The sequence below is a fragment of the Staurois parvus genome, unplaced genomic scaffold (genome assembly GCF_062004578.1).
Source record: "Staurois parvus isolate SC_StPar_1 unplaced genomic scaffold, SC_StPar_1.0 ptg000589l, whole genome shotgun sequence".
NCBI lineage: Eukaryota > Metazoa > Chordata > Amphibia > Anura > Ranidae > Staurois > Staurois parvus.
In genome coordinates this window covers 398,893-470,981 of record NW_028318385.1, presented here as the reverse complement: position 1 = coordinate 470,981, position 72,089 = coordinate 398,893, and the positions used below count along the sequence as shown (strand labels likewise).

The window sequence follows — 72,089 nt, the reverse complement described above, 5'->3', positions numbered from 1 at the left end:
TAAAGACTTCTTCAAATATTTAAGGATCCATCACACATTACATAGCCTAGAATACCAATCGTTTACTAACTTTTACTAAAAGACAGACTCTCATAAACGTGGCATCTCATTTATATATACTACTCTCCTTCAGCACATCCAACCAGACAAATTACTGGCAATGCACAAATGGGAAAAAGACCTAGGAATACAATACCCAACACAAAAATAGCAAAGCCCAACACACTGGACCAAAAAAGCTTCCAGATGTATAAACCACTGGGAATCAGCCCAAAAGTTAACTCACAGATGGTACCTAACTCCACAACAATTTGGAACACGTTCTCCATCTCAACACTCATCACTTTGCTGGAGGAACTGTAACCAAATGGGATCCTTATACCACATATGGTGGGACCTTCCATATATTAGCACATTTTGGAAAGAAATATTTTAATTTATAGCACAAATTACAAGTTCATCTCCAACTCCCGATCCAGCCTTGGCACTCCTGGGTATAGGAGTAGATTCCTGGCCGCCTCAATCCAGAACTATACTAATTCATACTTTGATAGCTGCAAGACTGAGTATTGCAGGGCTCTGGAAAAATCAATCCACACCATCCACTCAATCAGTAACTGAAATACTAAATACAATATGGCCTTTGAAAAAACCTTTGCTCGGATACACAACTCGCTTGAGGGATTTAAAAAAAATTGGAACCTATGGCTCAAGGATCATCGCTGCATTATGGTATAAATCACTCTATGATATACCTTATAAGCACATCCCTATTCACAGCCTCATACATCTCCTCACAAGAAATTAAATATTCAATGATTCATATATGTAATGATAACTATAGCTAAAGAATTATGTTAACCTGAAGGAAATATGTAATGTTAAAGACCTAATTCTCACCTCACTACTTTGTTCTAATTTCTATACATCTTCCCTTCTCACAATTTCTACTTTCTCTCTTAAATTGCTATACTACTGAAATCTCAAACAACGCTATAGATTTTCTAAACAAATATGTTAACGATACTAACGACTATTGCAGAAACATAACCTATAATGTTTGTATGTAATTGTTAAATACACTTCTATTCAAATGCTTTCAATGTTACAAAACAGTAATATACATTACAAAACCACTGCTTATTATTGTAACCTTGTAAATGCTCAATAAAAATTGATAGTTTAAAAAAAAAATTTCATATGGATACAGTGTCACGTGATTGCGCAATTGTCATTCAAAGTGCGACAGCATTGAAAGCTGAAAATTGGCCTGGGTAATAGTACTTTGCGGATGTTAAGCGTTGCCGAGCGACCCGGCACGAACCCGAATTGGGCCAGATGTAGTATTTTGGGAAGCAGTAGGGCCAACCTGGATGCCACGATTTTGGAAAGTATTTCCGCATCTACATTGATTAAAGAGATGGGTTGGTATGATCCTCTGAGCAGTGGGTCTTTCTCTTTGTTAGCTATTAGCTTAATGTGCGCCTGGTAGCCAGTTGGAAGAGATGGGCCATTCTCCCACATTGCCTTATAGACATGATACAAAGTGTCTGGGGTGAATTCCAAAGTTAATTTGCAGAATTCCGCACTAACACCGTCGGGTCCAGGAGCTTTAGCCGAGGGTAGGTGGCACAAATGTCATCTAGTGTAATGGAAGCATTTTAGGCTGTTAGCTGGGATCCAGAAAGCTTAGGAAGTGTCAGGACCCTGTCCACGGCAGCAGTTCTGGAAGATCTGGCATTTCTGCCAGTACCCTGCATGGCCACAGAAGCACGCATCAGCCTCAGTTTGGTGCCAGACAGCCTTTATAAGGAGGCTCATCACTTCCTCAAGTTGCTGGATGATCTCTAGCTCCCCGTGCCTTGTTCCTGTTTCCTGTGATTGTGACCTGTGATTTCCTGATACTGATTCGGCTTGCTCCTGGACCTTTCTACTCTGATTTACCCCTGATCTGACCTCAGCTTGGCTTACAGATACTCTCTCACTCCTCTGTGTATGGCCTCGGCTATCCCATCTGACTACGTCTGCTCTGATTCCCACCTGGTACCTGACCTTGGCTTGAACCGACTACCCAGTAAACATCTAAATCCCGGAAGGGCTTGCATACCACGCACAGGTGCCTCCTGTCTGCAGACCTATCTTCGTGCACCAGCTGTGCTTCTGAGTGGACCACCAACCAGCACTCCTACAGGTGACCTGTGCAATTTTGGGCCTGACTCCCACTGTCCCACTCGCAGGGGAGTCCGGAACTTAGCTGCAAGGGAAGCCCTCTCTCCATTGGCCTCCATCACCAGGTATGTGATAGTATCATCCAGCCAGTATGTCCGAGGCCGAGAGAGGCGCTTCCGCACAAGAGGCCCTGTGCCAACAGATGACGGCACTTACCCAAGCAGTGAAGGATCTACAGCAAGGATACTTCCAGCTAGAAGGGCATCTTTACTCCCTCTCTACTTCTGCGGACCAGGATCCCTCCGCCAGTTCCAACCCAGTAGCCGCACCTGATAGTCAGTCTCCTGCCACCACTCCTGCTATAGTGTTACCACCTCCGGAACCCAGAGTTCCTACTCCTGAACGTTTTCTCGGGGATCAACGTAAGTTCAGAGCTTTCAAGAATGCCTGTGAATTATATTTTGCTCTGCAACCCAGGACCTTTTCTCTGGAAGCGGTCAAGGTCGGGTTTATCATCTCTCTCTTGTCTGAAGAACCTCAGTCTTGGGCACATAGTCTTCTGGAACAAAAGAGCCCAGCACTCAATTCAGTGAATTTATTCTTTGAAGCCATGGCTGCCCTCTACGACGATCCCCAGAGGACCTCCACTCCTGAGTCCGCCCTCCATGCTCTACTAAAAGGTCGGCGGCCTGTGGAGGACTACATAGTGGAGTTCCATAAATGGTCTGCAGACACCGGTTGGAACGATGCAGCATTGAAGTACCAGTTCTGCCTAGGCCTGTCCAAGTCCCTCAAGGACGAGTTTGCTAGGGTGGAAGCTCCCTCCTCCTTGGAGAACCTTATCCTGCTCACTACTCAGTTTAATCAGCATCTATAGGAAAGACGCGCTGAGCATACTCAGACCTTTCGGCCCACTTGGGTTCTGCTAAAAGTTCCAGAACCAATGGCTTCTGCCCTTGCTCCGCATTCCATCAAAACTTTGGAGGTAGAACCTATGCAAATCAGCCTTCTCCGACCTGCCCTAACTCCAGAAGAAAGGCTACGCAGACAGCAAGGCAACCTCTGCCTTTACTGTGGGGCCATGGGCCACTTCCTGCGTAACTGCCCAGTACGACCAAGTAAGTCCAGCCAGTCCCATCCTTCGTACCTTCGGCTATCTGGGATTTTAACCACCCATGTCATTCTCCCCATGTCATTGCAGGTGGCTGGAAGAGACGTCAAGCTGCGGGCAGTCGTTGACTTGGGAGCTTGTAGTTGTTTCTTAGACATCCAATTGGCCAAGGACTTACACATCCCTCTTCTGCCTAAGAATCAGAGACTTGACGTCTTACTTGCGGATGGCACTACTTTGAGTTCTGGACCTGTTACCCAGGAAACCATTCCTATTCTTGCAACCACCGACTCTGGCCATCAGGAGTTTATTCGTTTTGACGGGATCAGATCCTCCATGTTTCCAGCCATCCTAGGAATACCCTGGTTGCAAGCCAACAACCCACAGATAAATTGGCCCAATAAGGAAATCATCTTTTTTTCAGAATATTGTCTACAACACTGTGGTGTCCCTGTTCTCACCAATTCTTCTGTATGTCTCTCAGTCCAACCTCTACCAGAGGCCAGTCAATCAGTTCCCTCCACCTACCACAACTTCCTTGACGTATTTTATAAGAAGAAGGTTGACACATTGCCTTCTCATCGGTCTTACAATTGCCCAATTGAGTTGCTCCCAGGGGCAGAAATACCATTTGGGCGAATTTTCCCATTGTCTGAACTAGAACTGGAAGCCCTCCGGCACTATCTAGAGGAGAATCTCGCTAAAGGATTCATCCGCCCCTCTTCCTCTCCTGCTGGGGCTGGTATTTTCTTTATAGAAAAAAAGGATCTGTCTCTCAGACCTTGCATTAAGTACAGGGAACTTAATAAAATTACCATTAAAAACCGATATCCTCTTCCTCTGGTGCCCGAATTGTTTCAGAGATTTCGAAGAGCCCGAGTGTTCACTAAATTGGACTTACAGGGGGCCTACAATTTAGTCCGTATAAGAGAGGGCGATGAGTAGAAGACCGCCTTCAGAACACGCTTCGGACAGTTTGAGTACCTAGTGATGCCGTTTGGGCTATGTAATGCCCCTGCTAAGTTCCAACACTTTGTGAACGACATCTTTAGAGACTACCTTGACCTTTTTGTGATTGTCTACCTGGACGATATCCTAATTTTCTCTACCATAACTGGAACTCCATCGTGATCATGTTATGAAAGTGCTAAACACTCTAAGGATGCATGGCTTGTACACCAAGGCGGAGAAGTGTGAGTTTGAGAAGTAGTCCATCCAGTTCCTGGGGCTCATAATTTCCACCGAGGGAATCTCCATGGACCCTTAGAAAGTATCTGCTATCCTGGATTGGCCTGCACCTTCAGACAGGAAAGGGGTCCAAAGATTCGTAGGTTTCGCCAACTTCTATCGGAAGTTTATTAAGGGCTTTTCCACAGTCATTGCCCCTATTACTCAACTCACCCTCCAGCATACACGTTTTTGCTGGAGCCAGGAAGTGCAAAAAGCATTTGAGCAATTAAAAGATCAGATCACCTCTGCTCCTGTGTTACAGCATCCAGAGCCAACACTCCCCTTCATCCTGGAGGTGGACGCATCTGAAGTTGCTACAAGAGCCATACTCTCCCAGCGCCAAGGCCCAAAGGCTCTGCTTCACCCAATAGCCTTTTGTTCTAGAAAATTAAGCCAAGCTGAAAGGAAATATGATGTGGGTGATAGGGAAACTTTAGCGATTAAGATATTCTTCAAAGAATGGAGATATCTCTTGGAAGGTGCCAGCCACCCATTTATGATTTTCACAGATCATAAAAATCTGGAGTATCTAAGGTCCGACCAGCGACTAAGACCTCGACAGGCTAGATGGGCTTTATATTTCTCCAGGTTTAACTTCCACATAACCTACCGCCCAGGATCCAAGAACGGGAAGGCAGATGCCCTTTCCCGCATGTTCCCGAACCCAGAGGAGCCTTCTCCCCCCAACACTTTTTTGTCAGCCCAAAATTTTTTGCTGATCCAACCCAGCCTAAAGTCTTCGATCAAGCAAGCCTCTGTCCTGAACCCCGAAAAAGATTCGCTTAGAAGGCAGGATGGTCTTATTTGGCACAAGGATAAAATCTTTGTACCCCAAGAAGTGAGGTCTCAAGTTTTCAGGGCTTTCCATGACCAACAACTGGCTGGACACTTTGGAGCCCATAAGACAATGGAACTAATCCTTCTGGTGGCCCAACTTGAATCATGACTGTAGAGCCTATGTGAAGTCGTGCAGAGTGTGTCTGCGGAACAAGGGAGACAAAGCCAAGGCCTGGGGGTTGCTGAGGCCCCTGCCCATTCATGATCATCCCTGGGAGATGGTCGCAATGGACTTCATTGTGGATTTGCCGCTCTCAGAGGGGTTTACTACCATTCTGGTAGTAGTGGATCGGCTATCCAAGATGGCCCACTTTTTACTAATGGTGGGTACTCCATCTGCGCCAGAGACTGCACTAACTTTCATCAAAGAGATTGTCAGGTTACATGGTCTGCCCAGTAATATCGTCTCAGACCGAGGGGTGCAGTTTACGTCCAGGTTCTAGAGAGCCCTCTGCAAGGCCCTGAAGGTGGAACTCTGCTTATCGTCCACCTACCATCCCCAGAGTAACGGGCAAATGGAGCAAACAAATCAGACTTTGGAGCAATATTTACGGTGCTTCTCTGCTTTTTCTCAGGATGATGGGCATCCCTACTCCCATTGGCAGAATTTGCCTACAACAATTCAGTCCATTCTGCTACAAACCAGTCGCCGTTGTGGGCCAATTATGGATTCCACCCTTCCTTCATACCTGACACCATTCCTGAAGCTTCAGTACCCGCAGTACAGGACAGACTCCCCATGCTACAGAACAACTGTAAAGTCCTCCAAGAGTCTATACTGAAATCCCAGGCTGATTATAAGAAACACTACGACAGGAAACGGAGAGAGGAAACCCTCCTCTGAAGATTGGAGACAAAGTTTGGCTATAAACTGTCAATCTAAAACTCCTCTGCCCGTCACATAAATTGGGTCCAAGGTACATTGGCCCTTTCTGGATGAAGAGGGAAATCAATCCAGTGGCGTTTGAGCTGTTCCTTCCAGAATCATACAAGATCCACCCAGTTTTCCACATCTCCAAATACCTAACTCACCTAAAGTCTCAAAAGACAAGAAATATCACTGGCGGAGAGATGTGTCTCCTCCAAAAGAGCCACATCTGTCCCCAAACATTTCAAATGACATAGTACTTGCATAAGTTTGATCGGTGAGTGTAGCCCCTTAACATTCCACGAGATTACCTTCAAGTGATCCCTGTCATCAGCTGGATCAACTGAAGCATCTTATCATCTAGAGCAAAACAATAAATGCAGTACTTTTCTAATAAATGGGGAGAGGTTCCCCAGGTAGATCAGGAACTTCACTTTTTTCTGCATAGAGCAAGCCATTGAAACTCACGCACTCAATAATTCACTACTGTCTTGGACAAAAATGTATACGGGGAGGGGGGTGGAAGGTAGTGGGGGTGGAGGTAAGAGGGAGAATGGCGAAAGCGGAAAAAAAGTACCTGAAGACCCTCTTAGCCCATCCATGGGGCCAGATGTGCAGGGCGGTTCGCCGCAGGAGAGGCATGAACAAGACAGATAAATATCAAACATTAGCCATTATAAGACAAATTATATCAGTCCCTGAGAAAGCATAGAAAAACAAGGAAAACCATTACATATCTTCCGATGAAACAAGTCAGCGGGTAACGTAGCGATCTTCAGCTCGACCAAAGTGTACCTGTTTATGCAGTGACTCTTGAGGACTAAGTTGATTGTGGAAGGTCACGGAATTTCCCCTTGGGGGGAGGAGGAAGATGGTGCAGAAGAGGGACTTTGATCCATGGCTGCTTCAGGGATACTGTTAAGGTATTGCTCTACTTCCAATGGTGAAGTGAAGGATTGCCTTTCTCCATCCGATGGCTGGATATGAAGAACAGTGGGATAAGCCAGGGTGAACTTAACCTGCCTGCTATAGAGAGTGGAGCAGATCGCAGAGAAGGCCTTATGTTGTCGCATAACCTCCATTGAGTAGTCCGCGAACAGGAGTAGTTGGTGTCTGTCCACAGATAAAGCATGTGTGCACTGGACTTTGAAGGATGGTCTGTTTGTCAGTGTAGTTCAGATAGCGGACAATGAATGGCCTAGGTTTAGTGTGAGAGTCAAACGGTGGACCAATCCTGTGGGCTCTTTCAACTGCGCAGGGGTGTCGAGGCCTAGGTGCACCAGTTTGGACGTAGCTCATATAGTGTCAGCATGGAAGGAGAATACGACTCGGGCAGGCCTATAATGCATAAATTGTTCCACCATGAGCGGTTTCTAGATTGTCTACCTTATCCTGAAGATCTCTGTGGACCATGGTGAGTAGGGTTACTGTCGCAGAAACAACCATTGAGTCATCTCCAATGGAAGAGATCCTATCCTCCATCTGCGTAATGTGCTGTGACTGAGAGTGAAGATCTTTGTGTAGCTGTTCTAGCCCTTTAAGAACAACACTGTTGACCGCTGCCGTGAGGGTAGGTGCCAGCTGGTGAGGCAAGGACCGGAGGGTGAGGAGTAGAAGGCTGTGGCTGGTGAAGGCTCTGCTAATCTCCTGTGTCAGATGGGGATGATTTCAGTGGCGGCTATCTTGGCTGCAGCAGCTTCTGTGTCTCCCTGTGACAGGTGGGGGACTGAAAAGGAGCGAGATTCGGACCACTCCACGAAGCAGTCCATGGATTCCCTGGGCCGTGGGCAGAGAGGGGTGGTCCCCCCAAAGTATTGCAGGCTTTGGACAGCAGTGGTGGAGGAGGGCGACCAGTCTTTAAGTTGTTTTATGGACAAATCATCTAGCACTCACTGGAAGCAGAAATTAATAGCACTGATTGTAATTATAGGCAAGTAAGACCCTCACATCCATGAACAAAACATTCCTCACACTTTCAACATAAACTATGTTAGCGTGAGCATGCAATACTTACCAAACTTGTTGTTGGTTTAAGAAATGGGTCTATGCTATTACTTTAGCTACACAAAATCATACATAGTTTGAACTCCTCCATTCACCTAATTACTAAATTGATTGCCTAAGTAGGATTTGTCTATGTCTTACGGAAAAAAAGGCAAATGTAAATGAAATCTACTTCAAGAAAAACTTGTAGACACATTTAAAGATGTTAGAATTTTAGTGTGCCTCCAGCTTGACCAAAATATCATATTTTTTCCAAACTTTCAGTTGTTTGGGACAAAAAGTAAGATGCTAGCTGACCTGTTAGCACCACAAGGCTCTGAAAAAAATCTTTTATGTGGGTGAGATACGCCTATCGGCGAAACGCGTTGACGTCATACGTCAGATACGTCACTTCCAATCACACGCATTGGCGCCATACACGCTGACCAGCAGGGAAGCGGCCATATTTGTGGGCCATGAGTTGTGCAAGGCTGCACAGGCACCAAAGGGAGAACGGAGCCCGCCAGTTACAGTCCTGACTTTGGCGGCTGTCCCCGGGACTATGCCTGGTAATCCAGACGGAGGAAACTTCCAGAAAGTATCACCTATGGCACGGGTGGTGTGTGAACTGTCACACAGCTAGACGAAAAGGCGTTAACTCACCACTCTATACATACATCAGCAAGAATACATATTGATTAACTGTCCATTTGTCAACAATTTATTGCAGGATGGGGACAATATGATTGACTATCCAGGTGCAAGGCACCATTTATATATTACAAGAGACGGAGGACCCAGCAGGTTTCATACTATCATCTATATTAAGGTGGTCTATAGCCCGCACGTTGCCGTGAAGAAACTCCTTGAAGCAGGGCCCTGCCATCTTTATCATCTTTATATTATTAAGGATTCCAACAGTGATTCTTTCATGACTGACTCTGCATCTATATATATGGACATGTCCACTGTGAATCTGTATACAGTCATGGCCGAAATTGTTGGCACCCTTGATATTTTTCCTGAAAATCAAGTATTTCACACAAAAAAGGTATTGCATTAACACATGTTTTGCTATACACATGTTTATTCCCTTTGTATGTATTGGAACAAATATAAAACAGAGGCAGAAAAGCAAATATGACATAATGTCACACAAAACCCCAAAAATGGGCTGGACAAAAGTATTGGCACCCTTAACTTAATATTTGGTTGCACACCCTTTGGAAAACATAACTGAAATCAGTCGCTTCCTATAACCATCAATAAGCTTCTGACACCTCTCACCCGGAATTTTGGACCACTCTTCCTTTGCAAACAGCTCCAGGTCTCTCTTATTGGAAGGACACCTTTTCCCAACAGCAATTTTAAGATCTCTCCACAGGTGTTCAATGGGATTTAGATCTGGGCTCATTGCTGGCCACTTCAGAACTCTCCAGCGCTTCTTTGCCATCCATTTCTGAGTGCTTTTTGACGTATGTTTGGGGTCATTGTCCTGCTGGAAGACCCAGGATCTTGGACGCAAACCCAGCTTTCTGACACTGGGCCCTACAGTGCGACCCAAAATCCTTTGGTAATCCTCAGATTTCATGATGCCTTGCACACAGTCAAGGCACCCAGTGCCAGAGGCAGCAAAACAACCCCAAAACATCATTGAACCTCCACCATATTTTACCGTAGGTACTGTGTTTTGTTCTTTGTAGGCCTCATTCCGTTTTCGGTAAACAGTAGAATGATGTGCTTTACCGAAAAGCTCTATCTTGGTCTCATCTGTCCACAAGACGTTTTCCCAGAAGGCTTTTGGCTTACTCAAGTACATTTTGGCAAACTGTAGTCTTGCTTTTTTATGTCTCTGTGTCAGCAGTGGGGTCCTCCTGGGTCTCCTGCCATAGCGTTTCATTTCATTTAAATGTCGACGGATAGTTCGCGCTGACACTGATGCTCCCTGAGCCTGCAGGACAGCTTGAATGTCTTTGGAACATGTTTGGGGCTGCTTATCCACCATCCGGACTATTCTGCGTTGCAATCTTTCATCAATTTTCCTCATCCGTCCACGACCAGGGAGATTAGCTACAGTGCCATGGGTTGCAAACTTCTTGATAATGTTGCGCACTGTGGACAAAGGCAAATCTAGTTCTCTGGAGATGGACTTGTAACCTTGAGATTGTTGATATTTTGCCACAATTTTGGTTCTCAGGTCCTCAGACAGTTCTCGTCTCCTCTTTCTGTTGTCCATGCTTAGTGTGGCACAGACAGACACACAATGCAAAGGTTAAGTGAACGTCTCTCCTTTTTATCTGCTTTCAGGTGTGATTTCTATATTGCCCACACCTGTTACTTGCCCCAGGTGAGTTTACAGGAGCATCACATGCTTGTAACATTCTTATTTATCCGCAGTTGTGAAAGGGTGCCAATACTTTTGTCCAGCCCATTTTTGGAGGTTTGTGTGACATTATGTCGAATTTGCTTTCTTTCCTCCCTTTTTTTGTTTTGTCCCAATACACACAAAGGGAATAAACATGTGTATAGCAAAACATGTGTTAATGCAATACGTTTCGTGAGAAATACATGATTTCCTGGAGAAATATCAAGGGTGCCAACAATTTCGGCCATGACTGTATGTTCACCACTCACTCATGCCCTGAATAGGGGCTGTATTGCTATCATCTTGTTATTATAGGAGCATCCGAATCCCCACATATATTTTCAATTTTTCACCCACATTGCCTTGATTGGGTTATGGGTAATTTTGTTATTAATATATGGTGCCTGCTATCAGCCATTATTGCATAGCATTGTATAGTACATTATACCTGATGGTACAATTTTTTTGACACACCCCCTGTTGGTGGTGTAACCAATGTGTTGGTGCTGCAAATGTACTAGACAGGTTTCTGTCATTATATATGCAGCACATTAATGAATAAGACCGGTCTTGACGTTGCTTTTATGTGATTTTAGGTCTTTTTGTATTATCTCATACTGAGGTGATGGTGAACCAGGGTATTTACCCTATTGTCTATAATTATTGTGTAATAAAGCATCATTTTTGGAAACTACCCTGAGTATCGCATTCTGTCCATGATGTAACCACTTTTTTGTGAATCTCTTTTCACAACCCCCCTCTTTTGTATGCATGTTTTTTGGTTACTGGGCAGAAACCATATATTGGGTGATACAGCAGATCTATGAACCTCTACCCTCTCTTATTCTCCATGATAATCCATGTACTCTGTTACCTTGGTTTCCATGACTGTATTCTCCATTGGTTTGCATCTTACATATCTCACTGCACCTTCAGTGTCACTTACAACTCTACTTCCTCCACACCTATTAATGTTACCATCTGGGTCCCTCAAGGTTCTGTCCATTGTCCTCTCCTATTCTTGATCTACACCTCTTCCCTGAGTCAGCTTATAGCTTTCCATGGTTTCCAATATCATTTCTATGCTGATGACACACAAATCGATCTCTCTACCCCTCAGCTCACTCCATCAATTTCATCACTGATTTACTGACAGATATATCTGGATGTCACACCACTCCCTCAAACTTAATCTATCCAAAACTGATTTTATAACAATTCCTCCCCCACGTGCCCCTTCCCCTTATTTCTTGGTCAAGATCAATGGCACAACTATCAACCCATCCCCGCATGCCAGGGTGCAAGGTGTAACCTGCCCCTTTTTAGGCAATGACACTACAAAGCTTCTAATTCACTTCCTGGTTATCTCTTGCTTTGACTGCTGCTTACCTTTACATAACCTATCCACCCTTCAATCCATCATGAATCCTGCTGCTAGACTCATCCACCTTGCCAACCATTCAGTGTCTAGTACCTTTCTCTGCCAATCCCTCCACTGGCTTCCACTCACCCAATGAATAAAATTCAAAGTACTAACAACAGCTTAAAAAGCCATCCACAACTCTGCCACCAGCTACATCACCAACCTGGTCTCAAAATACCAACCAAATCACTCTCCTTGGTTCTCCCAAGGCCTCCTGCTCTCTAATCTCCACATCACCTCCCCCCATGTTTGTCTTTGACTTCTCCCATGCTTTTCCTATCCTAAGGAACTCCCTACCCCAATTTGTCCGACTATCTCCTAATCTATCCACCTTTAGATGATCCCTGAAAACCCCTCTTTTTAAAGAAACTTATCCTGCTTCTAACGAATGCACTGTGTTTTTACTTTCTACATCAGCTCATCCCCCACAGCTATTACCCTTTGTATCACTTGACCCTCTCTCTTAGATTCAGAGCGCTAACGAACAGGGCCCTCTGATTCCTCTTGTACCAAATTGTATTTTAACTGTAATGTCTGCCTTCATTTTGTAAAGCACTGCACAAACTGATGGTCCTATATAAATCCTGTATAATAATAATAATAATAATAATAACCATAGTCAGCTCTAACCTTTCTTAGACTGTTTCGGCTGGAGCTGAGTTTTTTGTTGTATGGTGCTCTAAGGGTCTTTATCCTGTTGAGTTCCAGTAGTATTCTGACCTAAATGCTGAATTTTGACAAATTTACATAAAAATATATTCAAAGGAAATAGCTTTTTTTTATATTTAAAAAGGTCTGTAAAATGGTTTTCAGAGCATCAATAATGATTATATTTCACTTACACTTTTTCATTAAGCATAATGCATTCCTTACTTCTTTGTTTCTCAAGCTATAAATTATTGGGTTGAGAAAGGGAGTTACCACTGCATAGAACACTGATATATATTTGTCATATTCAAATATCTGGCCTTTTGATGATCTCACATATATCAATATAACAGGTCCATAATAAATAACTACGATTGCAAGATGAGACACGCAAGTAGAAAAGGCTTTACTCTTTCCAGATGATGATGCTATGCATAAAACAGTCAATATAATCTGCACATATGATAGAATAGTAAACAGCAAGCAACCAAAAACAATTGTCTAAACCATAATGAAGAAATATGTCTTTAGCTTGGAAGTGTCTGTGCAGGACTTGTTCAGTAAGGGAATTATATGACAAAAGAAATGATCAATCTGGTTCAAGCCACAAAATGATAAACTGTATAACCAATAAAGAGGCAAAACTGACTGACAAAAAGACTGCATAACCAACACCTACAGCTAACTGACAACAAAGTACAGGTTTCATGATTGTCGAATATCTTAATGGGTTACAAATGGCTACATATCTATCATATGCCATAACAGCCAGAATGTAATTTTCAATAGCTCCAAGTACGAAAAAGAAGTAACACTGGACGAGGGGTGGACTGACAGCTCATGGGGCCCCCGGGCAATAGGGGATCATGGGGCCCCTGTGTTCTCGCCCACACTCAAAGCACACCCAAAAAGCCTATAAAAAAGGTGCCAGGGGCATTTCATGGGGCCCCCTACTGACCCAGGGCCCTCAGGCAGTGCCCGAGTGCTCGAATGGTCAGTCCACCCCTGCACTGGACAATACAGCCAATAGCTGATATACTTTTAGTTGAATAAAGAAAGTCCTCTAATATCTTTGGAAGTGTGACTGATATTTACCAAATTTCCAGGAAGGATAAGCTGCACAAAAAATAGTACATTGGCGTTTTGAGCTGTGGGTGTGTCCAGACCAGTGTGATAATCACAACATTTCCTAATACTGTCACTAGATACACAAGTAGAAAGAAAATAAACATGAAAAGCTGAATACTGTGGACAGCTGAACTAGTAAAAATTCTGTTAGTTTTGATTCATTAAACCATGACCATTCATTAAACCATGACATGTCTTGTGTTATCTTTGTTGGATAAATGAAAGCACCATAGAAAGATTACTAAACTGTTTAAGTAAGATGGTGTTTATTTTTCTAGCAAAGTGAATATTATGAATACTATTATTAAAATTTGTGAGGCTTGCCAAATGTGGGAAAATAATTCTCATTTATAGTCTTACCAACACAGATTCTTGACAATTGCTGTCATTAGGGATGCACATAGTCAGGTGGTGGTTGGAATTTACTATTGCTATTAATAAAAATATGCAGCACATTCAAGACTAAGAATTTAAAAAAATCCATGCTTAGTGCAAAAAGTAGATTCAGATAATAAATATAAAAACCACAGAACTCAAGTTTAGCTGAATACTAGATAATTTGTGAACAGAAAAAAAATCCTATCTTCTGGTACACAATTATATAGTTAGTTAGTTAATATGCTTCACTACATCATGGCCTTGTACTCATGTACCAAGGCCCAAGTTTGGTTAAATTGGCATTTGTCGAGACCCTTCCCTCTCAAAAATGGCACACGTTAAGGCTGCCCCCTTTCACCGCTTCTTTTCATCCTAACGTTGGAGCCCTTGCTTCGTAAACTCCGGGTGAATCCCAATATCAAGGGAGTCTCTGTTGATGGACACATGCATAAAACTGCCGCTTATGCAGACGATATTTTACTCTTCCTTTCAGAACCCAGAACTACCCTGCCCAACCTTTTTCAAGAATTCCTTTCAATTCCTCTCCAACCTCAAAATTAATTTCTCCAAATCCTCTTCTCTCAACATTACCCTCCCTCCTGATGTAGTCATTACGTGTAAGTCACACTTCACGTTCAAATGGGAATCAGAGGCCCTTACTTACTTTGGAATACAGCTCCCTAGTACTCTCCTGGATTTATATGCTAAAAACTTTATCCCTGCCCTTCGAACTATTCAGGAAGAGCTCTAGAAATGGCATCACCCTTGTTTTTCCTGGTTCGGAAGGGCTGCAATCCTTAAAATGAATATCCTTCCCCGCTTACTCTACCTCTTCCAGACCATTCCTATCCACTTGCCACCTTCTTTGCTCATTGCAAGAAAATCTAATCACAGTTCCTTTGGAGCCATAAACTTCCACGAATCTCCTTCTCGCAATTGACTCTCCCCAAATCCAAAGGGGGTATCGGGCTCCCCGATCTTCAAAAATATCATTGGGCCTGTCATCTCACCAGAATTATAGATTGGAACATGCATCCGTCAACTATAGCATAGGTTCGCCTCGAGGACTCTTTCTCTCCCTCTCCTTTGGCACTGATTCCTTGGCTCCCAGCAAAACCTTCCCCCCCCGATGTTCCATACATTGATAGGAGCAACCTTGAAGATCTTTCGGTTGGTGTCCAAGTCGCTTGCATTTCAGATGCCCCTAATCCTCCTACCTCCCTACACATGAATCCGGATTTCCCACCGGGCTTGCACTCATCTTTTCTAGCTGAGCATTGGCCTCATCAACATGTGCGTGCAGAACACTTCTTTTGTTAAGGCCAACTGAAGACCCTAGCCTCACACATCCCCTCCATGAAGGACCACACCTTTCCCTTTTGGGCATATCTCCAAATAAGACATTTTCTCCACTCAAAAGCCCACCACAACAATTGGACTCGCCCTCTCACCCCCTTTGAAGCCCTTTGCTCCAAAACGGAACCCCAACGGCATTTGGTTTCAACCACGTATCTTCTTCTATTTGGTGACCGAATCCCTTCTGCACTCCCGGACTGCCGAGCATGGAAGAGAGATTTGGAGCTCGATTTATCCTTTTCAGACTGGGACTAGATATTCACTTTTGCGCATAAAGGTTCTTTGAACGTTTCAACCCAAGAAAATGCTTATGAATTGGCTTCTCGCTGGTATAGGACCCCCTCCAGACTTCATTGTTTTAACCCAAGCCTACCCAATTCTTGTTGGAGATGTGACTCTGAGGTGGGTTCCCTCCTTCATATTTGGTGGTCCTGCCAAGCCATCCAAACCTTCTGGAAAGAGGTTCATCGCATAACCTCGTCGGTCTCCTCGCTACCTCTCGATTTTTCCCCAGCCCAATGCCTACTCCACCATACCTCTATCCCTAGGCACCTCTATTCCCAATCGCTAGCTATGCATATGCTAATTGCAGCCAAATTATGCATACCTTTCCTCTGGAGATCATCCCGACCCCCATCGATTCGAGATTGGATGATCCGTTTGAATAGATTGGTAGAGATCGAGGAAACTCATTAATTCTTCACACGATAATCCGACTAAATTCTCGCATACTTGGGCCTGTTGGATACACTTCCAAACAACTCCCAAGTTTCGCTCCGTCATTGGCCTCCCTCCCTGACAGCCATTGCTCCTAAAGCACATTGTCACTTGCTTGAGTGCATGTTCTACCCGATCTTCCCCCTTTGATCTGCACGCCCCTCTCTTCATACTCAGAGGAATTACGATTTGCCTTATCACCAGACCCCTGGTGACTGGATCCCAGTCTAGACCCACTGGAGTTGTTCCCCCGGGGGTTCTTCTTCTCCCCCCCCCTTATTTTTTTGTGTCTCTTCCTTCTCTCTGTTCCCTTGCCCTTCCCTCTTCCTCTCCTTATCCCCCTCCCCTGCTCTCTCACCCCTCCAATACTTTTGCCCCTGCTTTCTCCCTCTACCCCCCCCCCACTTGCCTCCTGTTTGCAATCCTTTCCCCCATCTCCCTCTCTTTGTTATTTCCCTTTTCTTCTTCTTCTCTTCTTTTTCTTCTTGCCCTACAAGTCACACGATTGTTAGATTCTACCCGTATACACCTTTTTAAAGTTTCTTCAGTTTCATATTGCCAGCAGTGATGTATTTAGACTTTGTGCTGCCCTAGGCAACACAAAAATGTTGCGCCCCCCCCCCCCCCATGAGAGAGCGAGAGAGTCAATAAGTGTGTATGTATGTATATATGTATATATATACATATATATATATATATATATATATATATATGATTCTCTCTCTCTTCCCTCTCTTTCTCCCTCTCTTCTTTTTCTCTCACCCCCCCTCTTCTCCCCTTCCTCCCCTTTCTTCCTTCTCTCTCTCTATTCCCCCTATCTCTCTCTGTCTCTCTCTCTCCCCCCCTCTCTCCCCCCACTCTCACCCCCTCTCTCTCCCCCTACCTCTCTCCCTCCGCTCTCTTTTCCCTCTCTCTCTCTCCTCATCCCCCCCTCTCTCTCTCTCCTCCTTCTCCCCCTCTCTTTCTCTGCCCCTCTCTCTCTTCCCTCCCGCCTCTCTCTCCCTCCCCTCTCTCCTCTGTCTCTTCCCTCTCTTCCCTATCTCCCCCCCCTCTCTCTTTATCTCTCTCCTCCATCTCTCCCCCCCCCTCTCTCTCTCTCTCGCTTCATTCCCTCTCTCTCTCTTCATCCCCCCCTCTTTCTCCTCTCCCCCCCCTCTCTCTCTCTATCTTTTCTCTCTCCTCCCTCTCTCTCTCTTCCCTCTCTCCCTTCTCCCTCTCTCTTCTCTCGCCCCTCACTCTCTTTTCTCTCTCTCTTCCCTCTCTCTCCCCCCCTTCCCTCTCCGTTTCTCACATCATATGGGGCTGCACACACACACCTCCTCCAAGGGCTGCTGATCTCCATGCAGCAGGAAGGAGGAGGGGGGGAGGTGTGTGAGTGTGTGTGAGTCCCATATGATCTGTCAGTGCAAGGAGGGAGACAGGGAGATCCCACAGACCACAGCACAGCTCACTTCCTCTCCCTGCTCCATGCTGTCCCCTGGTCCTGGCTCGTCAGCTGCTGGAGGGAGAGGTACAGGAGCATCGCTCTGCAACTGCCCTCCCCCGCATCAATTCTCCTGCTGTCCTCCGTGCCATTGCAAGAGTACCGAAGGTACCCCTCTGCTGGCGGCCCTGCGTGGCTCTGTCCGCCACTGCTCTCAAGGTCCCTTCTTCCGGGGGGCGGTGTCGCCACCTAAAAATTGCCGCCCTAGGCAAACGCCTTGTTTGCCTCACAGTAGATACGCCCCTGATTGCCAGGCACATATATAATTTCTGAAAACACAATATGTACCCCTTGACTTGACAAACAGTTTCTATAAATTCCAATCTGCATTCCCCTCCTATGTAAACTTACCTGGTTTTGTGCCACGCTTCATCCCCCATTGATCCTCATGTGATTCTGGGATATTTTAATAGGCTTTCAGGTCAGATAGAGGTCTATGCCGTTATGCAGTGTCCTACACCCAAACCTTGGTTTGGATTTGCTCTTTCTCCAGTCTGGAAGTAAACTCTTGCAGTCTACACCCTCTTTCCACATTATATTTTGATTGAGTGTTTTGTGCTAATTGTATTGCCTAAAAGCTCGTGCCTTGCTACATGCCTTGACCATTGTAAAATGGATATCTATATGATATCCATTTTATGCTGTATTCTTGACTTGTATTGTTTTCTTATTTCTAATAAACGTTATGGAAAAAAAAAAATAGTTTGAGGGAAGGGGTGATGTGAGCAGTTTTGTGGGGAACCATTTTACAGTCAGGGAGTTCAAGTTCCGTTGTTGAGAGTTGTAGCGACTGCCAGGGGGGGGCGCGATATGCACCCTCGGTGCCCCAGGGAGAAGGGCGAGAGAGCACAAATAAGCTTAGAACCGAGATGAGGGGAAAGCAAAGGAAGTGGAGCCAGAAGGATACCAGAAAAAAAAAAGGGAAAGGGGGGAGCAGCGAGAAAAAGATGAAGGGATCAGAGGAGTAAGAGAGTAAAGATAGCAGAAGGGAGTTATGTACCGAAAGTAGGGTTAGACCAACTATCCCACCAAAAATATAGGAGATTCCAATGAAGGTCAGCAGGAACTACCAGTGTGTGCCGTGTGTAGGGGTGGTAGAAAACGACCTGTGATGGGGTGAGGTCCCGAGCCTCAACATGGTCTAGGTAGCATATATAGGTGGCGTAAAAAGAGGGAGATTAATAGAGAGCCAGTGTTGGTTAAGATTTAAGAATTAATGATATATGGAGCCGAGTTGGTAGGAGAGTAAATAGCTGGGGGATCATGTTAAAAACGTGGGGTGTTGAACGGAGTTGCAATCTATGGGGTAGCCTGTTTAGGAGTAGAGGCTGAGGAGAGATTCACATCATCCTCTTAAATGTCATTTGTGGTGTAACCTGTAAAAAACATCTTAATTCACATGAATACATTCAATATGAGTATATGAATAGGTACAGAGCAGATGACAAGAGCTGGTCAGCTAACATAATAACTAATAATTGGAACCATCGACATGCATAAGAATACCATTCAGTTGTAAATTAAGAGAAAGTAATCAGAGGAAGACGGGAAAGAGAAGGGAAAAAAAGGAGAAAAAGGGGGGGGGGTTTAAGATAAGAAGGGGAGGGGACTAGAGGGGAGAGGGGGAGGGGGAAGAGGGAGAAATGGAGGCAAAGGGCATAGCAGTGGGGAAAAGGTGTTGACGAGTTGAAGTGAATCAGGAGATGGAAGAGCTTATGAGCATTCAGTGAAATGATGCACAAGTTATAAGTTGAGTAGATGAGGTAAGGACATAGGGGAGTAAAAGTCAGCTGCAGTCACGTTAATGTGAAGAGTATTGGTAATACCAAAATGAATGTCAGCGAGTTCCACAGTTCTCTTACTCTCGAAACATTGCATAAGTGAGATTTTGGGTGTTGTGTCAGTCTCCGTGAATCAACAGGATGATCAGCCTCGATAGTGTTTGTGCGATTCGGTGAGAGTTGAGCAGCCGATAGAGGGTCAAGCAGGTGTGTCGCAGGATGGTTGGATGTGCTGTGAGTGGCATTCCAGGAAGATTGATCTTCTTTCTGGGATCATGTGTATCTTTGATAGTCCTACAGTATCGGTCCCCAGTAATGACTGATGGTATTTCTTAGTAGGTGCAAAAAGCTCTAGTCGAAACCAATCTTCAATAGACGAGGAAGGATGGTCGTTGAGCATAGAAGTTATGTCAGGGGAAGTTCGTAGCCTGAGTGGAAGTGTCAGTAGGATGATATCAAAGCCAGTTTACAGAGTTGAGTCCCTCCAATAGTAGGTATCCTTAAATGGGCCTATCTGTAACAGGTCAGGAGTATATTTGCTTCGGCTTAAAGAGATAGACTGGGAGAGTCAAGGTACCAGCAAAACTAAGAGTTATTCCAGGATCTTAGCAAGTGAGGTCAAAATAACATGGAGAAAAAAAAATTGAAGAGAAAAAACCCCTCGGGGGGAAACAGGATCATGGAAGTTTGGAGGATGGTCTCGCTTCCGCTAGTCAGCAGGATTAGAGGCCTCGGGTTTAGGAAGAATGACAGGCACTTCAATGGGCTGGTGAAGCCATGGGGCTACCATTCCTGGGGGTACTACCTCCAGTTAGTGGTGGTGAGGAGTGAAGGGAGATCCGGCGGCATCGGTGATCTGAGCGTCCCACTTCTTGAACGTCTTCCATCAAGGTGGCTCGCCTCATGGGGGAAAAGGGGAAAGTCGCTATACCAATCTGTGAGGTCAACGAGTGGTAATTCCAAGGCATTGCAAAAGTGTTCCAGGTCTTCCGGTACTTTTAGGTTGACAATGCAGCCATGAGCTGTTGCGTAGAGGAAAAATGGAAATTTCCATCGATATGTGATAGCTCTGGATCGTAGCAGATCTAGTAGTGGGCGGAGTTCTCTTCTACGCTGGAGAGTGATATTGGAAGGATCTTGGAAGATTTTGACCTCTGCGCCCTGAAAGGAGATACGGTTGTGGTTTCTAGCTCGTCTAAAGATTTCTTCTTTTAAGCGAAAGTTCACTAAACAACAGACTGCGTCTCTGGGCAGGTTTGTATCTCTGTGCCTGGGTCTCAGAGCTCTGTGGAGGTGCTCCACTTCTATTGGAGAGTCAGGAGGTCTTTCTAGTAAATCATTGTATATAGAAAATACAGCTTGAGTTAAGCAGGAAGGTTCTATAGATTTGGGTATCCCCCTTACCCTGATATTGTGGTGTCGGCCCCTGTTGTCAAGATCTTCCATATGGCATTGTAATTCCCTGAGGTATACGGCAAGAGATTCTGTCACTTGTTGTACCTGGCATAAGGCTGCGTCGTGGTGGGCTGTGACTCATTTAACATTATCAAGTCTAAGGGCCACGGATTGGAAGTCGCCCTTGAGATCTGATATAGCCATAAATACAGAAGATTTTATGTCTGCTGCTACCGCTTGCAGGTCCTCTAAGTTAAGCAGGGATGCTGAGTGCACTGGCAGTGCAGAACAAGAGTGGTCCCGGGCTGCAGAATGTGAATGCTCACAATCGTTAGAGCGGTAATGGTCATGGGCTGAATATCTGGGAGGGCTAAATGTTACTGCGCTGATGTGATCACGAGTTGCAGAGCTGGAATGATCATGGGTTGCATAGCTAGGGTGGTCAGGAGCTGAAGAACTGAGTTGATCACAGGCTGCAGAATTGAGATGGTCACGGGCTGCAGAATTGGGGTGATCATGGCCTGCTGAATTGGGGTGATCACGGGCTGCTGCATTGGAGTGGTCACGGGCTGCAACATTGGAGTGGTCACAGGATGCAGAATTTGGGTGCTCACAGGCTGCAGAGCTGGGGTGATCACAGGTTGGAGAGCTGGAGTGGTCACTGGCAGCAGAACTGGGATGATTACAGGCTGCAGGGCTGGGATGGTCAGGGACTGCAGAAATGGAGTGATCACGGCTAGCAGAGCTGGGCAAATCATGGGCTGCAGAGCTGAGGGGATCACAGGGGAGAGGATTGGGATACTCACAGGCAGATGAGCTGGAATGTGCTGGTGCTGCAGAGCAGGGATGGTCACAGGCTGTGCTGCAGTAGTGATCATTGATTGTTTGTGCAGGATGGCTGGGAGAGCTATCTCTGCTAGCTGGCTGCTGCTGAGGAGGGGCCTGTAAGGAGAGCTGGGACGGCCCCATATTGTCCCTGTGCTGGGTCTGGAATATCTCTGGTATATTTCTCCTCAGCTGCGTGCCTTGGTCCCTGGGAGAATGGGACTGGGATGCAGAGGAGTTCTGCTGGCTTTTTCCCATCCTGGGGCAGTGAGAAGTCACCTGTGGAGCAGAAGCAGGACAGTGAGGCTCTGGAGCTCCGGGATCAGGCGGCCATCTTAGGTCGGGACCATCAGAGTGGATATCTTGGTTACGGTTCCTGTATCAGAGATTGTTTCTTTCAACATTCTGCTAAAACTTTGTGAAGTAGTACTACTTGGACCTTAAAGAAGGGGACATACCCTGAAAGCTTGTCCTGAAAATTATATGTTAGTGAAAATAAAAAAGTATCATGGACAGTACTCAGTGGTTTCTGTATTCAAACTAAAATGTTCCTGGAGAGCCGGGGAGAGTTGCTCCTAGAGGTCTTCTTGAGAAATGAGTGTCTCATTAAGTCTCAAATAGCTATCAGTAAATCTAAAACTATGGAGGAATGGTCTGATCACGTAATATCTCAGAGTTAGTCAATGATTGGAGGGATGGGGTAGAAATAAAAAAAATATTCTAATCTAGAATACTTTTTCTGAGGGGCAGAGAAAAAGGTGAATTACTTTTGAAGAGGGTATTTATTTTCCAAGAATCAATCAAATGGTATCCCCTAATTCATTTGTAAAAAGTAGTAGATTGTTGTAAAATTGTTTAGAGGGTAGGTTTCCTGAGAGGGTCTGTCGATCCCTAGTTGGAAAGATTGCCAAGTTGAAGTCTCTGCCCACAATAATGAATGGATGAAAAGAATGAGGCATCCTATCTAATACTTGAGTGAAAAATTAGATTTGACCATAGCAAAAACATTTAGTAAAATAAATGAATCAGTAAATAAGTGAATCAGGGAATGATGCCAGCAGCAGCATGATGAGTATACTTACCCTGCTTACAGCGTTCATCCTCACTGCCTTACATTAAGTGCTATTGCCCCTGAGGGACTTATTACACATGGCCACGTTCTTTATCTGTGGATTGACTCCATTTTGCTCTATAACATCTTCAATAAGGATTGATACTTTCTGCTGACTAATGGCATGTTGGTGTATGAAGGAGGTTCAAGATATACAAATATTTTACTTATCTACCTCTGGACGGAGCCCTGACTGTGAGGCTCCTATGGACCACACAAAACACAAAAAGGATATATTGAAGATTCTGTTTCACTTTATCTCCATATGGATATATGTTCCTTTAAATTTACGGTGTATGAGGAAGGTGAATTACTTTTGAAGAGGGTATTTATTTTCCAAGAATCAATCAAATGGTATCCCCTAATTCATTTGTAAAAAGTAGTAGATTGTTGTAAAATTGTTTAGAGGGTAGGTTTCCTGAGAGGGTCTGTCGATCCCTAGTTGGAAAGATTGCCAAGTTGAAGTCTCTGCCCACAATAATGAATGGATGAAAAGAATGAGGCATCCTATCTAATACTTGAGTGAAAAATTAGATTTGACCATAGCAAAAACATTTAGTAAAATAAATGAATCAGTAAATAAGTGAATCAGGGAATGATGCCAGCAGCAGCATGATGAGTATACTTACCCTGCTTACAGCGTTCATCCTCACTGCCTTACATTAAGTGCTATTGCCCCTGAGGGACTTATTACACATGGCCACGTTCTTTATCTGTGGATTGACTCCATTTTGCTCTATAACATCTTCAATAAGGATTGATACTTTCTGCTGACTAATGGCATGTTGGTGTATGAAGGAGGTTCAAGATATACAAATATTTTACTTATCTACCTCTGGACGGAGCCCTGACTGTGAGGCTCCTATGGACCACACAAAACACAAAAAGGATATATTGAAGATTCTGTTTCACTTTATCTCCATATGGATATATGTTCCTTTAAATTTACGGTGTATGAGGGAGGTTTTATGAGAGTGAGTGTATTACAGCACATAATATCCTCCTCTGGCCTACACATGGTTTTTACATATAGAGATTCTTTCCAGCTTGAGGTTACTTTTGAATGCTTGTCCATGCAGAAAAACATAATTATCCTGGACCCATGTAACAATATAGGACTTTGGGAGTTATATTTCATGATAAGCAGCAGTGGGGAATATTTGATATATCATTATCACATTAATTAATTATGGAGATGTTTTTAATGCACTTTGCATGTCTACTTTTGTACTATTAAAGAGGTTGTTTATATATTTTGGACAGTGCTACATTTTTTGATATACAGTTTAATATATAAAAACCCACTGTGATGGAAGGCCGTGCACCCAACTTGTGCCTTCCATCAGAGAACAACTTCCTCGCCACTAGGACACAGGAGCAAGGTATTATAGCTGGGCATTGCACCCAAGACTAGACGGGACTAGCTTAGATGCCAAACTGGAACTGCTTTATTGAACAGAAACACAGATTTTATACACTCATAAATAGGGACCCTATTCACAAATATTAAATATTCCCCACTGATTAGGTAAGAGCTTGATCACATCATCCTAAACAATGCAAAAGGTAAACAGTACAGCCAACAGCTAACAGTGATCTAATTAACAGTAAGCTAATCAGCAGGCAGACAACCAGCCAATGCTTTGATTAATCAGGGAGCACACCACAGACAGACTGGCAACAAACCCACCCAACAAAGCACATTACACATGCTGTATATCAGGTGTTTGCTTTCACTTGTATAATCTGTCCATCATAAGACAAAACTTGTACAATGTTCCAACAGTCTGAACAGTGTAATTAATTTATCTTCATAGATTTCTTGAGGGAGATTGTTGATAAATATTTGTGTCCCAAATAGAAGAGCTTCACCAACCCAGTTTGCATGAGGGCCACCATATTTCCTCTGACCGGTAACCTGTACAAGATTATTATTACATCTTTCCATCTACTCCAAAAGGGAAGATTTATTGTCTGTATGCAGAGAATCCAAGCCTCGCTGTCAGCGTTCATCACGTTGTTGTCCATCATTAGAGAATGATCTGCTCTCTCCATGGGCAAAGTCAGTGGGTCGAAGGCTATCCCCTAGTCCCCTACAAAAGCCCCTGTCCCGTTTGTGTCTGTCATACCCACTGATTCTGGTTGAGTCCACAACTGATAGATGTTTGATGATAATGCAGACTGGGCAGCTCACAAAGCTGTATGAAAAGGCAAGGCCACCATGTTAAGAATTCAGCCATAACAGCTTGTAACAATAGGAGATACCCTTTACATCCTCCTAGGAAGGCATCTATACAATCAACAAGCTTTTAGCTGTGTGCCAAACACCCTTATCAGTACTTTGAAAGGATTAGCAGAATCTAACCCCAGTAAAAGTCTCAGTGCCCTCATAAAACCATCAAACTTGTAAGCTTGAATGACAAGAATTTTAACAGATACTTGTCTTGTTTTCAGACGTATCTTTCATTTATCAGTCATAAATAGCTCAGCGGGTGGAATAGCCAATACGCGTTCCTGACTGGTTATTAGCAAAGAATCAAAAAACGTGTATTTCATAACTCCTGAGATAATAACAGTACGGCCAGAATAAAGACATATTTGCTCATATCCATTAATTAGCAGAATTTTAAGCCCAAACACCACTGTACTAGGAGGTATGGGAAGTGGATTCAGCCCATTACCTCTCCCAGGTGAAACAGACATCTGATACCCCTTATATTTCTATACATAAAAAGGATAATTTCATGCTGGACAATAATATACAAGTTAGTGGACTGTAACCTGTAGGCATTCAAATATATTATTACCTATATTTAACTGGATATGGGGCATGATCATAAACACAGTGACATCCCATCGGCCACACTTCAGACCTGGTGATTGGCCAATTAATTTCTGTCAACACCCCAATCAAGGTCCAGAAAAGAGAGACTGCAACCACACTTGACAGCTCTCATTTTGCCATTAAAAAAAAGGAATATCTGAAAAAAGAATTGAAAGCCATTCATCCATCTTGTTCATTATGTGGACTCTGCTGAATGCATAGAACGAGAACATTGTTAAGTATTTTCATCCTTAATTCCTTTTTCTTTCTCTGTTGCATTATTGTCTCTTTGATCTCTTTGTAATACTTTTTTTTTATGTAAATATTTTATTTGCACTATTATTACCTTTTCATCATTAACCACTTCCCGTTCGGCCCATGTACATAAACAGCTGGACAGGAGCAGTGCAGGAGCGGGTGGACATTTATAAATGGCCTCTGCATTCACTGCCTGTGCGCGCTCCCTGGGAGCACTGATCGCTGTACAGGACCTCTATGTGAGGTCCCGATTCATGTGATTACTGATTGGCCAATCAGTGATCACAGGAACAGTAGTAAACAAGATGTCACTTCCTGACATCATTGCTTACTATGTGTGAAATCTGTGAATGATCACAGAGGTCACATGGTACAAGGCTATTCACAACAGCCTTGCACCATGTGACAAGCTGTGACCAATCACAGCTCTCACAATATTTCTCAATGGCGCAAGAATGCAGTCAGAGAGAGGGAGAATTTATTGCTTTTACAGCCTTTATGGGTGTAAAAGCAATCAGTGTAAAAAAAGGAAAAGAAAACCTCCATCACCCCGCACAAGTAGTACAGTGTCACTATGGTGACACTGTACTGCTAGGGTGATGGTATGCTAAAAAAAACATAAATAATAATATTAAAAAATAAAATGTAAAAAATGTTTTTGAAAAATTATAATTTTTGGTTATAAACTAATTTGTGTTATTTTTTTTTTACTAAAAAGATAGATGAATACATTTTGGCCAAGATTTATGAAGAAAGATTATTTATTTGCAAAATTTTATAAGAAAAACACTTTTTTTTCAAAATGTTTGGACTTTTTCATTTATATAGCAAAAAAAAAAAAAATCCCAGTGTTGAATAAATACCACCAAAATAAAGTTTTATCTGTCTCAAAAACATGTTAAAATATTCAGTGTTGCATGACTGTGCAATTGTCATTCAAAGTGTGATAGCACTGAAAGCTGAAAATTGGCCTGGACAGGAAGGGGGTGAAAGTGTCTGGACTCAAAGTGGTTAAACAATCTTTTGCAAAGCTTTAAAATAGTCTCTGATGCACTAACACAGAACTTAAAGAATCCCTGTTTCTTGAAAAGCACCACTATAGTGTAAATCTCTATATCTGTCAGCAGTGACAGAATTGTTACTGATTTTTATTTAAATGTTGTAACTGTTGTTGTTAATATTGTAAATAGGTGATAGGGCGACCCCCCTCCCACCATCTGGTGGCAGAGGAAAGGGTTAATTGCTTAGTTATAAAAATAATACTACAGCGCAAAAATTAAAACAAATTATAATACCATCAGTGATAAAAATATAAAATGTAAAAATATTAAATAATAATAAAGTCCACTGTCCCAAGTTGAAAACGATGAAAAAAGTGCTCCAATCAAAAAAACAGTGCCAAAGGAAATTCCACGTGCCCACACCATCCGTGATCACCATCCAGTAAAGTCCACACTCACCAAATTTGATGGACTCTTGGCTTATATGGCTTAAGAGTCAACTAAGCTTTTAAGGTGAGATGTGTTCTCCAGAATAAATCCAAATCAAGGAAAAAATTGCTTGCTTGACAATCTCCAATGACCACTAATAGGATAGATGCAATGCAAAGAAACCATAGGGACACTAATAGTGTAATACTGTAAAACTCTTTAACTACTTGCCTACCAGGCACTTATAACCCCTTCATGCCCAGGCCAGTTTTCAGCTTTCAGCGCTGTCACACTTTGAGTGACAATTGCATGGTCATGCAACACTACACCCATATGAAATTGTTTCTTTGTGTTTTTTTCACACAAGTGGAGCTTTCTTTTGGTGGTATGTTCTCGCTGCTGGGTGTTTTATTTTTTGCGCTATAAACAAAAAAAAGAGAAAAAAATTTTGAAAAAAAAATGTTTTTTCTTTGTTTTTATTATAACATTTTGCAAACAGGTAATTTTTCTCCTTCACTGATGTGCATTGATGAGGCTGCACTGATGGGCACTGATAGGCAGCACTGATGGACACTGATGGGCAATGATAGGCGGCACTGATGAGGTGGCACTGATAGGCGGCACTGATGGGGTGGCACTGATATGCAAATGCATTTACCGGTGATCTGCTGTGTCATTGGATGTTGCTGATCACGTGGTAAAAGGTTGCTGTGATTGGCCTTTTACCACGTCACATGATCACGGAGATCGGCTATCTGCGGTTTGCAACTAATGTTATAAAACAAAGGCATTTAATACACTCACATTTGACAAGATAAAAATTAGCCTTATAAGTGTAAACTTTCCCCCATCAGAATGTTTTTGGACCAACGCAATACTGGCTCCCACATAAAAGGAAAGTAAACTAGCAGCAGAGCGGTATCCACATCACAAATAGCTATGATCAGCAGATATGTACTCCCTTCTGAGCAAAGATGGCTCCGGAGCACCGCAGATAGCGTGCTCTCCACTCACCGGACGTGACATCACAAAGCTTCCATCGGAACCGGAAATTACGCAGACGCATTTCGCCAACCCCCCCAGGGCGCTATCACATTTTATTTTACACAAAATTGCTTAGTTACCAAACCCAGTAACAATTGCTCTCAATCGGTTGGTACGTAGATTGTGGTCCTACAAGCTAGAAAATCTTTGTCTAAGGTGAGGCTTAGAGTGTCATTGTCGTGTATCAGTGACAGCATGGTATGTGTTTGACCAATCATTTGTCACAGGTTAGTGAAGAGGGCAGTGGTCTAATGCCATGTCTGTCACAAAATGCATCATTTTTTATGTTCCTTTTTGTTCCTTGATTGCTTGGACAATTACTCAATCATGCAAAACTCTACCCAAATTATTATTTTTTTTTTTTGGTCAAAAGTTTTATTGAAACGCTGAACAATATAAACAGCTGGTCGCCCGCACAGGGGTGTCATGTAATAGACAACCGATGAACAATTTACCAGGTAATGATCAAACATTTGAAAAACATTATTAGCAATATAGAGCCGCCCAGAGGCCAAAGCTCTATCGCGGCTTTCATGGTTCAGGAACAATGAGTGATCAAACAGTATGTACTAGCAAAAAAAAAAAGAACAATAGCATTTTAGTTAACCGGAGAAAAGACGTAGAGAAAAATACAGAGAATGGAAAAGAGAAGAGAAATTAACAATCAGAAAACAAGAAGAAGGAAAAGAGAAGAGTTTTTCTCCTGCAGGCCCAAAAAAAAACACAAAGCTAGAGAGTTCCCAAACCCAATGGAGAAAGACTGGGGAATTCATACATCCACCAAGGAATCCAGATCTTCAAGAATTTAGTATGAGTATCATCAACAATACTTTTTTTTTCATGTAACATCAGGGTGCTCATGGTAGGCTTAACCTTACAGAAAGGGACAGAGGGTGATCTCCAACCCTTGGCAATGAGCCGTTTGCGGCTATAAAGATGTAAGTGGCAAGCTTCTGCTGGTGCGCAAACAGGCCTGTAACTGGGCAGTGAAGTAATGCCGCTTTCACATCTTTTGGAATGGGAAAAATGGAATATAGTAGGCCAAAAACTCTGGACCAGAACCCAACTAGACGAGGACATTACCACTAAATGTGAAGTACATCCCCACGCATTCCACAGCCACGGAAGCATCTGTCTGAAAAGTTGGGATTGGTGCATGCAATGTGGGCAGGCACCCAATATCAACACAATAAAACTTTATAAGCAGCCTCCATAGTCGCTTTATTGAAAGAGCATAGGGATATAATCAACCTGCTTTACTCCATTCAGCTGGGTCTATAGATGCTCCCAAGTCCTTCTCCCAACATGAAACATAAGACAGAGGAGAAGAAGAAGCATAATTAAGTGCAGAATAGAAAAGAGAGATAGTGCCTGGGGACACCGGAGACGTCCGACAGAGATGTTCAAACACAGATGACCTATAAGGGAACTCAGAGGTCCATCTAAGAGAAGATACCCAATGGCACAGCTGAAGGTAGCGATAAAATTCGGTCTGAGGGGCCTGATACGATTCCTGTAATGAAGTCCAAAAGGGGAACATTCACGAAGAAAGGAAATGGCGAACTTGAGTAAAATCATAGTTGGACCACCATTTAAAGGCGGTCGGCTGGTCCAGACCAGGGGGGGAAAGAGGGTTATTAAACAAGGACATTAGAGGTAGGTATGGAGACATGAGGCCACCCAAAGACCTAACAGAATCCCAAAGCTTCAAATTATGTAACATAAGAGGGCTTAGCGTAGTGGGCCAGAGTTTATGAGGGAGCTACAATAGGGTCTTGACTTGGCACAATTAAGAGAAGAAAAGAGTCCAAAGCGGGATATCCGACGTCGCAAACAATAAGGTAAGTGAGGTTATCTGAGCCGCCTGGTAATATTTAACGATATTCTGAACCCCTAAGCCCCCTTTAAGTCTATGAGAACACATAATAAAGTGCAAAACCCATGGTCGCTTAAAGGCCCAAATAAAAGAAAGAATCCTATTTTGTAATAGGCACAGAAAAAAAGAGGAGACAGGCATAGGCAACGTACAAAAAAATAGAGAATTTTAGGAAGTATGGTCATTTTTATGGCATGTATACGACCAATCCACGATAGTGAAGGGAATTGCCATGGCTGCAGAAGGGAACGAATAGTACGCAAAAGGGGGTAGTAGTTAGAGGAGAAGAGGGAGAAAAAGGATGCGGTTAGTTTAATTCCCAAATAATCAATAGAAAAGGACACCCAATGATAAGGGAAAATATTGTTTGAGATGTAAAATCAAAGAAAAAGATAGAGAAACTTTAAGTGCTGTTGGTTTATGAAGGTGGATCTGCAGACCAGAGATAGCGGAAAAACGGGAAAGCAAGTGTTGCAAGTTTGGTAAGGAAGTCAAAGGATTTTTCAAGGTTAGAAACGCATCACCTGCAAAAAGATTCCCTTTATATTGATGGCCCGCATAAGGGATTTCAATAATATTATCACCTGAGGGCAAAGTGATCACTAGAGGTTCAAGGGCTAAAACAAATAAAACAGGGGATAAAGGGCAACCCTGCCTAGTGCCTTGTAGAATTGGAAAAGGATTTGACAGAAAATTGGCATATTTTACACAGGCAGACAGGGAAGAATCAAGGGCCACGATTCAAAATAAGATATGATCTCCAAAACCCCAACATGGCAAAACATAGCGTAGGTAATCCCAGGACAGAGAGTCAAAAGCCTTGTATATATCAAGTGATAAAAGAAATCCTGGGATCTTCTGACTATTCAAAATGTGTATAAGATGGATTACTTTCCTCACATTGTCCCCCCGCTTGCCATCCTGGAACAAACCCCACCTGGTCTCTATGTATCAACTGCCAAAGATATCGGTTTATATGGACACTCAAAATCTTTCCTAGAAGCTTCACATCTTCATTTAGTAAATAAATTGGACAAAAATTGCGGGGTCTGAACTATCTTCTGAGGATTTGGGAATCATAGTAATATGGACTCTCAAGACCTCAGTGGCGGGCACTGAACCTGATTTGAATTCGTTAAAGTATGCTGCTAAATGGGGAGCCAAAATCAACGTGAATTTCCGGTAGTACAAACCATCCGGGCCTGGAGCTTTGGAAGAATGGATCAACTTGATAGCCTGAAGAACTTCAAGGACGGATATATCGGCCTGTAAAGAATCTTTAGCTGAATCAGTCAAAGCTGGGAGATTAAGGTCCTGGAAAAAATGGTCAGCGAGGTCAGTTCAGAAAGGAGATGGTTTATCATTTAAAGAGGACAAGAATTCTCTCCTCCAGGTCATTTGTGCGAGAGCCCAACTCCCAGATCTCCTTAGTAAGCTGCATCGCTAACCGCGTTGTGGACGCTGTAAGTTCGGTTTACAGCAGGGCTTTAAAGCAGAGCAAAAGATCTGCATCTCGGAGCATCTGGTGGAGGCAGCGGGGGGTGCTCTGGGTACTCACCCACCGCAGAGAGGGGTAGTGACTCTCTGGAGAGCGGCAGCAGGAAAGGATCTGGGCTGGAAGGTGGGGCCTCCAAGATGGCGCCAGAAGTAGGAGGCCTGTCTGTATTCCGTTCCGGCCTCTGCAAAATGGAAGCTCTGGAGTGAGCTGATTTCTTCCCCATATATGCTGTAGAGTATGAGGGTGGGCATAGAGTTTAACGGGTGGCGATCGGGACCCCCCAGGTCATCAAGGCAAATGCCGATGCACCCATGTGGTGAGGAGCGAGTTCAGCCTGCGACCATCTTGGTTCGCTGCTGAATTTATATTTTTTTTAGACAGAGATTTATTTGGTGGTATTTAATTACCATTGGATTTTTTACTTTTCACAATATAAAGGAAAACATTTTGAAAAAAAAAAGGTTTTCTTAGTTTCTGTTATCAAACTTTGCAAATAAATAATCTTTCTTCATAAATTTACACACATGTTCTGCTATATTTTTTGGTGAAAAAAATTGTCTGTGTGAAAGTTATAGAGTCTACAATCTATAAATTGTACAGTGCTCAGCATAAATGAGTACACCCTAACAGATTTGTCACAAAACCTTTACTTTCCTTTCAGAATCAACATTTTCTATGGGACACTGTTCTACAAAATACTCAAATGCACAAATGTGGGTCATCGATTGCAAACAAGATTTGTTAATTTGCACGCACAAAAAAGTATTTTTCCTAACAAATTCATTCAAGACCATGTTGCAAATATGAATACACCCCAATGAAAGTCTTAGGAGCAAAGTTTAATTTTAGACAACAAAATCTTAATTAACCATTTCAATACCGTGCAATTTTACACCTTCCTGCCCAGGCCAGTTTTCACGTTTCAGCGCTCTCACACTTTGAATGACAATGGCGCAGTCATACAACATTGTACCCAAACTAAAATTTTATCATTTTCTTCACACAACTAGAGCTTTCTTTTGGTGGTATTTAATCACCGCTGGGGTTTTTATTTTTTGCTAAATTAACAAAAAAAGACCAAACATTTTGAAAAAAAACACGTTTTTCTTTGTTTCTGTTATAAAAGTTTACAAATAAATAATTGTTCTTCATAAATTTAGGCCGAGATGTATTCTACTACATGTCTTTGGTGAAAATAACCCAAATTAGGATGTATTTTTTAGTTTGTAGGAAGATTTTTTTTTCATATTTTACTATGACCAAAGTAGTACAATGTTACCATAGTAACATTATACTACTTTGGGGAAGTGATCAGTATTTTTTTTATTTTTATTTTTTTACACAATTTGCTTATAGCAAAGAATTACTTTGCTCTAAGCAAGCATTTACCAGAATGAAATCAATTCATTCAGTTTTTTTTTTTTGTGCTTAGCTGTGATTTGGTCACAGCTAATCACATGACATGTGCATGTGACCTGCTGTGACCATTCACAGCTAGGCACTAGTATACAATGGATGGCATGAATGAAGCCATCCATTGTATACAACTGTCATGTGACCTGCTGTGATTGGTCACAGCAGATCACATGGTACCAGCAACGGGAGCCGGTACTCGGATCTGTCATCGGCCGTGTCCGAGGTACACGGCCGGTGACAGATCGCGCTGCTGCGCCGCCCTGCAGTTGCGCGAACTGAGCATGTGCGGGAGCACGCCAAATGGCGTGCACCTGGCATGCAGAAGCACTTTTGCCGCCGCCAAACGGCCAATGGCCGGGCGGCAAATGGTTAACAAGAATTAAACTACAGGTGAGTCTAATTATTCATTAAACAGGTGTCCAGCAGACAGCCGATTATAAAAGGGCGTTACTTAACAAAGAAAACCCCTTCCCTTTTCATGCTGTCTGCAATGCTACCACATGGAAGAGAAATGTCACAATGCTGGATAACGAAAATAATTTCTTTACACAAGAAAGGTGAAGGCCATAAGAAGATCAGCAAAGCTTTACTTATCAGTCAGAAGCTCAATAAAAAAACAGCGCTGTGGTGGTAGTAATATAAAAACCCCACTAGGGGGAGTACCTTTATTGGAATAAGCAATGGAACATAAAAACACTTGAGCCTGTGGCTTGGAGGAAGTTCCTGGGTCAGGTGGACGGCCCATCCGCTCGGGGGATGATGTGCAGTGGTGATGAATGGAGTTGGGCCTGTCAAGTTCTTGAGAAAGCACACGTGTGTGAAACATGTCGTCCTGGTACCTGTCCATACCTCCCCTGCTTGCAGCAGTACGCTGGGCTTCCCCTCCATCTCTTGGCTATCACGGTGACATCATCCCGGGACTCTGCGATCACGTGGTCCCTGCATCTGACAGGCTCAACTCCAAACGTTTGAACTAAGAATGATAATTCTATTTGATACAAGAGATAATGGCCTTAATTTGGCCATGGGATTCCTCACTCATTATCCAACAGTTGCCCCCCCCCCTTAGTCTTTGCTTTTGCTGTGTCTTATCTCTAGTCTAATCCTAGTCTTATAACCATTGCTGTGTACATTTGTTTGTGTGTGTTTCTTTCTGGTTGTTTCTCTTCTAACATTCTGCTAAAACTTTGTGAAATAGCACTGCCTGGACCTTGAAGAAGGGGACATACCCCGAAAGCTTGTCCTCAAAATTGTATGTAGTGCAAATAAAAAAAGTATCACATCAGTACTCAATTGTTTCTGTTGCAAGTGCACTAATACAGCTACAATCACCTCAGTCACAATTTGAGAAATTGTTCTTGTGTTCTTTGAGATATTAATTAAAATCTTACTTTTCATAAAACATCAGAACAGTACACATTTCTCCCAAATGAGCCCTGGAAAGTGTAGTCTATTTTACATGTAAAGAAGTGTTAAACCCTAATCCAAAGACAAAAAAAAAATATATTACATTTGCCAATCCTTAAATGTGGTTGTTGGATTTGTTTTTTTAAGCTTTTTTTTGTTATTTTCATCTGATGATATAGCCAGTGACACACTTTTTGTCTTAGGGCACCTCCACTCTGGATGGAGGAGCAATGGAGACACCTTTGGAAAGCAGCATTGTCAGTCTAGAGAAAGGGTAGTGTTAGATGCACTGATTTAGATGGACTAACAAACATAGAAATGTGATGGCAGAAAAAGAGCAAGTGGTCTATTGAGTCTGACCTTTTTTTTCAGTTATACATGTTTTTGTATTTTTTTTTGTCTGAGTATAGATTTATGTTTGTCCCAAGCATGTTTAAGTCCACTTACTGTTGATTGACTTACTACTTCTGATAGAAGTCTGTTCCAAGCATCAACTACCCTTTTGGTAAAATAATACTTTCTAAAGTATTATCTTAGTTTTTTAAAATTCCTTCTGCTAGTCTGAGGTCATGTCCACGTCTTCTTAATCTTGGCTTCATATTACAAATACTGCCCTCCTGAACATCATTCACCCCTTTCATGTATTTAAAGGTTTCAGTCATGTCTCCCCTTTTCCTTATTTCCACCACACTGTACATATTAACTCCCTCAAGTCTTTCCTGATAAGTTTTCATTAAATGGGTAGCACAGTTGCTAAATAGTTAGCACTTCCACCTTGCAGCACTAGGGTTGTTGGTTCAAATCCTAACCATGACACCACCTGCCTGGAGTTTGCATGTTCTCCCTGTGCTTGCATGGGTTTCCTCCCACACTCCAAAAACATGCTGATAGGTGAATTGGCTCCTGTCTAAATTGGCCCATGTATGCATCAATGTGAGAAAGGGACCTTTAGATTGTAATCTCCTTGAGGGTTAGGGACTGATGTGAATGAACAATATGCATATGTGACGTGTTGTGTAAATTGATGGCGCTATATAAATACCTGTAATAAATAAAAAAAATTAAAGCCAAACTCCTGCTAACACTGATTAAGTAGTTACAGCAATTGTTTTTCTTTTTGGGATAAACAATTTCATAATGAGTGAAAACTGACCATGGTAACCACTCCTGTCCGTGTTAAATTGTTTGCCTCAACCCTCAATATGCAATATGCCTAAAAATAAGAAAACAAATGGAATTTCTTGGATTCCCACTTCCAGTCTACTACAATTATTAGATGATGATGGTGATGATGATATATAGGAGAATTGATGGAATTATAGCAAAAATAATAATAAAAATAAATTAAAATGATTTAAACTGTAATGCTGAATACTCCGAGTCACAAATAGAAGACATTTATACCTTAAAACAATTGGTCTGTTTAATTTATATTTTCTAACTTGATAATACAGAGTTGGATTTAATGCTCAACATAATTTTTCTTAAAATCATCTTTTCAACAGACGCTTTTACCTCTTTGTTTCTTAAACTGTACAAAATAGGGTTCAACAATGGTATGACAACTGTGTAAAACACAGCAATTTCTTTGTCCATATTGTTTGATTCTTCTGATGGTTTAAAGTAAGCAAAAATTAATGTTCCATAAAATAAAAGCACAACAGCAAGATGAGAAGCACAGGTAGAAAATGCTTTCTTTTTTCCTTCCTTTGATCGGATATTTAATATAGCAGCAATTATAAACATATAGGATATAAAAATAAGAATAATACAAATGAGTCCTAATACAAGATCTGTAGCTATAAGTACTTGTTTGTTTAGTGTTGTATCTGTGCAGGATAGTGCTAGAACTTGTGGAACTTCACAGAAAAAATGATTGATTTCTTTTGGACCACAAAAGGACAACCATAAAGTGCTCAATGAATGAAAAGCAGAACTTGAAAATCCAAATGTCCAGACAATTAATGACATACAAACACAAGCCTTTTTGCTCATTATACTCATATACCTTAATGGATTGCAAATAGCAAGATAGCGATCGAAGGACATAAAAGTTAGCAACAGAAACTCAGTATCCATGCCAACAGTGAAAACAAACATCTGAATTATGCAGCCAGTAAATGATATTGTTTTTTTCTGGGAAATTAAATTGAACAACATTTTAGGGACTGCAGAAGTGGTGCATATTACATCCAAGAATGATAGATTGCCAAGGAAAAAATACATTGGTGTGTTGAGTGCAGAATCAAATTTTGTTATAAAGAGAATGAGAAGATTGCCACCTATAGTTATTATATACATTACAAGAATTACTAAAAACAGCAAGATTCTAAATTCAGGAGGATAGGAGAGTCCAATAAGAATGAATTCTGAAATGCTGGATCCATTGTTCATTGTTCCTTATTCTTGAATAAAATTACTCAAATAAAAATATTATAAAAAGTATTGTTGTTATATAATGTTACTAAGTGAAGCTGATAAGACCCGCAAACCTGTTTAACTAATGTGTGAAGTGAAATGATGTGAGTGAAAATGTAAATATAAACATCCAATCATATGCAAGGGAATAAAAAAAAGTGATTTTCTTTAAAAAAAAACATGGATGTTTGCAGTGAATATAAGTTAGCTTCATTATATTTCCCACTTTAGTAAAACTAGCCTGTTAATACAATTAATTTCAGTTCTCCTATGATTCATCTGTTAATTTTTCTATTACTAACTGTACCTTTAAATTAAAAGTATACTGAAACCGGATCATATATTTTTAAAGAGATATGCCTACTTAAGAAAATGAATGATATAGTGCCAACAAACCTGCACATTTGTTTTTTGTCCTTTACTGAAACATTTATTCCAATGTTTCTATGTGCAAAACACCAACTACAAAAACTGTCAAAGAAAAAGAATTGGCAGATTTGTTTAGGTATCCCAGTAAATAAAATGTACATAAGTCTAAAATTAGTGTTTTTTATTATTACCTGAAAAAGTAAGCATAGTAAATGAAGATAAATTCTAAATGTAGTCACTATAGCATTTTTAAAGCATATTTGTCCAGTACCCATTAGCAATATATGTAACACTTCCATTTTAATCCCATATTCCAAACATTGTTTTCTTTAAGTAGCTATATTGCATATTCTATTAGGTGATAGACTGGAGATCTTTAACTTCCAATGCTCTAGCCATAAAACAAGTGAGAAGTAAATGATTACTAATACTGTTGATAGCAATGAGTTTGCTGATCCCTGATACTGCTAGGTACTCATGTATTAGGATGGCAGGCAGGGTCATCTGTCACAAATAGATCAATTTACTAAAGGCAAATAGACTGTTACCTTTGCAAAGGAAGTTGACCTTTTCAAGAAAACGTGCCCCAGAGCTTTGTGAATGTAATATACTGTAGTTCTGCAGACTTCCATCATCATGTGCAAGCAAAAGTATTTTTTTCCTTGAATATGAGTGGGTATCCTTTGCAAAGTGAAACTTTTTCACATTCACTAAGCTCTGGGGCAAATTCCCTTTCAACGTGTAACTTCGCATACACTCTTTACAGCATTTCAAAGATAAGCTACGAACGCCCGCTACCAGATTGTCTCATTTATCCGCTTGAAGCTTGCTTTATTGGATGAATCACCTTACTTACCGATTTTGAACTTTCCTGCCAGAATAAGGATTTCCCTAGAGGCCGTGTCTCCACGGTATATGCTCTCCTCACTGATACGAACCGTAAGCTTCCCTATATGGATCAATGGAAAGGGACTTGAATGTCAATTACGAACTGTCGAATTAGCAAGATATTGCCCTGGCACTATCAAACATTTCTATAAATTCTACCCTAATTGAAGCAAACTATAAAACATTGTTGAGATGGTACTTGGTCCCTAGACTGCGCGGATGCATCCATATGCTTCTGCGATATGTTTCTGGCGTTGTGACCAGGTGGGTTCTATGTACCACATCTGGTGGCAATGTCTGATAGCAACTAGACTTTGGATTCGTATGTTTAAGTTTATCAACTCAATGACGGGGGTAAATATATGTAGATCCCTGGAGATGGCCCTATTTAAAAAATTTCCAGAAAATGTTCCCAGGAAGTCCCATAAATTGATCACCTATATGCTGTTGGCAGCCAGAATTGCAATATTTATTTAGTATTTAATTATTTCCAGTACTTATACATTCACATCAGTTCCTAACCCTCAAGGGGCATACAATCTAAGGTCCCTAACTCACATTCATACATATACATACTAGGGACAATTTAGACAGGAGCCAATTAACCTACCAGCATGTCTTTGGAGTGTTGGAGGAAACCAGAGTAAACCCACGCAGTCACAGGGAGAACAGGCAAACTCCAGGCAGGTGGTGCCAGGGTTCGAACCAGCGACTCTAGTACTGCCAGGCGGATGTGCTAACCATTTAGCCACTGTGCTGCCATAGCTAGACATTGGAAGCAATTGGTTATCCCACTTGACTATGTTAAAAATAAACTGAATTGGATTATGATTAACGACAAGCTCACCTGTATTCTGCATAATAATACTAAAAAATTTGACAAAACATGGGGCCCATGGATTCAATAAATTTCTGTGTTTCAATGTCCCTCATCCTGACCATCTCCTTCGTTCTCTCCTTTGTTTTCTCTATTTCCTTTTTTCTATCCTGCATTACTCCCTCCTCTGTTTGTTTGGGTGAGTTACGCCCAATCCCTTTTTTTATTGCAATATTTGTCCTGCCTCAAATGCTAATTACTTTGTGACAAACATAGTTATTTGCGGTGTTCTATACTTTATATATTTGACGGGACATTGTTCATTTGTATCACTTATCTGAAAAATTATTCAATAAAAATTATTTGAATACAAAGTGCAACTTCCCTTGCAAAGTGAACAGCCTATTTGACTGTAAATCAACCCCAAATATTGTGTTTGCCAAATATTATTCTGTTTACCAGGTGCATGGATTTAATATATTGCAGATCACATTATTTGATGGGTTGTGGAGGGCTCAATAGCCATGGTACATATTTATACAAATGAAAATATTAGAGAAAGATGGAATATCAGAAATGTCATGCTGGAGAGTGGCAGGAATTGAGGAAGTTGAACAAGTGGCTAGGAAAGTTGTGTAAGTAGAAGGGGTTTGATTTTGTGGAGAACTGCGCTCTCTTTTTGATTGGCTGTTACCTCTGCAATAGGGATGGACTAAACCTTATTGTGGAGGGTGTAGCTGTGGTGGGGGAAAAATGTCTTGAAGGTTAGTGGAGCTTTTGAACCAAAATCTGAGGGAAAGGATGTGAAGAGAACTTATGTGCAGGAACCAATGAAGGTAGAAGATATAGACATGAGTGGAAAATGGAGGTAGATGGGGCACAAACCAGACAGCAGGGAAGTCAATGCAGGACATCGAGCAGCAATACATTACAATAGAAGAGAGTGAATAATAAATATGCAAGGTGCTAAAACAAAATTAAAAGGCAAACCCACAAATACTGGCAAAGGTCTCACAATTATTTGACCATTCGAGCAGGATTTTGAATTTCAGAAAACAGGATTGATAGAAGAGGTGCAGGGATATGCCTCCATGTCAAGAGCAAATTGAAAGTGAGTCTGAGAGAGGATATCAGCAATGAGTGTGGCGATAGAGCAGAGTTTTATGGGTGGAGCATCATACAAGTGCTTCAAATAATAAAACAATTATAGGAGTTTGTTACAGGCAGCCTAACATTGAGGAGGGACCTCTTTTAGCAGACAGAATTGAACAGGGTAATAATATTTTGGGGACATCAATTATTCAGACTTTGATTGGACAAATAGTACCCCACACTCACCTATGGATTGCTATTTTATGAACACTCTACAGAACAATTTTATGATTTAATTGGTAAAGCACCAGCCAGAAAAAAATGTTCTGTTAGAGCTGAGGATTTTTATAATATAGAGCTAATTTAAGAAGTGCAAACTAGGGACAAATTAGGCAATAGTGAGCCCAATATACTTCAATTTGATGTTAGTTACAGGTAGGACATTTGCAGTCCTTGTTGAGTGATACTAATTGGGACCAAATATTCCTAACAAAGAACACAGAAGAGAAGTGAAAGTGTTTCAAGGGTATGTTAAACATTAGTATTTGCCATGCATTCCGTGGAGTAAAAAGCAAACAAAAATGAAGCCTAGTATTAAAAACAAAGGTGAAAAACTAGCGTTAAAAAAAAATGGAAGCAACAGATTCAGCATCTAATGGTTTACAAGGAATGTAATAAGAAAAGCAAGAATGCAATCAGATTGGCTAAAGTAAATTATGAGAATCATATTACTACAGAAAGCAAGAGAAAACTGAAACTATTCTAAAAATATATCAACAGTAAAAATGTAAGAAAGGAACAAGTAGGAGCTTTAGTCAAAAATTACATGGATAAGGCTAGTGTGTTAAATAACATTTCTCCTCAGTTTATAGTCAGGAAAAAGAAGGATTTACTGTAAGGAATAGTAATTTTAATACCACTGGGAGGGAGGTGCCATTGTGGTTGTCAGAAAATCGGGTCTGATGCAGACTTGAAAATCTAAAGATAAACAAATCATCAGGGCCTGATGATTTACACTTGTAGGCAGAGTGTTTAGCTTATGGAATAGTACCAGCAGATTGACAAAAAGCTAACATGGTACCAATAATCAAGAATGGGCTGGAAAATTAGCTCTGGAAACTACGGACCAGTCAGCCTAACATCAATAGTTTATAGGGTCCATATCCAAGAATTTTCTGATAAGAATAGCATTATTAGTAGTAACCAGCATGGATTTATGAAAGATCGTTTTTGCCAGACCAACCTATAATCATTCTATGAGGAAGTGAGCTGTAATTTGGATAAAGTAATACCTGTGCATGTAATGTATCTTGACTTTGCCAAAACATTTGATTCAATACCCCATAAACACATAATCCACAAATTAAGGTCTGTTAGCATTGATGATGATATGTATACCTGGATAGAAAACTGGTTACAGGGGCTTGTTCAGAGGGTTGTGATTGATGGTGTATTTTTTTAATGTTCTGGAGTTATAAATGGGGCACCCCAGGGCTCTGTACTAGGACCATTCCTGTTTAACTTGTGCATAAATTATATAGAGGTTAGTATAAATAGTTCAATCTCAGTGTTTGCTGAGGATACAAAGCTAAGCAGGAAAATAACATCAGAACAGGATATAGCAACGTTACAGGAAGATCTCAATACAGGGGTAAGCAAACACATGGCAAAGGAGGTTCAATGTAGGGAAATGTAAATAATGTACTTGGGACTAAAAATATAAATAGTAGGGAGAGAACCTCTTTGAGAATGGAGGGTGAAAAGAAAATTGTGGACCAAGCTGATGATAGACTCAGCAATAGCATACAAGGTTAAGCTGTAGCAAACAAGACCAGTAGAATATTAGCATGTATTAAAAATGGTATTTACTCAAAAGATAAAATTATAATTCTACCACTTTAAAAAACTCTGGTTTGGCCCCATCTTGAGTATGCCATCCAGTTCTGGTAACCAGTCCTCAGGAGAGATGTGCTGGAACTAGAGAGAGTCCAGAGAAGGGCAGCAAAATAATAAGGGAACTGGAGGACCTCGTGGGGTATCACTGATGATAAGAAAGGTGAGGAATCAGCCCAGAACTACAAAGGAGGAGCTGGTCAATGACATGAAGAGAGCTGGGACCACAGTTTCAAAGGTCACTGTCGGTAGAACACTACGCCGTCATGGTTTCAAATCATGCATTGCACGGAAGTATCCCCTGCTCAAGTCATCACATGTCCAGGCCCGCCTGAAGTTTGCCAATGACCATCTGGATGATCAAGAGGAGGCATGGGAGAAAGTCATGTGGTCAGATGAGACCAAAGTAGAACTTTTTGGTCTAAACTTCACTCGTCGTGTTAGGGGGAAAAAGAAGGATGAGTTGCATCCCAAGAACACCATCCTTACTGTGAAGTATGGGTGTGGTAACATCATGCTTTGGGGGTGCTTTTCTGCAAAGGGGACAGGACGACTGCACTGTATTAAGAAGAGGATGAATGCGTCCATTTATTGTGAGATTTTGAGCAACAACCTCCTTCCCTCAGTCAGAGCATTGAAGATGGGTCGTGGCTGGGTCTTCCAACATGACAACGACCCGAAGCACACAGCCAGGATAACCAAGGAGTGGCTCTGTAAGAAGCATATCAAGGTTCTGGAGTGGCTTAGCCAGTCTCCAGACCTAAATGCAATAGAACATCTTTGGAGGGAGCTGAAACTCCGTGTTACTCAGCGACAGCCCCGAAACCTGAGAGATCTAGAGGAGATCTGTGTGGAGGAGTGGGCCAAAATCCCTATTGCAGTGTGTGCAAACCTGGTCAAGAACTACAGGAAACCTTTGACCTCTGTAATTGCAAACAAAGGCTTCTGTACCAAATATTAACACTGATTTTCTCAGGTGTTCAAATACTTATGTTCAGCAGTGCAAGACAAATAAATTCTTTAAAAATCATACAATGTGATTTCCTGAATTTTTTGTTCTAATTCTGTCTCTCAGAGTGGGAACGCACCTACGATGTGAATTTCAGACCCCTCCATAATTTCTAAGTGGGAGAACTTGCAAAATCGCAGGGTGTTCAAATACTTCTGTTCCTCACTGTAAATACACACACTTGGTAAACTAAATGGACTGGTGTCTTTATACAACCATACCAACTATAAAACTATGAAACGTGTACTGATTTTTAAAGACACCTTAATGACAGAAATAGTATTGACAGATGCAGTATGCATAGTGCAAAAGTGGTTTCAGTATTTAAAAAAATGCTCTATAGGTAATTACAGACCAGTCAGCCTAAATTCAATAGTTTCCAAGGAGTTGAGAGAATGTTAATAGGACTCCATCAAAGAATTTGTCCTGAAAAATGGCATTATAATCAACATAGATTTATGAAAGACCAGTCTTGTCGGAGCACTGTGTTAAAATGCTAGGAAATGAATAGTAGTTTAGATAATGGACGATAAGAAGACATAATTTAGCTGGATGTTGCAGAAGCATTTAAAAATGAACCCCAAAAATGCTTAATTTATAAACTAAGGTCTATTGGAGTGAAGAAAAGGGTATATACACAAATAGAAGGCTGGTTTCAGGTACAGGTACAGAGGATGTGGTTAATGAGTCTGTTTTTGAGCTGTCTAGGGTCATAAGTGGTGTGCCTCCCTTGTCCTAGAATCCAAGCTGCATAAGTTGCTTATAAATGACATTGAGGTTGAAATTAATAACACATTTTTTTAATTTGCAGCTGACACAAAATTATACAGAGAAGAAACTTTGGCATAGAATGTTATAGAATGTTATACCATTATAGGGAGATCTAAATGCAATAGGGGGTGGGTCAGGACCTGGAGAATGAGGTTTAATGTTGAAAAATGCAAAGTTCATTTGGGTGCTAAACAATTTTCAGGCATGATACTCATTAGGTAGAGTTACAATGGGAGAATCAGTAATGGAAAAAAGATTTATGGGGGTCACAGTGGATCATAAACTTGGCAAGAGCAAGCAATGTCAGGTTCCTGCTAGTAAAGTAAACCAAATATTTTCATGCATTTGAAATTATACTTATTCCAAAGACAAATCAATATTTGTACCCCTTTAAAATAAAGTTTCAACCTCATACTAAGTATGCAGTTCAGTTTTGGTCACCAATCAACAGAAAGAACATCTTAGAGCTAGACACCCAGGAAGGGCAACTAAATTAATAAGGGGGTTGGAGGACCTCAGCTACAGAGAAGATTAAGTAAACTAAACTTATTTACCTTACAGAGGTAAATATAGAGGAAGCACTTAAGAGGAGAAAGAATTGCTATAAACACATTTACCAAAGTTGATAGTGAAGATGGTAACAACTTTTTAATTCTATGTTCCTGATGAGGACACATGGGGGTTGATTTACCAAAACTGCAGTGTGCAAAATCCGATGCAGCTCTGCATCGAAACCAATCAGCTTCCAGTTTTTTTTTGTCAAAGCTTAATTGAACAAGTTGAACTTAGAAGCTGATTGGCTACCATGCACAACTGCACCAGATTTTGCATTCTCCAATTGTAGAAATCAACCCATTCAATTTAAGACTGGAAGAGAGGAGGTAAAAACTGAATCTTCTTGCATTCAAAATAACACAAATGTGGAACTCCCTTAAGTATTGGTATCAGCTGGGAGTATTGACAAATTAAAAAAACTACTAGATGTCATGGAGGGCATGGCTGAGCGTATAGCAGGATAGGACATGCAGCTCCCAGGATATTGCTTTCACTGGCTCTCAGCACCATTCCCAGGTCAGTACCAGCTCCAACATGGGCAATCCATGCAGTAGAAACAGCCAGCACTGGAGAGGTGGAGCCTAATACACTGATATCGGCCAATTCTTCGCCTGCTCAGACTTTAAGAGCAGCAGAGGATCACAGGCCCACAAGATGGTGCTGGCCCGCTCCTCATCTTTCCACGTGACCTCTTCACCGAGCACCAGGCACTGCACTAGATCTCCACAGGACTCAGACCACTGCACCCCAGATCCCAGAGCCCCTCAAAAGCCTCACACAGTTCTGGGGATGGCTGAGGCTTGGAGTCCTACATTAAATCTGTCCCCACTCATAGAGAGCTATGTAAAGTGGCTTGAACATATCTACCATCAGGTGATCTCTGACCTGAGGAAGGATTTTAGCTCCAGTCTGGAGGATGTGGAGCAGTAAGTGGAGCAACTAAAGACCACACTTAACCAGCATGGGGAAGTCTTGCAGTAACACACTACCCAAATTCAACAGCTTTTTTTTATCACTAAGATGATCTGGAGAATCACAGTCTTCACAACAATATTCAGATACTCGGCCTACCAGAAATCGTTAAGAGCAACGATCTAGTCCCTGCTGCCCTGGCTATCTTCAAACAGTTTCTGCAAAAGCCCAAGGACTCATCCCTGGAGCTCGAATGCATCCACAGGGCCTTAGACCAACCCTAACCCTGCCTTTCCCTAAAATGTGATCTGCCAGGGATCACTCCTATACGGTAAAGGAGGAAATCATGCGGATAGCTCAAACACAAGACACAAATGAGACCCCAGCCATGCTACTGCTGGACCTCTCCAAACAAACCCTTGAGATGAGATGGGCCCCAAAACCTTGACAGAAGCTCTTAAAGCTAACCACATCAAATACCACATTTTGTTTCAACTTAAAGCCTTCTATGAGGGCAAGTCAGCAATTTTGCACACCTTGGGGGATCTTTCCACATTCATGGAACATTCATGGAACTTTTGAACTACCCCAAATCTCTTTGCCATATTGGTCCCTGAAGGAGGTGACCCCTGGCCTCCTATTCTCCACCATATGTCAGAAGTGCACCCACAAGAAGAGATCTAGATTTTCCACCCATGACTCTCCTGGGGGCAGATGACTTGGTGGCTTACAGCATTGCCACTCACTGTGACCCCCCTCAGCCCATAGTGTGGTTACTGACTGCCACCCATTACCACATTTCTTCTGTTATTTGCTTTTTTCTATACTACTGACCGTTACCAAACCAAAACTTTTTATTTGTAATATTATTTGCCAGTTTTATCACCCTGTGATTTGCTGATTTTGAGCTACTAGCTATAATTTATGGGTGTGTTGTTTATGGAGGGGTGCACTCAAAGACCTTTTAGGTTTTTGGATCCCCCCCACCCCTTGTTTTTTACTATGATGTTTAACCATGTGCCTTGTAGGGGTGGGAGGAACCATGTTCTTACCATGTTCCCCACTTTAGGGTATTCAGCACCAAATTTGGTCCTGATTTTGCTCCGAAACAAATATTATACTACCTGGTTTCATAGCATAAACCTATCAGCAAAATCAAAAAGGGTGACCATTACTTTCCATTGATCCTTTCAACCCAAGGTGTTAGACTCATCAGCAGATTCTTCTTGTCGCGCTCCACTTATCATATTTTATTACCATTGGCACATTTGTATGAGTATGTGTATGATGCAAGCGGTCTGCTAATATATACGTATCACATTTTTGGCACGGAGAATTTGGTATAGCAGCGCACGAGTTTTTATTGTATTTTGAGTAGATTCTTCTTGTCGTCACCTTTTCTTTAAATTTAAATATATGAATGTTATCTTTACTGTGATTGACATACAGTATATTATCCTTACCAGGACAAAAACCACTTTATCGCATCCATTGTGGCATGCCTGGAACATTTTGGAGTCAGAAACCTGATTCTTGGTGGATCTAAATGTTCCATTAATACCTCATCTTGACTCCTTCTGTGGTAAGTCTTCTCTTTCCCCAGCTCTTCTGACCAGAATACACACTCAACTACACTCAATTGCATTAGTAGATGAGTGATAGGTACTCAACCCCACTGAGAGACTATAGTTTTTTTTCAGCAGCTCACAACTCACAAACACGAGACGCAACTTCCTGTGCCTTTTTGCGGATCATTCACTTATTGCCAGAGACAAAGCACATCATCTTTTTTACTCACAAGCTAACAAATGTGGGCTACACTTGGCTTGGACCATTGACCCCCATCCACCTAGACAACAGATTTTACGCATACTGTCACTGACAAATGTTAAACTTTGCAATAACGAAGTGATAGCATCTGAATTTAACCAATACTATGATCAACTATATAATCCCGTGCAAGTGGACACACAACACTCCTCTAGATCTAGCCCTGATTTACTATCATATATTCAGAAAACAGCATTTCCAACCCTTTTGCAGGAGGACTACTTGGATTTAGATGGACCACTGACTGCGCAACTAAAAGTCTAAAGGTGGGAAAATGCAACTCAACCCCATATCAGCATCCCCTCTATCTTGGCAGAAATACATTTCTCTTAGTAATTACAAGCTGAATTTGGCCAAAACCAAAGCATCTGACAGCTCTCAGGTACTGTCCTGTCATCTACCCAAGCCAATTTCCAATTCCAATGGCAACACAAATCCATAACCTACCTGGGGACTGCTTTCCCCTCTTTTCTAGCAGACCTCTATGCCTTGAACCACAGCTCCCTATTCACTAAGATCCGTAGATCATTAGAAATAAGGCAAAGTATGAAAATTCCTTAAAAATGGATATTCTTCCTAAACTTTAATACTTATGTCAAACCATTCCTACCAGTACCGGCCTCTTTCTTCCACACTCTTTGCTCCTCAGAAATCAGTTTCATCTGGCATCACGGGATGTCACGCTTGAACTGTAGGACACTCTGTAAACCTAAATTGTCCAGAGGAATTGGGATTCCAGATTTTCAGTTATACCACACTTCAGCATGGCTTTCTTGCATACTAGACTGGTTTCCATGCCCTTTTAAGACAGCTTCCATTATGGTGGATCAAGACATGGCCCTGGCAGACCTGAGAATTCTACCTTGGCACCATCACAACTTATTCCACACATTCTCCACATGCTCCCCTTTAACATTAGCCACTTTATGTAAATAGTACCATTGTGGCAGATCATATGCTCTTTATACAGATCTGAGCCCACTTTCCCCACTGTTTGACAACCCCTTGCTCCCCAAAGCTCAACATGTGTCCTCTTTTTGAACATATGCTTGGTCAAAATGGTCCTTAGCCAGGTCTTTTGTACATTCATTGATGGGACCATTCATTTTTCATTCACTTCAGGAGGTATGCTCCCTGCATTGGCTATTGAAACACCATTTATTGACATTCAGCAGGTATCTCTATACTTCCGGTTCGATGAACAGGCCTCTTACTGGATTTAAAAACGTATGTCTCTTCTCAGAACCACCCCGCCACAAGCTCTCCACTCTGTATAAATCTATATTATTATCTTCTCATGGGAACTTCCCAACCTTTGCTAGATTGTGGTCTAGAGATCTAGGAAGGAAGAGCACCCCCCCCCCCCAAGGAATGGCAGAAAGCTTTTACCTGTACACTCAGGTCCTCTGTATCTTGTTCTGCACAGGAAAAAAATTACAAGGTAATATCTAGGAGGTATAAAGATCCTGATACCCTCCACTGAACTTTTCCTTAAGTCTCAGACATCTGTTGGATTTGCCACAGTAGGCGAGCTGCGTATATGCATATCTGGTGGGAGTATACCCGGGTAAGGCCATTCTGGAATGCCAACTTCCAAATTTACAAGGATATCTACTATGAGTCTCTCACCCCATCCTTTTCTATAGCACATTTTTCAATACTCCCAGGCTCTATCAAATCCCAGAAAAACTGTCTCTTACGGTTCTTCCTCTCGACAGCTTAACAATTGATCTCCAGACTCTGAAATCCACAGCCCCTTAAATACAATTAGTAGATGCTATTAATGACAACATGCTGATGGAGGAGATGCAAGCACAATTTATGAACTCCTGGGATAAATTTAATACCTTATGGTGTAGCTGTATCAGGGGTGGACTGACCATTTGGAAACTCAGGCACTGCCCGAGGGCCCGGGGTCAGTAGGGGGCCCCATGAGATGCCCCTGGTACCTTTTTCATAGGCTTTTTTAAATTTGGGCAAGGATACAGGAGTCCCATGATCCCCTATTGCCCGGGGGCCCCATGAATTGTCAGTCTGCCCCTGAGCTGGATACATTATTCAGCTTTTGAATCCCTTAAAAAACATCTCATGCATTGAATACCTTGAACTGCCCATTGTGGAGACCCCTTGTATAGATCCTTCCCCTGCAGTTGACCACTGGACACCTTCCTTTTAACCCTCAATTAGGGAACTATGGTACACCAGAGCACCTCTGGATGGGTCCGTTTTGGTCCTCTTCCTTTACCACATATACTCTTTTACCCCGCGGTTTAAGCCATATAGGTTGGGAATCAAACATGGATGGATCAATCTGTTAGCCGAATCCATGCTATATTTTTTCTTCTCTCCTTTTCTTTCTTTCCTACATTTCCTTTCTTGTTCCCCTCTTAAATCCCCTTCCCTCTCCTGTTTATTTACAAATCACATTTCTTGGATTCCACTATGTATTTTCAATGGGTTCAGTATACCCCATAGTCCACTCTCTTGGTACCATTGACAGAACACACTACTGGTCTCCAGTTCCATTCCATTGTCATTCATCATCACGTTTAATATGTGTCACCTTTATGATTTATATTGGCTATGGGTTTGAATGTTAACATATCATGTACTGGAACCTCTACTTGATACTTTTGTATCTTACACTTTTTTATTGGAATTTTGTTCAACTTCAATAAATACATATTCAACCTAAAAAAACTACTAGATGTCTTTCTCAAGTAACATAACATACAGATACTGTATTTGTATACTCTTACAGTCTTACTCACTTACAGTCTTCCTTACACACATAATGACACACACACAAACACACACACATGTGCATGTTGGACTGGATTGACCTGTGTCTTCTTCATCTGTTTAATAGTGAGTAGTGAGGACTTCGGAAATAATCTATATTTAATTTCAGTGTGAAAATTTCTAGTAAATGTATATGTGGATCACTATGGTTACATAGGTTGGAAAAAGGCACAAATCCATCTTGATCAACCAATAAAACATAGAAGGCAATAGAAAGCAAAAACCCTATAAAGTATGGTCCAATTAGTTTTGGGGGGAAAATAAATTTCTTTCTGGTCCCCCAGAAGGTAATCACATATTCCAGTTTTGTTCCTTTAGGAATGCATCCAGCAATTTTTAAAACAATCTACTGAGCTGGGTGTAGGAAATGTCATTTTGTATCCTGTAAGTGTAACATACTATATATATATATATATATATATATATATATATATATATACACAGCATATTATGCATATTATACTCATATATATTGGTAGTAGCCCATTTACACAATTGTATTCAAAAAGTAAACTGTAACTGTAATGATAAAAATGTTGATTGATCAAATCAACAAGTATATACTATTGTAAGCAACAGGGGTCATAAATGTGGGAAACTCCACAAATCTGGGTGGCTGCAATCTGTAGAATGAATCTTTCTTTACTGCCAAACTAAAACACTCAACTACAACAACAAGACATCTTGGGGACAGAGGAGAAAGTCAATGCTTTTCATGCCTACTTTGTGCTTACTCATGAATGAGTTAATCATGAGTAAGTGCAGAGATAGTGCAAACATGTTGACTTTCTCCTCTGTCCCCACAATGTCTTGGTGTTGTATTTGAGTGTTTATTGTGCCAACAAAGGTAGATGCTTTCTACAGAGTGCAGCAATCCAGATTTATGTATGTACAGTATGTATGCAGGCACAACTGTGTTTATAAGTAGAAAGTGTGGAGGATAGTAGCAGCAGACCTACCTGGAGTGGCGGCTCATTGCTTATTACCCAAGTAAATACTCTAGTGGCCTTAATTGTTATTTTCATTAAATACAGGTAGGGTCTTTTCATGATAAGATCAAAAGTGTTTGATCAATCAATCAACTACCTTTACATGAAGGCTTTTTGATAAAAGCCTTGTTAAAAAACATGTTATGGAAGGAAGAGTTTGGAATATAGAATACATTACCATATGCATAGAAGCCACCTAGATGGACAGTATAGAGTGGCCATACCATTGTATATGCTAGATGGTAGAGTTTCCATATGCTAGCTATAACAGAAAAGAACTGAGTATTTTGGGACTATGAAGGCTTCTAATTACTGTATATTATGCAAAAACACTGTTGGGTTTTGTCATCTGTCCTGGGTTCCAATAAATGTTAATCTCTGGAAAAAAACCAAAGTTGCTGCAGGAAATTAATTTGGACTGCAGGAGCTTGTGTTCTACACCTGTCTGCTCACTCCTGTTTCCACAATACTATTCATTATATTAAATTATTAGTATTTGATCATTATTTACAACACTGGCCAAAATTAGTTCTTGAGGGAACCTATTCAACATTTTCACAGCTCTTACTATGAAGAAGCTATTCTGTAAATTGAGGATGTAAAGAGTGCCTCTTGTCCTTTGTGACAACTCTTTGAGAATAAGTCTACACCAAGTTCACTATATTTAACATTTTTGTATATTTACATGGTTATTGCATCCCCTTTATCCCCTTTTCTCAAAAGAAAATAACATAGATATGCACATACATAGACATGCCCCCTATCTCATATCAATATCTCAGTCTAAGGCTACTGTATCAAGTGTTGTGCACTAATAGTATTAGACTTTTAAAGTTAATTAATGATGCAGTGATACCATATACAGGGTTGTTGCATATTTTAATAACATTATTATTTACATGTGATAAAATGTTTGATACATGTTCACATACAGTATATGAAACATTAATCATAAAGTAAAATATACAATTTTTAATGTTGTCCTCAGATGTATAGATCCTGAAGTAGCAGTGTATGAGGCTGGACTTTATTGTATTAAAAGTTTAAAACAAGGTATTCATGCTAAAGTTATTGAAAAAAAAACCTTAATATTTGAAGCATTGCATAAATCATACATAGACAGTTTATATTATTTATATTTATATTACAGTTTAGAACAATACACATCAAATAAGCTCAAGCCAATACTCACATTAGTTCTGCAGTGTGGAGCATTAATTCTAATACAACACTGCAACATGATTTTTTTTATATATATTATTGATCGTAGGGCCTTATCTGTTGGGAATAGTTATTCAGGGAAAGATATTCACACAACAATTTTATTGCATGATATTTAAAAAAAAATAATTGGTAACTGAGAATTCACAATTCAGTAGGGACATGAATAGACTAAATGGGCAACTAACAAAAATATAATACATTATTATTTCAACAATATTTCTTTATGATTGTACCACAAATAGGGTTAGATAGTGAAAATGACATCCCAAAATAATTTAGGAGTTTATAGTGCCAATTACATTCCGGTATTTCCCATACAGTTGTGGCCAAAATTATTCAACCCCCACTGAAATTGAGTGTTTTGGCCAGTTTGACATTGCTTTTGATCATTCAGTCATCTTGCTTACATTTACATTAAAGAGGCACTTGTAGGTCAGACAAATATAACATAACAGTTATAATGAAATAACCACAAATGTCTTTTCTGTGCTCACAGCATTATCAGTTTTATTCAACCCCCAAGTGACATTCAATCTTAGTACTTAGTACAGCATCCTTTTACAGTTATAACAGCTTTTAAACGTGAAGCATAGCTTGACACAAGTGTCTTGCAGCGATCTACGGGTATCTTCGCCCATTCTTCATGGGCAAAGGCCTCCAGTTCAGTCACATTCTTAGGCTTGCGCACTGCAACTGCTTTCTTTAAGTCCCACCAGAGGTTCTCAATCGGATTTAAGTCTGGTGACTGCGATGGCCACTCCAAAATGTTCCAGCCTTTCCTCTGCAACCATGCTCTAGTGGACTTGGAGGTATGCTTGGGATCATTGTCCTGTTGAAAGGTCCAACGTCTCCCAAGCCTCAGGTGTGTGACGGACTGCATCACGTTTCCATCCAATATCTCCTGGTACTGAAGAGAATTCATGGTACCTTGCACACGCTGAAGCTTCCCTGTACCTGCAGAAGCAAAACAGCCCCAAAGCATGATTGACCCTCCACCATGCTTCACAGTAGGCAAGGTGTTCTTTTCATCATAGGCCTTGTTCTTCCTCCTCCAAACATAGCGTTGATCCATGGGCCCAAACAGTTCTAATTTTGTTTCATCAGTCCACAGAACACTATCCCACAACTTTTGTGGTTTGTCCACATGGCTTTTGGCATACTGCAGTCGACTCTTCTTATTCTTTGGAGACAGCAAGGGGGTACGCCTGGGAGTTCTGGCACGGAGGCCTTCATTACGCAGTGTGCGTCTTATTGTCTGGGCTGAAACTTCTGTACCCACATCTGACAAATCTTTTCTCAGTTCCTCAGCAGTCACACGGGGACTTCTCTCCACTCTACGCTTCAGGTAGCGCACAGCAGTCGAAGTCAGCATCTTCTTTCTGCCACGACCAGGTAGCGTTTCAACAGTGCCCTTTGCCTTGAATTTGCGAATGATGCTTCCTAAGGTGTCTCTTGGTATGTTTAACATCTTTGCAATCTTCTTATAGCCATTGCCCTTCCTGTGAAGAGAAATCACCTCTTCTCTTGTCTTCCTGGACCATTCTCTTGCCTTCACCATGTTTGTAACCACACCAGTAAATGTCTAGAAGGAGCTGAGTATCACAGTCATTTTAAAGCTGCCTAATTGGTGCTTATTATGCTTGATTGCTGCTCGGTGACATCCACAGGTGTTTTCAATACCTGATGGAAAGCACCTGTATGAACCTCTGTTCTTCAGAGTGGTAGTCTTTAAGGGGTTGAATAATTGTGGCAATGAAGAAACCACATAAGAACCATTTACTACTGTATTACATAAACAATTGATGTCATTTTAGTTGCATTTGGGTAGTTACAACGTCCTTGTAGGATTTGATTCTGAATACAATTCCAAATGTACACTATAGTCCCTAAACCCCTTTACAGCATTGGGGGTTGAATAATTTTGGCCACAACTGTAAATAGACATTTTAATTCAGCTGAAAGGACACGTTTACAATATTTATAAAATAATAAATAGACCAAGGGTTATAATATTTTTTACATTAATGGCCCAAAACTAATATCTATATGCTATGGTTTCCCATCTTTTTTTTTAACAATTTTTGCTTCACACTTTTACTGAATCTAATTTTCTGCAGGTAAGCTTCAATGAAAATTAGGTATCAAACATACAACTGCTCAAACCTAATGTACATACTTTGTTAATATTTTTGTAAATAGAAATAAAATAACTGAACCACATGAGTCATATTTTGTGGTGGATGCTTCTAGACAGGTGGGGACCCACACCATACCAATTTGCTGCCTTGTGTGCACATACAGTTGCAAGAAAAAGTATGTGAACCCCTTGGGATTACGTGGAGTTTTGCATGAATTGGGCATAAAATGTGCTCTGAACGTCATCTAAGTCACAACAATAGAAGAACACACGCTGCTGAACATAATACTACACAAACATTAGATGTTGCCATGGTTTAATTGCACATAACATGTTAACATTCACAGTGCAGGGAGGAAAATGTATGTGAACCTTTCGACTTAATAACCGGTTGACCCTCCTTTGGCAGCAATAACCTCAACCAAACGTTTCCTGTAGTTGCAGATCAGACCTGCACAACGATCTGGAGTAATTTTGGACCACTCCTCTTTACAAAACTGTTTCAGTGTAGCAATATTCTTGGGATCTCTGGTGTGAATCGCTCTCTTAAGGTAATGCCACAGCATTTCAATCGGGTTGAGGTCAGGACTCTGACTGGGCCACTCCAGAAGGCGTATTCTGTGCTGTTGCAGCCATTGTTTTGTTGAATTACTTGTATGCTTTGGGTCATTGTCCTGTTGCATCACCCATCCTCTGCGGAGCTTCAGTTGGCGGACAGATGGTCGTACGTTTTCCTGCAAAATGTCTTGATAAACTCTGGAATTCATTTTCCCATCAATGACAACAATCCGTCCAGGCCCTGAGGCAGCAAAGCAGCCCCAAACCATGATGCTCCCTCCGCCATGTTTCACAGTGGGGATGAGGTTTTGATGTTGGTGTACTGTACCTTTTTTTCTCCACACATAGTGTTGTGTGTTCTTCCCAAACAACTCAATCTTGGTTTCATCTGTCCACAGTATATTTTGCCAGTAGTGCTGTGGAACATCCAGGTGCTCTTTTGCAAACTTCAAACGTGCTGCAATATTCTTTTTGGACAGCAATGGCTTCCTCCGTGGTGTCCTCCCATGTACTCCATTCTTGTTTAATGTTTTCCTTATTGTAGATGTGTCAACAAAAATGTTAGCATGTGCCAGAGATTTCTGTAGGTCTTTAGCTGACACTCTGGGATTCTTCTTTACCTCATGCAGCATTCTGCGCTGTGCTCTTGCAGTCATTTTTACAGGACGACCACGCCTAGGGAGAGTAGCAACAGTGCTAAACTTTCTCCATTTGTAGACAGTCTGTCTTACCGTGGACACATGAACATCAAGGCTTTTGGAGATACTTTTGTAACCCTTTCCAGCTTCATGCAAGTCAACAATTCTTGATCGTAGGTCTTCTGAGAGCTCTTTTCTGCGAGGCATGGTTCACATCAGACAGTGCTTCTTGAAACCAGTAAACCCAAAACAGGTGTGTGTTTTTTAAGGGCAGGACAGCTGTCAGCAACACATCCAATATCATCACACTGATTGGAGTCAAGGTTGGCTCACTCCTGGCTCCAATTGGGTCTGGGAGAAGTCATTAGGCTAGGGCCTCACATACTTTTTCCTCCCTGCACTGTTAATGTTTACATGTTATGTGCAATTAAACTATGGCAACATCTAATGTTTTTGTAGTATTATGTTCAGCAGACTGTGTTCTTCTATTGTTGTGACATAGATGACGTTCAGAGCACATTTTATGCCCAATTCATGCAAAACTCCATGTAATCCCAAGGGGTTCACATACTTTTTCTTGCAACTGTATATATATACAGTCATGGCCGAAATTGTTGGCACCCTTGATATTTTTCCTGAAAATCAAGTATTTCACACAAAAAAGGTATTGCATTAACACATGTTTTGCTATACACATGTTTATTCCCTTTGTATGTATTGGAACAAATATAAAACAGAGGCAGAAAAGCAAATATGACATAATGTCACACAAAACCCCAAAAATGGGCTGGACAAAAGTATTGGCACCCTTAACTTAATATTTGGTTGCACACCCTTTGGAAAACATAACTGAAATCAGTCGCTTCCTATAACCATCAATAAGCTTCTGACACCTCTCACCCGGAATTTTGGACCACTCTTCCTTTGCAAACAGCTCCAGGTCTCTCTTATTGGAAGGACACCTTTTCCCAACAGCAATTTTAAGATCTCTCCACAGGTGTTCAATGGGATTTAGATCTGGGCTCATTGCTGGCCACTTCAGAACTCTCCAGCGCTTCTTTGCCATCCATTTCTGAGTGCTTTTTGACGTATGTTTGGGGTCATTGTCCTGCTGGAAGACCCAGGATCTTGGACGCAAACCCAGCTTTCTGACACTGGGCCCTACAGTGCGACCCAAAATCCTTTGGTAATCCTCAGATTTCATGATGCCTTGCACACAGTCAAGGCACCCAGTGCCAGAGGCAGCAAAACAACCCCAAAACATCATTGAACCTCCACCATATTTTACCGTAGGTACTGTGTTTTGTTCTTTGTAGGCCTCATTCCGTTTTCGGTAAACAGTAGAATGATGTGCTTTACCGAAAAGCTCTATCTTGGTCTCATCTGTCCACAAGACGTTTTCCCAGAAGGCTTTTGGCTTACTCAAGTACATTTTGGCAAACTGTAGTCTTGCTTTTTTATGTCTCTGTGTCAGCAGTGGGGTCCTCCTGGGTCTCCTGCCATAGCGTTTCATTTCATTTAAATGTCGACGGATAGTTCGCGCTGACACTGATGCTCCCTGAGCCTGCAGGACAGCTTGAATGTCTTTGGAACATGTTTGGGGCTGCTTATCCACCATCCGGACTATTCTGCGTTGCAATCTTTCATCAATTTTCCTCATCCGTCCACGACCAGGGAGATTAGCTACAGTGCCATGGGTTGCAAACTTCTTGATAATGTTGCGCACTGTGGACAAAGGCAAATCTAGTTCTCTGGAGATGGACTTGTAACCTTGAGATTGTTGATATTTTGCCACAATTTTGGTTCTCAGGTCCTCAGACAGTTCTCGTCTCCTCTTTCTGTTGTCCATGCTTAGTGTGGCACAGACAGACACACAATGCAAAGGTTAAGTGAACGTCTCTCCTTTTTATCTGCTTTCAGGTGTGATTTCTATATTGCCCACACCTGTTACTTGCCCCAGGTGAGTTTACAGGAGCATCACATGCTTGTAACATTCTTATTTATCCGCAGTTGTGAAAGGGTGCCAATACTTTTGTCCAGCCCATTTTTGGAGGTTTGTGTGACATTATGTCGAATTTGCTTTCTTTCCTCCCTTTTTTTGTTTTGTCCCAATACACACAAAGGGAATAAACATGTGTATAGCAAAACATGTGTTAATGCAATACGTTTCGTGAGAAATACATGATTTCCTGGAGAAATATCAAGGGTGCCAACAATTTCGGCCATGACTGTATATATATATATATAAATGTCTATATTGAAACATAGATTCACAAGTTGGGAATCTGTGACCTTTCTATTTTGTGTTGGGGCTCAAATCAGTTTTGACTAATTTTTTGGGCTGGTATATATATGGCTGAAAAACAAAGGGGAGCTGGAGTTACATTCAGAATTGAAGAATACAAGTCTGAATTTATAGGAACATCAATTCCAGGGACTTCAGATGAAGTTGGGGAACTCCCCCTGGATTGAATATGCCATATTTATTCATTATTATCATCTGTAATACCTCTTTAAACCAAGCTAAGTAAATCCCTTTTATTATTATACGTTCAAGTTGTCTGAAATGATTGCATTACATCAGCATATCTGAAAGGTTAAACATATGAACTTTCAAGTAATAAAGTCTAACCCTTTATTACAAAGATCAAAGTTTACAAACTTTGTGGACAACATTATTGAAGTACTGTATATGGGGATCTCATTATTAACAATACCAGTAGTCTCCTCCATAAACTATGCTTGTGAAAAAGTCTCCTCTGCAGCACAGACACAGTTCTTTTCCTGCCAGAGCTGAAGACTTCTACATTTACATAGAATTCCTACAAAGATTTCCTAACAAATACCAGCACCGAAAATAAGAGGATACATTTCTTTTGTTTATATAATTATTTATTACAGGTGACAAACATCATAGGGTCATTTAAGAAACTGTTTTTTTAATTCTGATTGCTAGCTCTTTGGGCAATCAACTTCATTGCTGCCTTTTTTGAGTTTTTAATATTGAGTCTTTTTTTTACATTTATTTGGTGGTTGACGTTACTGACATTGGTGGTTATTTTTAGCTGCTGTCCTATCCATAGTAAACATTCTTCTTTTTTTGGCTGCAAACTTAAACCGGGCCACCATTAAATGGTACAACCTGGCTGCTGTTTGTAAACATAAAATATCACTTTTAATGGAGTACATCCATCACATGTAGGTTTAACGCTTTTTGTTCGTGCATCCTTAATGATGACACAAGAAAAATTCTAACATGTATCTAAATGTAATACATTCTTCAAGTTAAGAATATCTAAAAATTAGTGGAGCATAAATGATTATAATCCAAATTTAATGATAACATAAGCATAGTTTTAACATATGGATAAAGCTATTATATTTTAATCATTTATTTATATAATGTTGTGTAAGCATATCAGGTATTTTTTCTGTAAATTAATATGTCTACTTAAATAAATATTTCACAGTCTATATTTCAGATATGAGATAGAAAAGATGATAAAATTAAAATGTAATACTTGTCTTGTTGTTACAAATTATGAGAACAAAATCCTATATATAACTGATCAGTAAGGGAATAGCTTGCATAATGGTGGACAATGACAAAAGAGCTGCACAAGGTTTCTATCTAGTGTCCAAAGGATTAAACAAATAACAAGGAAATTCATCTACAAAAAGGTAACACATTTTTAACCTTGTTTGGTTGTGTGAAGATTAATCTACATAGAATATTGCAACTTCAGTCCCTATAAAAGAGGTTGTACAAAGCCAAATGGAAATTTAAACTACTTTGGCCAACCCCAAACTGAAAATATCTGTATTGGATGTCATTGGCCCTTTCTAAGTTGATGTCTATTTTAACATCAGCTATAGTTTATTCATTATGTGTATGTACCTTTAGTCTTCAAAATCCAGTGGCATTACAGTAGAGCTAATAGAAAATCTTTTTAATTTTGGAGATATTAAGGTAGGATTATAACTTCTGTTGGTCTTTTTTTTTGTCGTCTGTGTCCCACTGGTCCAACAGCCAAAACAGGAAGGTAAAGGAACCTTGTTTGGTTGTGTGAAGATTAATCTACATAGAATATTGCAACTTCAGACCCTACAAAAGAAGTTGTACAAAGCCAAATGGAAATTTAAACTACTTTGGCCAACCCCAAACTGAAAATATCTGTATTGGATGTCATTGGCCCTTTCTAAGTTGATGTCTATTTTAACATCAGCTACAGTTTATTCATTATGTGTATGTACCTTTAGTCTTCAAAATCCAGTGGCATTACAGTAGAACTAATAGAAAATCTTTTTAATTTTGGAGATATTAAGGTAGGATTATAACTTCTGTTGGTCTTTTTTTTGCCATCTGTGTCCCACTGCTCCAACAGCCAAAACAGGAAGGTAAAGGAAATCTCTCCAACGTAAGGAAAGGATTGGTTGCAGGATGCCTAGAACTAGTGCTCCCACTGGAATATCTCATCCCTATTCCTGTTCTAGTGACATCCCAAAATGGGAAATCTTGTATTTCATTTTCACTTGGTGATAGTAATTGTTAAGTCTGAAAAAAATTAAAAGCCAGCAGCAACAAATATTGTAGCTACTGGCTTTTAACCATCCTCTCCCGAGCTAGTTCTCCACTAGTGTTCTGGTGCCTTCCTCCAGCATATTTAGTGTTGGAAAGCCTGTTGTGACTCTTTGTGGCTTCACAGCCAGCTTCCCACTGTGAATGTTTGTAATGCTTTGTAAATGGTCTGCAGCCTTCTGGGACCTGTGATGTGTCCCAGAAAACTGTGGGCAGGGATGAAGGGGCGAACTTCTGCTTATATCACCTAGGCAAAAACAGGTATTGGCTCCCCCTCAAAAAATAATGTGCCCAAGCAGAAGAGGATGGGGGAGGCAGAAAAGTGGAACTTTCACTTTTGGGTGAAGTTCTGCTTTGTCTTTTTGACAACATTCAAATACAACATATAAATGACATGAAGCATGCTAGAGAATGTCCTGTCCTTAACATTTGCTATATTTTTTTCTTTTAATAAAATACTTATATTTACCATTTATTATCCTTTCTTGCTTCTCAGTGTTGCTGAACTTTGGTAGCCTCTTAACAGTCATTTTCTGTTTACATGCACATATTTCAGCAATGGTTGCATAGCATTTCTGAGGGCTAGTTTACTGAATTTTAAGGGGGGAGGGGGGTATCCCACTCAAAAAAAATAAGCTTGCATCCTGGTTGGCCAGGAAATGGGGGGGTTGGAGAAAGAAATTGCCTTTCTCATGAATTTATTGTGGCCTCTTCTCCACATCCCTGGCCTGGTGGATGTAGGGGGATCTGTGGAGGGCCTTATCAGAATCTAAATGCCCCCTTAATAATGAGGTGGGGCACCTGATACCTCTGCATGTAAATGAATAAGGGGTACATGTTATATGTTATTCATTCACAAAAAGGCTAAGTAGTAAATAAACACATAAACACTTTTTCACATTAAAAAAGTCTTTTGTTGAAAAAAAATCTCCAAACGTCCCATGGTACAAATCCTTCCACAATTAACTTGTCCAGTGATGAAAATTCATGTCAATCATGGTGCCCAATGATCCTGATGACCCACCAAAGAAAACATGCCAACCATTGAGAATGATCCACACGTGGTGAACTCCTTGCTGCAATTGACAGCTCACCTGCAGCAAGGTGATATTATTAACCAAAATGGTCATGAAAAGATATGGGAATTACCATATTCAGTCAATGACATCACCCAGGATACCCTGCCTCTTTGGTGTATCAATTAAAAATGAACATGATTAAAATGAGTATATATGAAAATAGTTCATAAAGTCCTTCCACAATAAAGTGACCATGGGTGTATGAAGGTCTCCTCCTTATTTAGGTGACTGGTATCAAACAGAAAAAATGCGCACTCACCGACCGCACATTTTAAATGCGCCTGTGTACACTCTTATGCGGATGACCAGCCAGGCATGCAGATCCTAAGGACACATGGACCATCCCTCTCAAATACTGACATCGGCCTTGGGTGTAGTAATATACCTCCAGGTACAGAGAGCCCTTTCGCTCCAAAAGATAGGCAGGCAGGGGTCCCCCTCCTGGTTCCAGGTACCCCAGAAATGGTAGATGCAGATCTGAAACCCTCCAAAAAGAGGGTCAAAAAAGAGGGAATGCCAATAGTGTAGTATGTTCAAGAACTTTATTGGATCAACAGTAATTAAGCCAGGGTTGCATGTGCACACAAATACCATTAGCCGTCAAGCAGACTGGTAAATATGAAAGATAAAACATGTACTAACCCGGCGAGGATCAAAGACCACCGGACCTCCTCGTGGTCCCAGTGGTCAGGAAGTCACACTTGCTACTGGCTCCTCCTGAGGCCTTTCGTGCTACAGCACTTCATCAGAGGGTTGGATGCCATTAGTAGTGTGACAGAAAACTTCCTTATTTAAATGCGGTTCGCGCATGCGCGAAAATCCCGCTCTATCGCTCAAAATCTAAAAAATGGGACCGCGCATGCGGTCGGTGAGTGCGCATTTTTTCTGTTTGATACCAGTCACCTAAATAAGGAGGAAACCTTCATACACCTATGGTCACTTTATTGTGGAAGGACTTTATGAACTATTTTCATATGTACTCATTTTAATCATGTTCATTTTTAATTGATACACCAGCACTGCACTATATATTATTATTCTTGTTTAAAGGTCCAGTGATTCCTTAGAGTGTTCCAGCAGCTGATTTTTGAGCACTCGCTTTACCTTTATACCCTGCCTCTTTGTTTTTTTTCAGCTGTCTGCTGGAGAAATGTCCTTCATGCTGAGGAGTCCACCAGAAGAGGACAAAGCAGTGTGTTTTGGGTAGACAGACATTGTTCATCATGATTGATGTGGACCTGCACAGCTGGACTACGTAAAACAGATTTATCCTACAGGCCTGTGATGTGGAAAAGAAGCCCTTGACCTCATCAACATTGGGACAAAGGTGCTTTTCCAGGGGAATCCACGATTTCAAGGTACCCTCTCCATTTTTATGACATGTCACTTTTGTTGTAGCATATACTACAGTTCTATGGGGCTTACGTTAAAGTGATATTTTATGAAAAAAAATTTAATATAACAAGCATATCATACTCGCCTGCTCTGTGCAGTGGTTTTGCTCAAAGAAGTCCCAATCCTCCTCTTCTCAGGTCCCCTGCTGGCACTCCTGGCCCCTCCATCTTACCAAGTGCCCTCAATGCAAGAAGCTTGTCATGGGGGTGCCCAAGCAGGCTCACTCCTGAACTGCTGCTCTGTGTATCCATTCACACACAGAGCCGCAACTTGGCCCTGCACCTTCTCTCTCCTCATTGGCTCAATGACTGTGATTGACAGTCAATGAGGATCCAATAAAGAGGAATAGTCCCCAGAGAGCTGATGCTCTTGTGCACAATGGTGGGTCGCGATGGGGTATTCACTGGGGCGGGGGGCTGAGGGCAGAATAGCACATGGAAGGTTTATTTACCTTCATGCATAGAATGCATGAAGGTTAAAAAAAAGCCCTGAGCCTTTACAACTACTTTAAAGATTACAATTTGTGTATTTTTTAATGTGCTTGCCAAACCTACCCTTGACGCAAACCGAAGCAGATTTATTTTTAACTATTGACAAAGCAGGAGTATAATTAAAAGACAGAAATAGAACATTATCACCCGAAAACAGAAAGTGCCTAAACCAGGACCTTCATGACAGAAAATATTTACCAGGAATTATTTACATGAAAGCTTCAGATTTAAAATATTGAAAATGACTTTAGAAATTACATTAACATGTTGAAACATACAGTATATGATTTTTTTATGAATCAGTTTAACATAATTAATTTACAATCTGCACAGTCTTTTTACTGATCTAATAACTGCTTGCTTAACTTCTTGGTTCCTTAATGAATAGATAAAGGGATTCAAAAAGGGGGTAACTACTGTGTAAAGAAGGGATGAATACTTATTGAACTCAACACTGTTTGGAGACTTTGGACTGACATACATGGAAATCATAGCACCATAGAATATGACAACCACAGTAAGATGTGCTGTGCAGGTTGAGAATGCTTTCTGTCTACCTTTAGATGGTATTCCTATTATGGTCATCATGATCCGAACATAGGATGCAAGGGTGAGAAGGCACGACCCCAGAAGAATTGTAGAAGCTAATGTCCAAGCTACTGTGTCCATTACATGTGCATCTTTGCAAGATAATTCCAAGACTGGATGAAGATCACAGAAAAAATGCTTAATTGTATTAGGTCCACAAAAACTCAACTGTGAGACTAATATGATTGCTCCAAAGGTAGCAATAAATCCTGCACACCAAGAACAAAGTGCCATGAGAAAACTTGTTCTAGTAGTTATTATTGTTGCATAATGTAGTGGTCTACAAATAGCTACATATCTGTCATAGGCCATCACTCCCAAAAGAAAGCATTCAGTTGAACCCAGAGAACCAAAAAAATATAACTGGGCAATGCATTCTAAGAAAGACACAATATTGTTATCTGTCATTATGTTAAATAACATCCTAGGAATAATATTAGTGGTGTAAAAAATCTCCAAAAATGACAAGTTAACTAAATAGAAATACATTGGTGTATGCAGTTGTAGGTTGACGTAAACAACAGTAACAATAACAATATTTCCTGAGAAAGTGATAATATAAATAAACAAAAATACACCAAACAAAAGAAGCTTTATATTTTTAATGCCAGAAAATCCTAAAAGAATAAATTCCGTAACTGATGTTTCATTTGCGTCAATCATTTTATACTAACAAAATCTGTTATTTGGTTTTGTGATTTAAAAAATATTAAAATGATATTTTGGAATAGTGCACTATATGGTAAGAATAAAACTAGTTTTTTTCAAATTTAAAAATGTGTTTCAGTGATGGTCTAAAAATACTGTAGAAGTTATAAATGTAATATTCATCTATGGCCATTTCCTCTTCCACGGTATGGTCATATAACACAAATTGCAATTTATTATGTTTCCTGTAATTCATAGTGTACAACCAAATCTGTAGCCTGCCAAAAAATGTAAAAAGTTAATTTATGTTTAATCTTCACCCAATTAAAGAAAATTTGGGAAAATATTTGTAATTAAATATTATTTAATTTGCAGGAAAGTTAGCATTTTTACTCCCCATGACACTTTGTTTTCTATAAGAACATTTACACATAAACCTCTCTATAAGTTTTGGCCAAAAAGCAATTTATTTTAGTGCTTGATCTGAAGCTTAACAGGCCCTGCTACATTGTCTTTGAACAATATGTGGTCAGAAGTCATAAATTGACCCAGTCCATAGGATGTATCTTGTACGTGCAATTTCCTTAAAGTGCACCAAAAAGTTTTGTTTCCGTTGTGGATAGAGGAGAGAGGTGTTAGAGTCACTGTCTGGTATTTTGTTTCTGTGTATTTCTCTGCTTGATAGACACCCTTCCTATGTGTTTTTGTGACCATTGACCAAGACTTAAAGTGAGAAAAGGTTCAATATTTTGAGTCTCTAGAATAGGAAGATAACTGTTCTAATGGAAACACTTATCAATGTGGCAGCTGTCTAAAAGGAATGATGAAGTCCCAGCTTGCTGTGTGTGTCCCATTTCCCAATAATTCCATATGTTGGTCACGTGTAGCAAAATCTCCCTATGTTATTTGCTAGGACTTTTCATAAAATATTTTTTTTGCACATTTGATGATTATCATAAGCACCCATTGTGGTTAGACACAAAAATATAGAGACAATCACAGTTTTTTATTAATGTTTAGGAAGGTTAAAGCAGTGTTTTACCCACCTCCCGCACGCCGTATTGGGAAATGATAGAATGGCGGGAGCTCTCTTGTTCTGGGAGGACATCATATGACGTCCTCCCACTCTAGCTGCGCATGTGCGCCCCCGGGGTCACTCGACACTGCGATTAGTGGTGTGATATGTCCCCGGGACACATTGGATCACCGATTGTGGTAAAGAGCTGATGAGGTAGACTCTTACCATATGATCAGCGGTGTCCAATCACAGCTGATCATATGTCAACAGGAAATTCCTGTTATCGGCAGTCCTCTCCTCAAGCTACACAGCATGTGAGGAAAGAAGAATCAGTATGCGGCATTCTTCAGAGGGGACAACTACATTGATAATCAGGGCACTGATCATCAGTGCCTTGATGATCAGTGCAGCCTCATCAGTGTTGCCTTTCAGTGCCCATCATTGCCACCGATCAGTACCCATCAATGCCACATATCAGTGCCCATCAGAGCTGCCTTTTAGTGCCCATTAGTGATGCCTGTCAATGCCCATTAGTACCACATATCAGTGCCTCTTCATCAGTGCCACCTATAAGTGTCAGTCAGTGCTGTCTACGAGTGCCCATCACTGCCACCTATTAGTGCCAATCAGTGCTGCCTATCAGTGTCACCTATCAGTGACCATCAGTGTCACATTAGTGCTGCCTTTCAGTGCCCATCAGTGATCCCTGTCAATACCCATCAGTGCTGCCTATCAGTTCCCTCTCATCAGCACAATCTATCAGTACCCATTAGTGCCACCTATAAGTGCCCATCAGTGCTGCCTATCAGTGCCGCATATCAGTGCCCATCAGTGCTGCCTTTCAGTACCCATCGCTGATGCTCATCAGTGCCCATCAGTGCCACTTATCACTGCCCATCAGAGCTGCCTTTCAGTGCCCATCAGTGATGCCTGTCAATGCCCATCAGTGCCACTTATTAGTCCCCCTCATCAGTGCAGTCTATCAGTACCCATAAGTGCCACCTATCAGTGCCAATCAGTGACACCTATCAGTGCCAATAAGTTCCACCTATCAGAGCCAGTTCCACATATCAGTGCCCATCAGTGCTGCCTTTCAGTGCCCATCAATGATACCCATCAGTGCCACCTAGCAGCCCTATATATCAGTACAGCCTCATCAGCACAAATCAGTAAAGGAGAAAAAATACTTATTTACAAAATTTTATAACAGAAACTATGAAAAACTTTTTTTTCAAAATATTGTCTTTTTTAGCAGCGCGATCTGTCACCAGCCGTGTACCTTGGACATGGCCGATGACAGAACAGCCCCGTTGCCAGTATCATGTGACCTGCTGTGACCAATCACAGCAGGTCACATGACAGTTGTATACAATGGATGGCTTCCTTTCATGCCATCTATTGTATACAAGTGTGTCTAGCTGGGAATGGTCACAGCAATCACATGCACAAGCTGGGCCAATCACAGCCAATCACAGCCCAGCTGTGTCATGTGATTAGCTGTGGCCAAATCACAGCTAAGCAAAAAAAAAAAAAAAATCCTGAATGAATCAATTTCATTCAGGTAAATGCTTGCTTATAGCAAATTCTTTGCTATAAGCAAATTGTGTAAAAAAAAAAATACTGATCACTTCCCCAAAGTAGTACAATGTTACTATGGTAACATTATACTACTTTGGTCATAGTGAAATATGAAAAAAAAATCTTAAAAAAAGAAAAAAAAATGTAATAAAAAAAATTAAAAAAAATTATCAATTTTTTTTTTCATACTGTCACCAGTCAGTGTCCCTGATCACCGCCATGCCAGTTATATGATGACACTGTACTGCACTGGTGACAGTATGTAAAAAAAATAGTGAAAATCATTTTTTTTTTCATTTCCGAAAAATTATGTTGGAATGTCTACTTTGCAAAAAGGGGTCATTTGGGGGATATCTGTACTGTTCTGACATTCTTGGACCTCAACAAATTAGATTGGCCGTCAGTACTTCAGGATTGATCAATATTCAGAACTATACCATAGTTTGTGAACTCTATAACTTTCCTACAGACTAAATAATAAATACTAATTTGGGTTATTTTCTCCAAAGACATGTAGTAGAATACATTTTGGCCTAAATTTATGAAGAACAATTAATTATTTGCAAACGTTTATAACAAAAACACATTTTTCGAACATTTTGGTCTTTTTTTGTTAATTTAGCAAAAACTAAATCCCCAGTGGTGATTAAATACCACCAACAGAAAGCTCTAGTTGTGTGAAGAAAATTATAAAATTTTAGTTTGGGTACAATGTTGTATGACCGCGCAATTGTCATTCAAAGTGTGAGAGTGCTGAACCCTGAAAATTGGCCTGGGCAGGAAGGGGGTAAAAGTACCCTGTATGGAAGTGGTAAATACCACCAAACAAAAGCTCTATCTGTCTAAAAAAAAAAAGATAAAAATTTTGTATGGGTACAGTGTTGCATGACCACACAATTGGCATTTAAAGTACAACAGTGCTGAAAGCTGAAAATTGGCCTAGGCAGGAAGGGGGGAGGGAGTGACCAGTAGGCAAGTGGTTTAACTGTAACCTCTGCTCATGTGTCCCTGCTCATTGCAGGTGTTTAACCACTTCCCATCTGCTGAAAGCAGATAGACGGCGAGACGGGAGCACTGGTACTGGACTGTCAGCCCGCATCTGAGGCTTGTGCACTGCTCCTGGAGCATTCACCTGCTTGCCAATGAAATCAGTCACCAATGAAATCGATCTTATACCATGTGATCCAATGTGTCCACTGAGGACACAGTGTAAATGTAAACACAAGCTGCAGGGTGCGTTTACAACAGTTGAAGTGAGATTATAGAGCTACAGCACCAGCAGCCACTTTACAGTGTCCCTGATCACTGCCCAGCTGTCATCAGTGCTGCCATACCAGCACCCAAATCAATTCAGTGCACTAATCACCTCCCTGCCTGATCACCGCCATACCCTTTGGTTCATGATCATTGCCACACCAGCTTGGTTCCTAATCACTGCCACACCAGCTTGATTCCTATGCACATCACACCAGCCGGTTCCTGATCACTGCCATGCCAGCCTGTTCCTGATTACTGCCACACCAGCCGGTACCTGATTACCACCACACCAGTTTGGTTCCTGATCACTGCTATGCCAGCCGGTTCCTGATCACCACCACATCAGCAGGTTCTAGATTATTGCCACGCCAGCGGGTTCCTGATGACCACAATGCCAGTGGATTCCTAGTCACCACCATGCTAGTTGGTTCCTAATCAAAACATTGCCAGCCAGCTCATGGTGTCCCTTATCTCTGCCCAACAGTGTCTAGTGTGAACCATACCAGCAGGTCCTGGTCACCACAATACCAGTGGGTCCTGATCTCTGCCATATCAGTGGGTCCTAATCACCACCATACCAGCTGGTCCTGATTGCCACCACACCAGTGGGTCCTGATCACCGCCACACCAACGGGTTCTGATCACCGCTACACCAGCAGGTTCTGGTCACTGCCACACCAGGGGTCCTGATCACCACCATACCATGGGGTCTTGACCACTGCCACACCATGTGGTCTTGATCACCGTCATTGTCTGGGACGAGAGAGCAATTACAGATAACTGTGAGCAATTTTCAGTCTTTACACACAGTTTACACACACAAAATATTGCCAGCCAGCTCATGGTGTCCCTTATCTCTTCCCAACAGTGTCTAGTGCGAACCATACCAGCAGGTCCTGATCGCCACCATACTAGTGGGTCCTAATCTCTGCCATACCAGCGGGTCCTGATCACTGCCATACCAGCTGGTCCTGATTGCCACCACACCAGCAGGTTCTAATCGCTGCCACACCAGTGAGTCATGATCACTGCCACACCAGGGGGTCCTGATCACCACCATACCATGGAGTCTTGATCACCATCATCGTCTGGGACGAGAGAGCGATTACAGATAACTGTGAGGAATTTTCAGCCTTTGCACACAGTTCACACACACAAAACATTGCCAGCCAGACACATGGTGTCCCTTATCTCTGCTCAACAGTGTCTAGTGTGAACCATACCAGCAGGTCCTTATTGAAGCCACACCCGGGGGTCCTGATCACCGCCATACCAGGGGGTCCTGATCACCACCATACCAGAGGGTCCTGATCACCGCCATCATCTGGATGAGAGCAATTTTGAGTCTCTGTACACAGTTTACAAACACACACAACATTGCCAACCAGCTCACAATGGCCCTAATCTTTGCCCAACAGTGTCTAGTGTGAATGAAAGCAGCGGGTCCTGATCACCACCATAGCAGAGGGTCCTGATCACCATCATACCAGGGGGTCCTGATCACCGCCATATCAGGGGTCCTGATCACCACCATATCAGGGGGTCCTGATCACTTCCATACCTGGGGGTTCTGATCACCGCCATACCAAGGGGTCCTGATCACCGCCATCTTCTGACGAGAGTGTGATTACAGATAACTGTGAATGATTGTCAGCCTCTGCACACAGTTGACACACACACAAAACATTGGCAGCCAGTTCACAGTGTCCCTGATCTTTGTCCAACAGTGTCCAGTGTGAACCATACCAGCAGGTCCTGATCACCGCCATACTTGTGCATCCCGATCACCGCCATACAAGATCAACATCATCTGTGACGAGAAAGAGCAATTACAGTTAACTGTGAGTAATTTTCAGTCTCTGCACACAGTTTACACTCACAAAACATTGCCAGTCAGCACATGGTGTCCCTGATCACTGCCCAACAGTGTCCAGTGTGAACCACACTGGCAGGTCCTGATTGACACCACACCAGCGAGTCATAATCACCGCCACACCAGGGGTCCTGATCATCACTATAGCAGGTGATCCTGATCACCGCCATCATCTGACGAGAGAGCGATTACAGCTAACTGAGTAAATTTCAGTCTCTGCACACAGTTTACACACACAAAACATTGCCAGCTAGCTCACGGTGGCCCTGATCGTTGCCCATCAGTGTCTAATGTGAATGAAAGAAGTGGGTTCTAATCACCACCATATCAGTGGGTCCTGATCACAGCCATACCAAGGGGTCTAGATCACTGCCATACCAGGGGGTCATGAGCACAGCCATCATCTGATGAGAGAATAATTACAGCTAACTGTGAGTAATTTTCAGCCTCTACACACAGTTGACACACACACAAAACATTGCCAGTCAGCTCACAGTGTCCCTGATCTTTGTCCAACAGTGTCCAGTGTGAACCATACCAGCGGGTCCTGATCACTGCCATACATGATTAACATGAACTTCTATGACAAGAGAGAGCAATTACAGGCAACAACCTTTACAGCAATTACAGGCAACAATAAACCTTTTTTTCACCTGGCCCTGTACAATTCCTACGTAGTTTATCAAAAGTCCACACAAAGACCCGTCACCTTCTTACACTATCAGGAAGAGATTGTCACATCCCTCATCTATCCGGAGAGATCCACACCTTAACAAATTTGCTATAATGCAGTGAGTAGACTGCACGAAAGACATTTTCCCAATATCATCCCCCCTACCCAAACAGACTGCAAACTCAAAAGACGATGTCATGTGTGTTCCAAAAACAGAATTCGCCATGACACCCGATACTATTGTCCCCAATGCCCAGACCAGCCTGGCCTATGTATAGAAGAGTACTTCCATTGATATCACACTTCATTTCGATATTGGTGAAGGTATGGTGATGATATTGCCCTTGTTCCTACCTGCCATTTCCCTGCCATGTTTCTGCCTGCTGCCTGGACCCATTTGCCTACCTTTGCCTGCCAACTGAACTGACCCTGAATTGTTCATCAATTATGCCTCTGCCTGCCATCTGAACTGTTTATTCACCAAGTTTCTGCCTTCCTCCTGACCTGACCTCAGCCTGCTAATTGACCATGCCTCTGCTTGCAGCCTCAGCTATATAGCCACCAAGTTTACGCCTTCTTCCTGAGCTGACCTCAGCCTGTTAACCAACCATGCCTCTGCCTGCTGTCTGATCTGACCATGATTTTTGCCTGATGCCTGGACTGATGTTTTTCCCTGCCACTGAAGTATTAGGATTCAAGACAACACAGGGGTTGTCTGGACCAATCCTTTGGCCATGTCTCTTCATGGCACCAGTACTGACCCAACTACACATACCACTGGCTACATTCGTAACACCAGTACCACCCATCCTCTGCAGACAACTACACTACTGAAACCACAGGTACTCTTTAGTTTACCCTTTGATCAACTTCCTATACTTTCTGGGCAGTGTACATAGTTCTATGGGGGCAGTCATGTAACAGTAGGTAGTCAAGAAATTAATGTGTAATTTATGCCCAAAGAGCTCCTAAAGATGTTTATTGGACGTGGGGCCCCTCTATGTGGCTAGGCTGTAAAAAAATCTCAAACATGTGGTATCACCATACTCAGAAGGAGTAGCAGAGTGTATTTTGAGGTGTAATTTAAAGATTCCTGTGCTGTGTATTAGAAATATCTCATTCATTGTCTACTTTATGTTAAAAAAAATGATTTTTATTTTCATTCCTCATTTTCCAAAAACTTTTGGCAAAAGCATGAAGTCATTTGAAGATTCCCCATGCTTCATAAAAGATACGTTGGGGTGTTTGCTTTCTAAAATGTGGGCACTTTGTGGATGTTTATACTGTCCTGGTGCTCCAAGGCCTCCAAAATTGTGATAGGTAGTCAAAAAAAGTACATGTGTAATTTTTGCACCTAGAGCACCTAAAGGTGCTTATTGGATGTGGGGCACCTCTATGTGACTAGGCTGTAAAAACGTTTTACACATGTGGTATCGTCATACTCAGG

General features: G+C 41.4%; 2 protein-coding genes across 2 annotated transcripts; both read right to left on the bottom strand.

Moving 5' to 3' along the window:
• Positions 1–35,998: 35,998 nt before the first annotated feature.
• LOC149449983 (olfactory receptor 5V1-like) lies at positions 35,999–36,955 on the bottom strand. The gene has a single exon (XM_089692510.1). It carries the CDS (start codon positions 36,953–36,955, stop codon positions 35,999–36,001), a length of 957 nt encoding a protein of 318 aa, XP_089548636.1.
• A 26,370-nt stretch (positions 36,956–63,325) lies between these two features.
• Positions 63,326–64,258, bottom strand: LOC149449982 (olfactory receptor 6B1-like). The gene has a single exon (XM_089692509.1). It carries the CDS (start codon positions 64,256–64,258, stop codon positions 63,326–63,328), a length of 933 nt encoding a protein of 310 aa, XP_089548635.1.
• Positions 64,259–72,089: the final 7,831 nt, after the last annotated feature.

Coding starts and splice junctions, on each gene's coding strand:
- LOC149449982 (XM_089692509.1), bottom strand. CDS start 64,258: ATGATTGACGCAAATGAAACATCAGTTACGGAATTTATTCTTTTAGGA.
- LOC149449983 (XM_089692510.1), bottom strand. CDS start 36,955: ATGAACAATGGATCCAGCATTTCAGAATTCATTCTTATTGGACTCTCC.